The sequence below is a fragment of the Salvelinus namaycush genome, chromosome 40 (assembly GCF_016432855.1).
Source record: "Salvelinus namaycush isolate Seneca chromosome 40, SaNama_1.0, whole genome shotgun sequence".
Taxonomy (NCBI): domain Eukaryota; kingdom Metazoa; phylum Chordata; class Actinopteri; order Salmoniformes; family Salmonidae; genus Salvelinus; species Salvelinus namaycush.
Window position 1 is genome coordinate 21,090,599 of NC_052346.1, and position 72,089 is coordinate 21,162,687.

The window sequence follows — 72,089 nt, forward strand, 5'->3', positions numbered from 1 at the left end:
GTTCTTCAAACAGGCCGTTTCCTTCCTGGGTTATCGTATTTCCACCTACGGGGTGGTGATGGAGGATGACCGCGTTACAGCCGTGCGTAATTGGCCGACTTCGACCACGGTGAAAGAGGTGCAGCGGTTTTTAGGGTTTGCCAATTACTACCGGAGGTTTATCCGGGGTTTTGGTCAGGTGGCTGCTCCCATTACCTCACTGCTGAAGGGAGGACCAGTGCGCTTGCGTTGGTCAGCAGAGGCGAACAGAGCTTTCAGTCGTCTGAAGGAGCTGTTTACCAATGCGCCCGTGTTGGCGCATCCGGACCCCTCTTTAGCGTTCATAGTGGAGGTGGACGCGTCCGAGGCGGGGGTCGGGGCCGTGCTGTCCCAGCGCTCGGGCGAACCACCCAAGCTCCGCCCTTGTGCCTTCTTTTCGAGGAAGCTCGGTCCGGCGGAGCGAAACTATGATGTGGGGGACCGGGAGTTGTTAGCTGTAGTCAAGGCTCTGAAGGTGTGGAGACAGTGGCTTGAGGGGGCGAAACACCCTTTTCTCTTCTGGACTGACCATCGTAATCTCGAGTACTTCCGGGAAGCGAGGAGACTAAATCCGCGTCAGGCTAGATGGGCCATGTTTTTCACCCGGTTTCAGTTCACCATCTCGTACCGACCAGGCTCCCAAAACACCAAGGCCGACGCGCTGTCCCGTCTCTATGATACCGAGGAGCGGTCCGTTGAGCCAACTCCCATCATTCCACCTTCATGTCTCGTGGCACCGGTGGTATGGGAGGTGGACGCGGAGATAGAGAGAGCCTCACGGTTAGAGCAGACCCCTCCTAACTGTCCAGCGGGGGATCAGTACGTGCCGGGAGGGGTCCGGGATAAGCTAATCCGTTGGGCTCATACTCTCCCCTCCTCGGGTCATCCTGGCATCGAGAGGACAGTGCGGAGTCTTAGAGGGAGATACTGGTGGCCCACGTTGGCTAAGGACGTGAGATTTTATGTCTCCTCCTGCTCGGTGTGCGCTCAGAGCAAGGCTCCTCGGCACTTGCCTAGAGGGAAGTTACAGCCCCTCCCCGTTCCACAACGGCCGTGGACACATTTATCGGTGGACTTTCTTACCGATCTTCCCCCGTCCCAGGGAAGTACTACGATTTTGGTCGTTGTGGATCGGTTTTCTAAGTCCTGCCGTCTCATCCCGTTGCCCGGTCTCCCTACGGCCCTGCAGACTGCGAAGGCCTTGTTTACCCATGTCTTCCGGCACTATGGGGTGCCTGAGGACATCGTTTCTGATCGGGGCCCCCAATTCACGTCCAGAGTTTGGAGGGCGTTTATGGAAAGACTGGGGGTCTCGGTCAGCTTGACCTCGGGTTTTCACCCCGAGAGTAATGGGCAGGTGGAGCGCGTAAACCAGGATGTGGGCAGGTTTCTGCGGTCATATTGCCGGGACCGGCCTGGTGAGTGGGCGAGGTATGTTCCTTGGGCTGAGCTCGCTCAGAACTCCCTCCGCCACTCCTCAACGAACATGTCCCCGTTTGAGTGTGTGTTAGGTTACCAGCCGGTCCTGGCCCCATGGCACCAGAATCAGACCGAGGCTCCTGTGGTAGAGGAATGGGTACAGCGCTCCAAGGACACCTGGAAAGCCGTCCAGGAATCGCTAAAGTTAGCAGGACAACGGCAGAAGAGGAGCGCTGACCAGCACCGCAGTGAGGCCCCCGAGTTCACACCGGGGGACAGGGTCTGGCTCTCGACCCGAAACCTGCCTCTCCGCCTGCCCTGTCGGAAGCTGGGGCCGCAGTGTGTGGGGCCGTTTAAAGTCCTGAGGAGAATAAACGAGGTGTGTTATAGGTTACAACTCCCTAGGTATTACCGTATTAACCCCTCGTTTCATGTGTCTCTCTTCAGGCCGGTGGTGGCTGGTCCCCTGCAAGAAGGTGAGGTGCCTGAGGTCCCTCCACCCCCTCTGGAGATCGAGGGGTCCCCGGCGTACACAGTACGTGCCATTCTGGACTCGAGACGCCGGGTGAGGGGCCTACAGTACCTCGTGGACTGGGAGGGGTACGGTCCGGAGGAGAGATGCTGGGTTCCGGTGGGGGACATTTTAGATCCTACTCTACTGAGAGACTTCCACCGCCTCCACCCGGATCGCCCAGCACCTCGCCCTCCGGGTCGTCCTCGAGGCCGGTGGCGGCGCGCTGCGGGAGCCGCGCGTCAGGAGGGGGGTACTGTCACGACTTCCTCCGAAGTTGACTCCCCTGCCTGTTCGGGCGGTGCTTGGCGGTCGTCGTCACCGTCCTACTAGCCGCCACCGATCCCTTTTTCGTTTGTCTGTTTGTTTTGTCTTATTAGTTGCACCTGTTGTTTTTGTTACGTGTGTGTATGTTGGGTGTTTGGCAAGTGTTTTCACTGCGCCCTGGATGTTCGGGCTTATTCAGTTTTTTGTTAAGAGTAAAAATAAGGAATATTTTTCCCAAGCGGCTCTCTCTCTCTGCGTCTGGTTCTTTCGCTCACCTAGTCCCGCGTGACAGTAGTGGCTTTGCTGGCATGCATCCCACTTTTTAATTTAATCATTATTAAACTAGTCAAGTCAGTTAAGAACAAATTCTTATTTACAATGACAGCCAACCCTGGCCAAACCCGGACGATGCTGGGCCAATTGTGCGCTTCCCTATGGGACTCACAATCACAGCCGGATGTGATTCTGCCTGGATTCGAACCAGAGACTGTAGTGATGTCTCTTGCACTGAGATGCAGTTTCTTAGACAGCTGCGCCACTCAGGAGCCCTTAAAAGGTTTGCGCCCAACGTGGGGCAGGAGTTTGACGGCAGAAGCAGGGAGTCCGGCCAACAGAGATTTGAGAAATGTTTTGGTACTCTTCCTCAGATCTGTGCCTCGCCACAAACCTGTCTCGGAGCTCGACGGACAATTTCTTTGACCTCATTGCTTGGTTTTTGCTCTGACATGCACTGTCAACTGTGGGACCTTATATAGACAGGTGTGTTCCTGTTCCAATCATGTCCAATCATTTGAATTTACCACAGGTGGATTCCAGTCAAGTTGTAGAAACATCTCAAGGATGATCAATGGAAACAGGATGCACTTGAGCTCAATTTTGAGTCTGAGAGCAAAGGGTCTGAATACTTTTTATATTTTTTTATATTTGTTTTAATTTTTATAAATTTGCTAAAAAATGTGCTTTGTCATTATGGGGTATTGTGTGTATATTGATGAGGGGTAAAAAATGCATTTAATCTATTTTTTAATAAGGCTGTAACTTAACAAAATGTGGAAAAAGTCAAGGGCTCTTATATAATGCCCTGCATATGCTTTAAACTACAGATGTAAGGTTCTGAAATGGTAAACACAATGACATAATGGAAAATGCATGTCCAATGGTTATCTCTGTATTAGTATTATCCACATTAAAACACCTAGGAAGAGCAGTGGTTATCTCTGTATTAGTATTATCTTTGTATTACCAACATTAAAACACCTAGGTAGAGCAGTGGTTATCTCGGTATTAATATTATCTTTGTATTACCCACATTAAAACACCTAGGTAGAGCAGTGGTTATCTCTGTATTAGTATTATCTCTGTATTACCCACATTAAAACACCTAGATAGAGCAGAGAAGACAGAGCATGTGGCTTTGTAACACAGGTGTTTCATCTCCACACTGGGATGATTTTAACAGTGCAACGCCACACAGGCCTCATGCCTCTCAGGTAGGAGAGTACCAGAAATAAATGAATAAAAAACACAAAACTAATAAAGGAACACACAGTTACCAACAATATATCCCTGGCGTCAATAGTTTCAACTGGCTCAGCTCGCTGTTACAGTACAGCACCACCAAGTTCCATTTATTAAGTAACCATCTGTCTTATGTAACCATAAAAACGTAACATTTCACACTATTTTGAGAGTCCCGGATTTATATTTACTATGTTACATCTAGTTTATGAGATGAGGCTGCACCTTAACCTACATTATAAACACGCAGATCAAGAGGTGTGTTTTCCCTTCAGCATCTGCATGTGGCATAAGCTCAACCACCTCACAGCATGAATCTAAAATAGTTAATAACTTTGGCTGTGAGTGATGGGAAAAAATCTGACTCTTAAGGCAATTACTTGAATAATTCAATGGATTTTTTATTTACAAACTTGATAACCAAATTGTCTTTAAAAAAAAAAAATTGACTTCGCTATGGGGCCGTCAATGGGAATTGGGCCGTGCTTCAGCTGAACTGCAGTACCGAAAATGCCCTCTGAGCACAGTGGAAAGCATGCTTATAGACTGGCAGCCTGCCCCCTTGATCCGAGAAGGGTGTAATTGCAGACCGCAATTAGAGGCGTTCTCTGATATCGGGTGTTTCATGATATCTACTTTACACCATTTGATGCTCCCCATTGGTTTGTGGCCGTTTCTTTTGCGTTGGGAACAACACTTGTTGACAATTGTAGCTAGGCCTAACCCTTTTCCTAACCTTAATCTCAGTCTCCCCACCGCCACGTTAGTTATCAAAACCTGCATGGTAAACAAATCCCTAACCCTCACCCTTTTCCTAACCTTAACCTCAGTCTCCTAACCTGCCATGCTAATTCACCTAACTACCACTTTAATTATCTTAACCTGTTATGTATGCAATGTGCCTAGTTAAATATATATATATATATATTTTTTTTAACAAATATTCTCCATCAGTTTCATAACACCAGAACTGACCAATGGCATGTATCCATTTTTATTATATCAAGGAACATCCACATCAAGAAACTGTACAGTAGTTCTCCTACTGGGAGGCGCGGGATATAGTTGAAAGAGTGATTGGTGCTGAGGAAGCTATGGCAGTGGATGACCCGCAACCTGTTGAGATTCCTGACGTCGTTCACCAGTTGAAGGATACCGATTGTAAAGATTAATTGTATTTGCGGCTGAAAGGTTTTTGGGAGTTCAGGAATTGACATTGGAAGCATTGCAGGCATTGGTGGAAAAATACCCAATTGTCATACTTGAGTAAAAGTAAAGGTACTTGAGTCCTTTCCTATTAAGGAAAGCCACCCAGTAAAATACTACTTGAGTTCTTTACACCACTGATTGCAGGGAATACTGACTGAAGATGTTCCTCCCTACAAGGCCCATGAGACTGTGTAGGGATGTGATTTGAATAGGACTGTGACTGAAGGAGTGGGATGTTTTTATTTATCTATTTTTGTATTTTGTTTTTATGTCGTTGCTTCCGCAATAGACATGTATTTATTTCTACAGTTTACTAACCGTACAGTAGGTGGCGGTAGACACGTTATATTTGTGTAAATGTCAGTATACCAGAGAAGAAGATGACGATGTTGCACTGTCGTAGAGGGGAACAGGAAGTTCCGGGTAGAAAACGACAGAACTGTGCTATGTCGATAGTGGTTGTGTCCGTTTCAACTGTATTATTGTAGGTATGTAATAGCACGTTTAAACTTTCTAATGTCGAACGAATATATAATATGCTAGGTAGCAAATCCGTGAAGGTATTATCACGTTTGGTAAAGGTTTAAATTGTATGTGTTATTTTGGGGTCAAACCGAGTGAGTGAAGAACGTGATTTAAAACGATTTTACAAGTCACGTAGCTAGACTTTGGATTTGTATGAGTGTATGTACATAATTTCGTCAGTCATTTCATAAAGATTCCACTTATTTTAGTTAGTTTTTACATGTTCTTGGTTTTGTGTAAAATGTTGTTTATGAGCTGGTAAATAGCCTCGTCCGAATCATCCTGATCTCGCGAGTTTACATACACTGTTTCGTTAATGTAAGCTCGCGAGATCAGGAATATTCAGACGAGGCTCGTCAAGTGGCGGCTTCAACGGTTTCGGTCGTCTTTCTAGGAGTTTGCTCGTGGTGAAATGGCGACACGGGGCTGTGTGGTGGAGTGTCAAAATAGAGGGAAGCTAACTAAAGTTTTGCTTCACCATTTGGGTCCCGTGTGGCTCAGTTGGTAGAGCATGGCACTTGCAACGCCAGGGTTGTGGGTTCATTTCCCACGGGGGGACCAGGATGAATATGTATGAACTTTACAATTTGTAAGTCGCTCTGGATAAGAGCGTCTGCTAAATGACTTAAATGTAAATGTAATTTGGAGAGTGAGGCCAACTGCATGGAATGGCGTCGATTAATGCGGATGAATAGCACGTGTCATACTCATAACATGGAGGACCAAGTGTCTGCGGGTTTTCGCTTCACCCTTTTACTTGATTAATTAATTAAGGTCACTAATTAGAAAGGAACTCCCCTCGTCTGATTGTCTAGGTTTTAATTGAAATGAAGAAACGAAAACCTGTGAGGCTCGGCTGTCAATGGGATGAGTTTTACACCCCTGAAACAATGGAAATGGAGAGAGTTTGAGAAGCAACAGCTGTGCTCGAATGCGATCAATGTGGGGGACAGTTCTGATATGGAGCGGGAGGACGAGGGCCTAGTATGTGAATGGTCTGTAGTGTAAAGACATAGGAAGAACAGAGATAATGATACTGGAAGCAGTGGCGCATGTAGTATAGAAACTCTAAAGAGGCCCAGGTAGGGAGCTAGAGTAATAATGTGTCACAGTGGAAAGTTGGGATGGTGTTTGAGGAGACCACAGGGCCTCATTTACACCCTATCTGATAAACCAAGGCCATAAAAAGAGAGATGAAGTTAAATTGGGCTGCATCCGTGTAAATGAGAACTTGTTCTGAACTAGCCTACCTGGTTAAATAAAGGTGAAATAAAATATGGTAGATTGTTAATATCTTGTGCTAGTCAGGTTCAGCAAGGGAAGATTCTTCAATTGGAAAATCATAATGGGAGGAAGCTCAGAAGGCATGACCCTGGAGCTTATGCTAAATTGAAGGGAGTAATCTGAGGTCCCAATATCTATGTCCATGGATGATATTGTTAAAGAACATGTGAAGGAGACAGTGGTTGAAGCCTAAAGGTTGATAAGTAGGAAAGAGGGTTAAAGAAGTGAAAGCTTATCGGTGCTGTTGAGGTTTGAGAAGGTTTTGTCTGGAAAAGTACAGAATGGAAGCTAAGGAATCCTATGTCAGAGACTTTGACCCAGCCTCATCAATCAACCAATCAAATGTATTTATAAAGCCCTTCTTACATCAGCTGATGTCACAAAGTGCTGTACAGAAACACAGCCTAAAACCCCAAACAGCAAGCAATGCAGGTGTAGTAGCACAGTGTCTAGGGAAAAACTCCCTAGAAAGGCCAGAACCTAGGAAGAAACCTTGAGAGGAACCAGGCTATGAGTGGTGGCCAGTTCTCTTCTGGCTGTGCTGGGTGGAGATTATAACAGAACATGGCCAAGATATTCAAATGTTCATAGATGACCAGCAGGGTCAAATAATAATCACAGTGGTTGTCGAGGGTGCAACAGGTCAGCCCATCAGGAGTAGATGTCAGTTGGCTTTTCATAGCCGATCATTGAGAGTATCTCTACCGCTACTGCTGTCTCTAGAGAGTTGAAAACAGCAGGTCTGGGACAGGTAGCACGTCCGGTGAACAGGTCAGGGTTCCATAACAGAACAGTTGAAACTGGAGCAGCAACAGTGAATCATCACAGTGTTTTTAAATGCCAAAGAATGGGACATGTAGCTGTTGAGTGAAAAGATGTGCCAAGTGTGGTGGGGAACATGATTACGGTGAATGTTGGAGCAATGTGACGGTTAAGTGTTGCAATTGTGCGGAGGACACACAGAGCAGCATTTGGTGGATGCCAGGTGCAGAGAGATTCTCAGAGATATAGAATCCGTCATGATGTATCATATGCAGATGCTGTAAGACAGACTGGTGGAACTACTGTCAGACTAATGGAGCTTCCATGGTTGGTCCCGTAGTAAGAGGACCTTCTGTCAGACTGATGGAGCTTCCATGGTTGGTCCTGTAGTAAGAGGACCTACTGTCAGACTGATGGAGCTTCCATGGTTGGTCCTGTAGTAAGAGGACCTACTGTCAGACTGATGGAGCTTCCATGGCTGGTCCCGTAGTAAGAGACAAGGTTATTCAGGAAAATAGTACATAGTGCTGCCTGAAACATACTGCAACCTTGTACTAAATGGTTTTTGAGTCATTTATGCATTTATGTGAATTTAGGAAATCTACTATAGGTTAAGTGCTCTTATGTTGTGCAATTTAAAATGTGTACTTTGTGTCTAATGTGAATGAATGTTTTGTCAAGGATTAGCTACCTGATCTACTGAAATGAGATAATTGAACAAGAAAAGAGAGAAAATATTTTTACAGCATAAAGTGCCAGAACTGTCAAGAAAATAACTTTTGTGTCCGTTTGTCTTTATTACTACAGGCCGACTCAGATTAAGTCTGAGGCCGGTAACATCAACAGTGAGGACAAACCCAGCCTGCCTCTCTCCTTCCACACTGAGTCCAAACCTACAGTCACTGGGTACTGATTGTGACAGTGGAGCCCAGTTTGCACTGCAGGATCCAGAGATGGCATCATTGAAGCTGGAAGACTGCAGTCAAACACTGGAGCTGAATGTCATCATTAAAGATGAAGAAGAGGAGGAGAAGATTAGGACAACTGTTAGTCATGGTAAGAGCTGGTTCTATCTATAAGTTATCTTCATAAATTAGACCTCCATAAGTTATGACCAGTCTATTGCTAGGTTGAATTCTGTAATTCTGACATCACACATCCCTGAGCAACTCAAGACTTCACAGCGAAGCAAAACATTTAAAAAAAACTTGTAACGCCTGCCTTTGCCCACACATTGTCTCAAGAACGTTGAAAATGTTTAATACCCTCAATCACCAAGTTAGTCATAACTCATTTCAAAATAGGCCATAGCATCATCACTGTCAATATTGAATTATAATTTGTTTGCTGCACAGAATATCAGATCTCAACAATGATTGGAGAAGTGATGAACATAACCAATAGACTACCACATCCTGATGATTTATATCTCATACATATATATTTAATATTTTATATATTAAGTTGTAGAAACATCTCAAGGTTGATCAATGGAAACAGGAAGCACCTGAGCTCAATTCAAAAGTTTGGGGTCACTTAACACCAGTCTCAACGTTAACAGTGAAGAGGCGACTCCGGGATGCTGGCCTTCTAGGCAGAGTTGCAAAGGCCAGTTTTATTGCTTCTTTAACCTGTCTAGGACTGCGGCACCCCCCCCCACCCCCACTGAAAAGGCAGAGCCGCGAAATTCAAAAAAAATATTTTTTTTAAATATTTAACTTTCACACATTAAAGTCCAATACAGCTAATGAAAGACACAGATCTTGTGAATCCAGCCAACATGTCCGATTTTTAAAATGTTTTACAGGGAAGACACAATATGTAAAGATGTAAATCTATTAGCTAAACACATTAGCATAATCCACCATCTTTTCTTAGTCCACCAACACCAGTAGCTATCACCAATTCGGCTAAACTAAGATATTGATAGCCACTAACCAAGAAAAAAGCTCATCAGATGACAGTCTGATAACATATTTATGGTATAGGATAGGTTTTGTTAGAAAATGTGCATATTTCAGGTAGATGTCATAGTTTACAATTGCACCCACCGTCACAAATGGACTAGAATAAATACAATGAGCAACGTGTTTACCTAACTACTAATCATCTAACATTTCGTAAAAATACACAGCATACACTAATCGAAAGACACAGATCCTGTGAATACAGACAATATTTCAGATTTTCTAAGTGTCTTACAGCGAAAACACAATAAATCGTTATATTAGCATAGCACATGTGCAAACATTACACCAGCATTGATTCTAGCCAAAGAGAGCGATAACGTAAACATCGCCAAAATATATTAATTTTTTCACTAACCTTCTCAGAATTCTTCAGATGACACTCCTGTAACATCACATTACAACATACATATACAGTTTGTTCGAAAATGTGCATATTTAGCCACCAAAATCATGGTTAGACAATGAGAAAAGTAGCCCAGCTGGTCAGAAAATGTCCTGCGCCACATTAGACAGTGATCTAGTCGTATACATAAATACTCATAAACGTGACTAAAAAATAGAGGGTGGACTGCGATTGATAGACAATTTAATTCTTAATACAATCGCGGATTTACATTTTTTAAATTATCCTTACTTTTCAATACAGTTTGCGCCAAGCGAAGCTACGTCTAGCAAGATGGCGTCATAAGCGATTAACAATTTTCGACAGAAACACTATTTATCATAATAAATTGTTCCTACTTTGAGCTGTTCTTCCATCAGTATCTTGGGCAAAGAATCCTTTCTTGGGTCTAATCGTCTTTTGGTCGAAAGCTGTCCTCTTGCCATGTAGAAATGTCCATTGCGTTCGGCATGAACTGGAAGCGTGCCCAGAGATTCACAGTGTCTCAGAAATAAATGTCCCAAAATCGCACTAAACGGGTATAAATTGCTATAAAACGGTTTAAATTAACTACCTTATGATGTTTTTAACTCCTATAACGAGTAGAAACATGACCTGAGAAATATTACTGGCTCCACTAATGCTTGGAAAAAGAACGGGTCGGTGCCCACCGTGCGTCCGACGCAGCAGGAAAGGAGTGCCTACCTACACGTGTTTTTCATTTATAGTGGCTGTGATTGCGCAATCCACACCATTCAAATCGTCATCACGTAAAGGCATCCAGGGGAAGACGTAAGCAGTGTCCGTATACTCATAGCAATAACAGTGGCCTTTAAACTGACTCCAGAACAGGGGCCAAAATGTGTGAAATCTGACTCCATGTCAGGGAAATTGCTGTAGAATGAGTTCTGTTCCACTCAGAGACAAAATTTCAACGGCTATATAAACTATAGACTGTTTTCTATCCAATAATAATAATAATATGCATATTGTACGATCAAGAATTTTGTAGGAAGCCGTTTCAAAAATTACACGATTTCCATAAATAGTGACAACAGCACCCCCTAGCCTCAACAGGTTAATGAGCACCACAGTTTTCAGCTGTACTAACATAAATTCAAAAGGGTTTTCTAATGATCAATTAGCCTTTTAAAATGATAAACTTGGATTAGCTAACACAACATGCCATTGGATCACAGGAGTGATGGTTGCTGATAATAGGCCTCTGTACGCCTATGTAGATATTCCATAAAATATCTGCCGTTTCCAGCTACAATAGTCATTTACAACATTAACAATGTCTTCACTGTATTTCTGATCCATTTGATGTTATTTTAATGGACAAACAATGTGCTTCTTTCAAAACAAGGACATTTCTAAGTTACCCCAAACGTTTGAACAGTAGTGGATATTTAATATGTTTTATACATCAAGTTGTAGAAATATCTCAAGGATGATCAATGGAAACAGGATGCATCTGAACTCAATTTTGAGTCTCTTGTTTTTTTTGTTTTTTTTAAATAAATTTGCAAAAATTTCTAAACTTGTTTTCGCTTTGTCATTATGGGGTATTGTGTGTAGATTGCTGAAGATATTTTTTTATTTAATTTTAGAATAAGGCTGTAACAAAACAAAATGTGGAAATAGTCAAGGGTTCTGAATTCTTTCCGAGGGCACTGTCAGACCCCTTCCCATTTTTCCCGTTTTGGTACGTTACAGCCTTATTCTAAAATTGATTACATGTTTTTCCTCGTCAATCTACACACAATACCCCATAATGACAAAGACAAAACAGGTTTTTAGAAATTCTTGCAAATGTAAAAAAAAAAAAAAATTATAAGAATTGCTTATTTACGTAAGTTTCCAGACCCTTTTGCTATGAGATGATTCTTGAGATGTTTCTACAACTTGGAGTCCACCTGTGGTAAAATCAATTGATTGGATATGATTTGGACAGGCACACACCTGTCTATTTAAGGTCCCACAGTTGACAGTTCATGTCAGAGTAGAAACCAAGTCATGAGGTGGAAGGATTTGTCCGTAGAGCTCCGTGACAGGATTGTGTCGGCAAAGACAGATCTGGGGACCGGTACCAAAAACATTTCTGCAGCATTAAAGGTCCCCAAGAACACAGAGGCCTCCATCATTCTACAATGGAAGAAGTTTTGAACCACCAAGACTCTTCCTAGAGCTGGCCACCCGGCCAAACTGAGCAATTGGGGGAGAAGGGCCTTGGTCAGGGAGGTAACCAAGAACCCGATGGTCACTCTGACAGAGCTCCAAAGTTCCTCTATGGAGATGAGAGAATCTTCCAGAAGGAAAACCATCTCTGCAGGTCTCCACTAATCATGACTTTATGGTAGAGTGCCCAGACGGAAGCCACTGCCTAGTAAAAGGCACATGACAGTCTGCTTGGAATTTGTCAAAAGGCACCTAAAGGACTCTGACCATGAGAAACAAGATTCTCTGGTCTGATGAAACCAAGATTGAACTCTTTGGCCTGAATGCCAAGCGCCATGCCTGGAGCAAACCTGGCACCATCCCTACGGTTAAGGGTGGTGGTGGCAGCAGCTTGCTGTGGGGATGTTTTTCAGCGGCAGGGACTGGGTGACTTGTCAGGATCAAGGGACAGATGAACGTAGCAAAGTATAGAGAGATCCTTGATGAAAACCTACTTAAGGTTCACCTTCCAACAGGACAATGACCCTAAGCACACAGCCAATACAAAATAGGAGTGGCTTCGGTACAAGTCTCTGAATGTCATTGAGTGGCGCAGCCAGAGCCCGGGCTTGAACCCGATCAAACATCTCTGGAGAGACCTGGAAATAGCTTTGCAGAGACACTCCCCATCCAGTCTGGCAGAGCTTGAGAGGATCTGCAGAGAAGAATGGGAGAAACTCCCCAAAAACAAGTGTTTCAAGCTTGTAGCTTCATACCCAAAAAGACTCAAAGGTGCTTCAACTAACTATTGTGTAAAGGGTCTGAATACTTATGTAAATGTCATATTTCAGTCATTATGGGGTATTGTGATGCCATTATGGGGTATTGTTTGTAGATTGATGAGAATATATATTTTTTTTTATTTAACCAGCGCAAACTGGCTTTAACCAGAATAGTAAGAGGAGTGGGAGGCCCCGGTGCACAACTGGGCAAGAGGACACGTACATTAGTGTCTAGTTTGAGAAACAGACGTCTCACAAGTCCTCAACTGGCAGCTTAATTAAATAGTACACGCAAAACAACAGTCTCAAAGTCAACTGTGAAGAGGTGACTCCGGGATGCTGGCCTTCTAGACACTATTCTGGTTAGAGCCAGTTTGCGCTGTTCTGTGAAGGGAGTAGTACACAGCGTCGTACGAGATCTTTAGCCATTTCCAGCTACGATAGTCATTTACAACATTAACAATGTCTACACTGTATTTCTGATCAATTTGACATTATTTGAATGGACAAAAAATTTGCTTTTCTTTCAAAAACAAGGACATTTGTAAGTGACCCCAATCTTTAGAATTTATTCATTTATTTCACCACTAGTGGTAGTGTATTTATTTTAATTTATTTTTTTTAACCTTTTTTTAACTTCCTTAGCATACTGGTTATTGTCCGGAATTTCGGATGACTGACGTGCCCAAAGTAAACTGCCCAAAAGCTAGGAGATGCATATTTTATTTTATTTATTTTACCGTTATTTTACCAGGAAAGTTGACTGAGAACACGTTCTCATTTGCAGCAACGACCTGGGGAATAGTTACAGGGGAGAGGAGGGGGATGAATGAGCCAATTGTAACCTGGGGATTATTAGGTGACCATGATGGTTTGAGGGCCAGATTGGGAATTTAGCCAGGACACCGGGGTTAACACCCCTACTCTTACGATAAGTGCCATGGGATCTTTAATGACCTCAGAGAGTCAGGACACCCGTTTAACGTCCCATCCGAAAGACGGCACCCTACACAGGGCAGTGTCCCCAATCACTGCCCTGGGGCATTGGGATATTTTTTTTAGACCAGAGGAAAGAGTGCCTCCTACTGGCCCTCCAACACCACTTCCAGCAGCATCTGGTCTCCCATCCAGGGACTGACCAGGACCAACCCTGCTTAGCTTCAGAAGCAAGCCAGCAGTGGTATGCAGGGTGGTATGCTGCTGGCATACCACCCTGCATATACTTGACATATACTTGATACATATACTTGATAGCATTGGATAGAAAACACTCTGAAGTTTCTAAAACTGTTAAAATAATGTCTGAGTATAACAGAACTGATATGGCAGGTGAAAACCTGAGGAAAATCCATCCGGAATGTTTATTTTGAGGTCACAGGTTTTTTCATTGCTTGCCTATGGAATATACAAATAGATAGGACCCAGATTGCAGTTCCTATGGCTTCCACTAGATATCACCAGGCTTTAGAATGGGTTTCAGGTATTTGTAGTTTTTCCAAGGTGTCCCCCATTAGAAAAGTAGTCATGTTGCGTGCATCAATGACAGTGCGCTCTTCGTTATTTATCTTCGCTATTAAACACACTATTCTCCGTCTAAATATTATTGTTTATTTAGATATTAGAATACCCGAGGATTAATTGGAAACATCGTTTGATTTTCACTTTTTGGATTGGTTTGTGTGCATGTTGAATGAGTGAATTACTGAATCAAGCGCGCCATCTAAACTGACATTTTTGGGATATAATGAAGGACTTTATCGAACAAAACGACCATTCATTGTGTAGCTGGGACCCTTGGGATTGCAATCAGAGGAAGATATTCAAAGGTAAGTGATTTATTTAATTGCTGTCTGTGATTTTGTGACACCTGTGCTGGTTGAAAAAGTATTTTGACGTGGGGCGCTGTCCTTAGATGGTATGGTATGCTTTCTCCGTAAAGCCTTTTTCAAATCTGACAATGCAGTTGGATTAACAAGAAGCTTTTAAATTATGTAAGACACTTGTATTGTCATGAATGTTTAATATTACGATTTTTGTATTTGAATTTTGCGCTCTGCAATTTCACCGGATGTTGTCGTAGGTGTCCCGCTAGCGTTTGGACATGCGCCCAAACAGGTTAACTAGGCAAGTCAGTTAAGAACAAATTCTTATTTTCAATGACGGCCTAGGAACAGTGGGTTAACTGCCTTATTCAGGGGCAAAACGACAGATTTTTACCTTGTCAGCTCGGGGATTTGATCTTGCAACCTTTCGGTTGCTCTAGCCACTAGGCTACCTGTCACCCGATATGACCAGAAGAGGAATGGTCACCGCTCTGAGCCTGGTTCCTCTCTACGTTTCTTCCTAGGTTCCTGCTTTCTAGAGAGTTTGTGGCCACTGCTTCTACATCTGCATTGCTTGCTCTTTGTGGATTTTAGGCTGGGTTTCTGTTCAGCACTTTGTGACAACTACTGATGTAGAAAGTGTTTCATAAACTACATTTGATTGACATGTATATCACACCAACTGACTGGTTCTTCTGATTTTCACACAGGATACCATGTTGAGACATTCTCTACATCCAGAGAGCAACAGCAGGAAGATCACAGAGCTAAGAGGTCTCACCACTGCCCATATTGTGGGAAGATTTTCCCATTTCTATCAAAGCTAAAAATACACCTAAGAAAACACACAGGAGAGAAACCTTATTCCTGCTCTGACTGTGTGGCGAGTTTCTCTCAACTTTCCGTCTTAAAAACACATGAACGTATACACACAGGAGAGAAGCCTTGCGTCTGCTCTGACTGTGGAAAACGTTTTAGAACATCAAATGATCTAAAATCTCATCAGAGAACACACACAGGAGAGAAGCCTTACGTCTGCCCTGACTGTGGAACTAGTTTTTCTCACCTTTCCGGCTTAAAATCACATGAACGTGTACATACAGGAGAGAAGCCTTACTCCTGCTCTGACTGTGGAGCGAGTTTCTCTCATCTGTGCACCTTAAAAACACACCAACGTATACACACAGGAGAGAAGCCTTACGTCTGCCCTGACTGTGGAACTTGTTTCTCTCAACTTTCCAACTTAAAATCACATGAACGTGTACATACAGGAGAGAAGCCTTACTCCTGCTCTGACTGTGGAAAACGTTTTCAAACATACGCTCAGCTAAAGGTTCATCAGAGAACACACACAGGAGAGAAGCCTTACTTCTGCTCTGACTGTGGAACTTGTTTCTCTCGACGTTCCCACTTAAAATCACATGAACGTATACATACAGGTGAAAAGCCTTACGTCTGCTCTGACTGTGGGGCGAGTTTCTCTCGTCTGGGCACCTTAAAAACACACCAACGTATACACACAGGAGAGAAGCCTTACTCCTGCTCTGACTGTGGAAAATGCTTCACAACGTCAACGGATCTAAAAGTTCATCAGAGAACACATACAGGAGAGAAGCCTTACTCCTGCTCTGACTGTGGAAAATGTTTTAAAACATCAAAAGAGCTAAAAGTTCATCAGAGAACACACACAGGAGAGAAGCCTTTCGTCTGCTCTGACTGTGGAACTAGTTTCTCTCAACTTTCCAACTTAAAATCACATGAACGTATACATACAGGAGATAAGCCATACTCCTGCTCTGACTGTGGAAAATGCTTCAAAACATCAACTGTGCTAACAGTTCATCAGAGAACAGACACAGGAGAGAAGCCTTATTCCTGCTCTGACTGTGGAAAATGTTTTAAAACATCAAATAAGCTTAACGTTCATCAGAGAACACACACAGGAGAGAAGCCTTACGTCTGCTCTGACTGTGGAACTAGTTTCTCTCAACTTTCCAACTTAAAATCACATGAACGTATACATACAGGGGAGAAGCCATACTCCTGCTCTGACTGTGGAAAATGTTTTAAAACATCAAAAGAGCTAAAAGTTCATCAGAGAACACACACAGGAGAGAAGCCTTTCGTCTGCTCTGACTGTGGAACTAGTTTCTCTCAACTTTCCAACTTAAAATCACATGAACGTATACATACAGGAGATAAGCCATACTCCTGCTCTGACTGTGGAAAATGCTTCAAAACATCAACTGTGCTAACAGTTCATCAGAGAACACACACAGGAGAGAAGCCTTATTCCTGCTCTGTGGAAGGGTGGGCGTGTAACTCAAACTTCTAGCCAAAGGCTGCTGTGTTTAGAATCTCATCAAGGAGGACTTTAGCATTTTAGCAACTTTGCAACTACTTACTACTTTTTAGCTATTACTTAGCATGTTAGCTTAGCATGTTAGCTTAGCATGTTAGCTTAGCATGTAACTACTTAGTATGTTAGCTAACCTTTCCCCTAAAACCATTTAACCCCTCACCCAGCTAACGTTAGCAACAACAAATTGGAATTCGTTACATATCATACATATTACAAGTCCGTAACATATTGTATGAATAGCAATGCGTAAAATAACATAAAAATTGTAATTCGTAACATACGATACGTCCTACAAGTCGTATTATACTGAACAACAATCTAAACGCAACAATTTCAAAGATTTACAGTTCGTATAAGGATATCAGTCATTTTAAATAAATGAGTCCCTAATCTATGGATTTCACATGACTGGGCAGGGGCTCAGCCATGGGTGGGACTTGGGAGGGCATAGACTCACTTGGGAGCCAGGCCCATCCAATCAGCATGAGTTTTTCCCCAACAAATGTCTTGATTACAGACAGAAATACTACTCAGCACCCTCCCTGACAATCCTGCAGGTGAAGAGGTCCTGGGCTGCCGTGGTTACATGTGATCTGCAGTTGTGAGGCCGGTTGGATGTACTGCCAAATTCTCTAGAGGTGACTTATGGTAGAGATATAAATATTGAATTCTTTCCTGCAGTCATCATGACAATTGCACATTCCCTGAACTTGAGACATCTGTGACATTGTGTTGTGTGTCCTTTTATTGTCCCCCAGCACAAGGTGCACCTGTGTAATGATAATGCTGTTTTATCAGCATCTTAATATGCCACACCTGTCAGGTGGATGGATTATCTTGACAAAGGCTGAAATGCTCATTAACAGGGATATAAACAAAGTTGTGCACAACATTTGAGAGACATTAGCTTTTTGTGCACATGGAACATTGTTGGATTTTTTTATTTCAGCTCATGAAACCAACACTTTACATGTTTAGTTTATATTTTCGTTAAGTTTATATTGGTAGGCCAATGTAATGTAACCTAACATACTAAATGGAGTGGCACGGATGTTCATATAATACGTTTTGCTCTGAGACCAGGTTGTCCCTCTGCAGTGTTCTGTGGGAATGAGCTAGTATACACTTCTTTAAAAAAAACAAGAACTTTTGAACCTTTATTTAACTAGGCAAGTCTGTTAAGAACAAATTCTTATTTACAATGATGGCCTAGGAACAGTGGGTTAACTGCCTTGTTCAGATGCAGAATAACAGATTTGTACCTTGTCAGCTCGGGGATTCGATCTAGCAACCTTTTGGTTGCTGGCCCAACGCTCTAACCACTAGGCTACCTTCTGCCCCTAACATGTATCAGATAGAGATGGTGTGATGATCACTTTTCACCACTAGTTTGGGGCGATTATTTTACAACTTTATTTAATGATAAACAGTTTATGAAATGAATACATGTGTTTATTAATTATCTTTAAAACTAGATGAGTTATTTTAGTTACTGATCATGAATGTGTTTGGATAACTGCATTGAAGCAAACTTTATTGATCTGCCAATGAAAAATAAAGTTACATGAATATGTACTGGTCAACCTCTTCTTCTCTTTAGTATTCAGTTCTTCATATTAAATCTGACATTATGAATGGTTATTATGGTTGTATTCAGTTCTTCATATTAGATCTGACAGTATGAATGGTTGTATTCAGTTCTTCATATTAGATCTGACAGTATAAATGGTTCTTATGGGCTGAGTGCCGGGAGTGTTTTTGTATGACTACAGTCAGGAGTTCTCTCTGACCCTGTGATGTCACCAGCACATTAAGTACATTCATCTTAAGATAGCCAGGTGGGACAACTACATATCACAGTAAATACATTTCTCCTCAATTAGTCAGTGTCACATTATTATTATTATTTGCATTAGTATTATCAGTATTTTGGGGGGATACTCTTTAAAGACGTAGGGTTTCAGACCTTTTTGGGCAGATGGGCAGGGACTCTGCTGTCCTAGCATCAGAGGGAAGCTGGTGCCACCATTGGGGTGCCAGGACAGAGAAGTGCTTTGACTGGGCTGAGAGGGAGCTTGACCTCCTGTAGCAGTGGGACGGCCATGAGACCAGAGGTGGCAGAACTGAGTGCTCGGGTTGGGATACCGTGTTTGAGCATAGCCTGAAGGTAGAGATGGGGCTGTTCTTCTTGCTGCACCGTAAGTAAACACCATTGTCTTGTAGTGGATGTGAGCTTTGACTGGAAGCCAGTGGAATGTACGGAGGAGCAGGGTGACATGGGGGAACTTGGGAAGGTTAAACACCTAGATGGACTGCAGTGTGCTAGATAAGTTCAGTGGCGACCCATCATTCAGGGCAGGTGAGCCACCTGTTTTGAGCCCCACAGTTTTAGCGATAATGTGAGGGAAAAAATGATCTGTTTGCAAAAAATGTTAAAAACCCCCCACATATAATTGAGTTATTAATAAAGCCGCATACAAACATGGTCTCTTTTTTGTTTTCTTGAGTAAGGCAGCTCCAAAATGCAGGTGTTTCAGCCTAGCTCAGTACTTTCTATTGAGATGGGGCAAGCCAGCAGAAAATACGGAGCATTGCGCCGTGATTGGCTCAGTGTTCTGTCATTCATGGGGACAATACGTCACTGCCAAGCCTAAGGGTAGAACTTGAAAATTCAAGCCCCGTGGGTGCTGCCATAGAGTTACATTAGAAGTAAGGTCATTGTCCACAGATAAAATAACGTCAAATCATGTGATATCTACAGTCGCTTTCATTGGACTGATCATGTCAACATCATACTTTCAAAATCTGAGCTAGCAGTCATCATCATGAATCAAGTCGACAATCTACTGGCAAATCCTTTTTAGTCTTTGTCATATGAAGAGAAATAGTGAGAAATTATAGATTAAACGTATCGGTTCTCATCGGCCATTGGACATAACCATTACAAAACAAGTTGGAAATTGCAAATTCAACAATGAGTGGTTTGTCAAGGAGTCAGTGGCTAACTGCAAGCTTTGCAAAGCAATCATTAGCCTGCTATTCAGTTGAGTGGCTGTGTGGTCCCAAGTCTAAGATTAAGGGGCTCTTTTCCTAGTTTAAAATTGTAAACATTTAACATTGGCCGTGCTGTCAATGAAGCTTGATTTGTGCCGCGCTCAAAACAACTTAACTCGGTTCTGCAAAATCTGACTTGAGTGAGTTCAAGACAACTGGGAACTCGGGGGAAAACAAGCTACGACTGAGAAAATACTTTTTGAACTTTCATCCAACTCGGAATTGTAAATTGGGAACTCAGGCCTTTTTCTACAGCTACGACCTGAAGATCGCTGACGTCATATTTTTTTTACTGAGTTCCCAGTTGTCTTGAAAGCACCATAAATCCAGAGAATGCCAGACTTTGATGACAAAGTTTGATGACAAAATATGCCCACGATGGACTGCCGTGCCACCTTCCTGTTCAAGTGAGCACAACACAACAAGGTGAGTCAAAAAATGTCTTGTATGCTGTTGCATAAATGATGTAACATGCCAGGGAGATGTGTATACTGTAGCTAAGAAAGTAATACTAAGTGTGTGTTGTGTAGTAAGATGTTAGTAGCCCATGTGCCTCACCTTGTGTGCCTCACCTCTATTTTCACCTCTTCATTTTGCCCACTGTTCTGACTTGGTGGTTCACATGTAGCCTATAACCTGTTTTAGAGAAATGTAATCATTGAATATTGTAAGGGTTTTCATTGTCTGCTTATATGCCCCTTTATTTATCCTACGGTTTTGACTTGGCGCACAGGGAGAACACTGTAAGAACGGCCCATGTTCTGAATTTTGTCGCTGTGCATTTCAAAAGTGGTGAACAAATAGTTATATTGACTACGTACGTCCTAGCTCGCTCATTAATGTCTTAATCGAAATTACGGTTTGCCTCCTATCCGCTTGTCGTCCCCTTATGCCATAGTTTGTACATATCAATTGTCAGTAGAAACCACATTTGTTAACTTCTACTTGGTACTCATCCCGGATCCGGGAGCACCCTCATCAGTAAAAAAGCTGACTAGCATAGCCTAGCATAGCGCCACAAGTAAATACTAGCATCTAAATATCATGAAATCACAAGTCCAAGACACCAGATGAAAGATACACATCTTGTGAATCCAGCCATCATTTACGATTTTTTAAATGTTTTACAGGGAAAACACTATGTATTTCTATTAGCTAACCACGATAGCAAAAGACCCAACCGCATGTTTTCACCATTTTTTTACTGCATAGGTAGCTATCACAAATTCGACCAAATAAAGATATAAATAGTCACTAACCAAGAAGAAACTTCATCAGATGACAGTCTGATAACATATTTATTGTATAGCATATGTTTTGTTAGAAAAATGTGCATATTTCAGGTATAAATCATAGTTTTACATTGCAGCCACCATCACAAGTCTCACCAAAGCAGCTAGAATAACTACAGAGACCAACGTGAAATACCTAAATACTCATCATAAAACATTTATGAAAAAATACACGGTGTACAGCAAATGAAAGACAAACATCTTGTGAATCCAGCCAATATTTCAGATTTTTTAAGTGTTTTACAGCGAAAACACAATATAGCATTATATTAGCTTACTACAATAGCCTACCACACAACCGCATTCATTCAAGGCACGTTAGCGATAGCGAATAAACCAGCAAAAGATATTAATTTTTTCACTAACCTTCTCAAACTTCATCAGATGACAGTCCTATAACATCATATTACACAATACATATATGGTTTGTTCGAAAATTTGCATATTTAGCAGTACAATTCGTGGTTGAACAATGTGAATACTAGCCAAACTGCACAAAATAATCTGGATATATTTCTGACACTCACATCATCTAATCAAATAACTAATCATATACTTTACTAAAAAATACAGGTTGGACATTAAATTAAAGATACACTAGTTCTTAATGCAACCGCTGTGTTAGATTTTTTAAAATAACCTTAGTACGACATACAGCTTTCGTTATAGCGAGACAGCGCCCGAAATCTGGGCGGAATATAGTCTAAACATTTTCGACAGAAATACGAAATAATATCATAAATGGTTCCTACTATTTGATGAGCTTCCATCAGAATCTTGTACAAGGTGTCCTTTTTCCAGAATAATCGTTGTTCGGTTGTAGAATGTCGTCTTCATCTGTCGATTTCGCTAACAAAGCTGGCCATGCGGCACGGAAGTGTCCGACTCACAATAACGCATAACAAAGAAAATACCGAAAATCGCAATATATTGATATAAACTGATATAACTCGGTTTAAAATAACTACCTTATGATGTTTTTAACACATATATCAAATAAAATCAGAGCCGGATATATCTAACTTCTAAAACGAAAGCTTTTCAGAACGCAATGCACAGGTCCCTCTCGGGTCAAGCCAAACGGTGAAAAGACCAGACCCACCGTTCCAAGAGCTCTTGTTCGGCCTCAGATCTAGCTAGACACCCCATTCAAACTCTCACTGCCTACTGACATCTAGTGGAAGGCGTATGCAGTGCATGTAGACCCATAGATTCCATGGAAATTAATAAACTGACCCTGGAACAGAGCCCTCGATTTCAGATTTCTCACTTCCTGACAGGAAGTTTGCTGCAAAATGAGTTCTGTTTTACTCACAGATATAATTCAAACGGTTTTAGAAACTAGAGAGTGTTTTCTATCCAATAGTAATAATAATATGCATATTGTACGAGCAAGAATTGAGTACGGGGCAGTTTAATTTGGGAACGATTTTTTACAAAGTGGAAATAGCGCCCCCCTATTGAGAAAAGGTTTTAAAGCAAGTCAGCCATGTTTTTTTTTTTTAAATGAGGCTGAATGAACTGTTTCGTTGCCAGACAAGGCTCCGCTAATAGCCAGGTGTAGCAGTGGTAAGTTGTTTGGACTATGCTTTTCGGTCAGCTTTATGTAACAGTTTGTGGGCACCCTTTCTCACCGTTATAGTGCAATTAATGTATTGTTTAGTAATGTGTAATGTGTTGTGTAGTGGCTTTGCTGACATGCTTCCCACTTTTTTATTTAATCTTTATTTAACAGTTAAAAAGAAATTCTTATTTACAATGACGGCCAAACCCGGACGATGCTTGGCCAATTGTGCGCTTCCCTATGGCACTCCCAATCACGGTCGGATGTGATTTAGCCTGGATTCGAACCAGGGACTGTAGTGATGCCTCTTGCACTGAGATGCAGTGCCTTAGACCCCTGCGCCACTCGGGAGCCTTTAAAAGGTTTGCGCCCAACGTGGGGCAGGAGTCTGACGACACTAGTGTGGAGCCCATGTAACGGATGTGAAATGGCTAGCTAGTTAGCGGGTACGCGCTAATCGCGTTTCAATCAGTTACGTCACTTGCTCTGAAACCTAGAAGTAGTGTTGCCCCTTGCTCCGTGGCTTTTGTGGAGCGATGGGTAACGACGCTTCGTGGGTGTCAGTTGTTGATGTGTGCAGAGGGTCCCTGGTTCGCGCCTGAGGTCGGGGCGAGGGGACGTACTAAATTTATACTGTTACATTGATGCTGTTGACCCGGATCACTGGTTGCTGCGGAAAAGGAGGAGGTTGAAAGGGGGGTGAGTGTAACGGATGTAAAATGGCTAGCTAGTTAGCGGGTACGCGCTACTAGCGTTTCAATCAGTTACGTCACTTGCTCTGAAACCTAGAAGTAGTGTTGCCCCTTGCTCTGCAAGGGCCGCGGCTTTTGTGGAGCGATGGGTAACGATGCTTCGTGGGTGACTAGCTAGTTAGCGTCCGAGGTCGCGGCGAGGGGACGTACTAAAGTTATACTGTTACACCCAGCCAACAGAGATTTGAGAAATGTGTTGGTACTCTTCTCCAGATCTGTGCCTCGCCACAAACCTGTCTCGAAGCTCGACGGACAATTTCTTCGATCTCATTGCTCGGTTTTTGCTCTGACATGCACTGTCAACTGTGGGACCTTATATATACAGGTGTGTTCCTTTTCCAAACATGTCCAATCATTTGAATTTACCGCATGTGGACTCCAGTCAAGTTGTAGAAACATCTCAAGGATGATCAATGGAAACAGGATGCACTTGAGCTCAATTAGGAGTCTCAGAGCAAAGGGTCTGAATACTTACCAAATAAGGTATAAATTTGCTAAATTTCTAAAAACCTGTTTTCGGTTTATCATTATGGGGTATTGTGTTTATATTGACGAGGGAAAAAATGCCTTGCTTATGCTGAACTGCAGAACCGAAAATGCCCTCTGAGCACAGTGGAAAGCATGCTTATAGACTGGAAGCCTGCCCCCTTGATCCAAGAAGGGTGTAATTGCAGACCGCAATTAGGGGCGTTCTCTGATATCGGGTGTTTCATGATATCAAGTTCACACCAATTGATGCTCCCCATTTGGTCCGTGGCCGTTTCTTTTGCGTTGGAACAACACTTGTTGACAAATGTAGCATTGCAGCTAAACTTAACCCTTTTCCTAAACTTAATCTTAGTCTCCTAACCGCCACGTTAGTTATCCAAACCTGCATGGTAAACAAATCCCTAACCCTCACCCTTTTCCTAACCTTAACCTCAGACTCCTAACCTGCCAAGCTAATTCACCTAACTGCCACTTTAATTATCCTAACCTGTTATGTATGCTATGTGCCTACTTCAATAAAAAATAAATTCCATCAGTTTCATAACACCGGATCTGACCAATGGCATTTATCAATTTTTCTTATATCAGGGAACATCCACATCAAGAAACGGTACAGTAGTTCTCCTACTTGGAGGCGCGGGGAATAGTTGAAAGAATGATTGGTGCTGAGGAAGCTATGGCAGTGGATGACCTGCAACCTGTTGAGATTCCTGACGTCGTTCACCAGTTGAAGGATACCGATTGTAAAGATTAATTGTATTTGTGGCTGAAAGGTTTTTGGGAGTTCAGGAATTAACATTGGAAGCATTGCAGGCAGTGGTGGAAAAATACCCAATTGTCATACTTGAGTAAAAGTAAAGATACTTGAGTCCTTTCCTATCAAGGTAAAAGTGAAAGCCACCCAGTAAAATACTACTTGAGTAAAAGTGTAAAAGTATTTTGTTTCGACATATACATAAGTATCAAAAGTAAATGTAATTGCTAAAATATACTTAAGTATCAAAAGTAAAAGTATAAATAATGTAATAAATAAAACCCTACTCCTCAGAGTGTGGCTTCAGAGTGTGGCTCTGAACGCTCCGAGAGCGATACGAACTGACAATATGACAACGCTCTGAATTTACGTACGCCCAAGCGCACTCTGCCACTCCAGATTGAATTTGTGTTTAGTGAGTCCGACAGATCAGATGCAGTAGGGATGTGTGAATTGAACAATTTTCCTATATATATCATACAATGTAGTTTGAATAGGACTGTGACTGAAGATGTTCCTCCCTACGAGGCCCATGAGAATGTGTAGGGATGTGAATTGAATAGGACTGTGACTGAAGGAGTGGGAAGTTTTTATTTATCTATTTTTGTATTTTGTTTTGATGTTGTTCCCCCTTCCCTTTTCCTCATTGGAAGTGTATATTTTTCTACAGTTTACTAACCGTACAGTAGGTGGCGGCAGACACGTTATATTTGTGTAAATGTCAGTGTACCAGAGAAGAAGATGACGCTGTTGTACTGTCGTAGTGGGGAACAGGAAGTTCCGGGTAGAAAACGACAGAACTGTGTTATGTCGATAGTGGTTGTGTCCGTTTCAACTGTATTATTGTAGGTATGTAATAGCACGTTTAAAGTTTCTAATGTCGAACGAATATATAATATGCTAGGTAACAAATGCGTCAAGGTATTTTCACGTTTGGTAAAGTTTTTAATTGTATGTGTTATTTTGGGGTCTAACCGAGTGAGTGAAGAACGTGATTAAAAACGATTTTACAAGTCACTTAGGTAGACTTCGGGTTTGTCTGAGTGTATGTACATAATTTCGTCAAAGTAATTTCATAAAGATTCCACTTATTTGAGTTCGTTTTTACATGTTCTTGGTTTTGTGTAAAATGTTGTTTATGAGCTGGTAAATAGCCTCGTCCGAACCATCCTGATCTCGCGAGTTTACATACACTGTTTCGTAAATGTAAGCTCGCGAGATCAGGATGATTCGGACGAGGCTCTTCAAATGGCGGCTTCAACGGTTTCGGTCGTCTTTCTAGGAGTTTGCTCGTGGTGAAATGGCGATACGAGGCTGTGTGATGGAGTGTCAAAATAGAGGGAAGCTAACTAAAGTTATCCTTCACCATTTGGAGAGAGAGGCCAACTGCATGGAATGGCGTCGATTAATGCGGATGAATCAGAGCACGTATCAAACTCATTCCATGGAGGACCAAGTGTTTGCGGGTTTTCGCTCCACCCTTAAACTTGATTAATGAATTAAGGTCACTAATTATAAAGGAACTCCGCTCATCTGATTGTCTAGGTTATAATTGAAATGGAGAAAAAAATGTAACCCGCGGAGACTAGGCCCTCAATGGAATGAGTTTGACACCCCTGAAACAATGGAAATGGAGAGAGTTTGAGAAGCAACAGCTGTGCTGGAATGCGATCAATCTGGGCGACATTTCTGATGATACGGAGCGGGAGGATGAGGGCCTAGTATGTGAATGGTCTGTAGTGGAAAGACAGGAAGAACAGAGTAGTAATGTGTCACAGTGAAAAGTTGGGATGGTGTTTGAGGAGACAACAGGGCCTCATTTACACCCTATCTGATTAACCAAGGCCATAAATGAGAATGTGTTCTGAACTAGCCTACCTGGTTAAATAAAGGTGAAATAAAGCATTTAAAATGGTAGATTGTTAATATCGTGTGCTAGTCAGGTTCAGCAAGGGAAGATTCTTCAATTGGAAAATCATAATGGGACGAAGCTCAGAAGCCATGACCCTGGAGCTTATGCTAAATTGAAGGGAGTAATCTGAGGTCCCAATATCTATGTCCATGGATGATATTGTTAAAGAACATGTGAAGGAGACAGAGTGGTTGAAGCCTAAAGGTTGATCAGTTGGAAAGAGGGTTAAAGAAGTGAAAGCTTATCAGTGCTGTTGAGGTTTGAGATGGTTTTGTCTGGAAAAGTACAGAATAGGATTCCTTAGCTTCAATGTCAGAGTTTTTGACCCAGCCTCATCAATCAACCAATCAAATGTATTTATAAAGCCCTTCTTACATCAGCTGATGTCACAAAGTGCTGTACAGAAACCCAGCCTAAAACCCCAAACAGCAAGGTGTAGAAGCACAGTGGCTAGGAAAACCTCTCTAGAAAGGCCAGAACCTAGGAAGAAACCTTGAGAGGAACCAGGCTATGAGGGGTGGCCAGACCTCTTCTGGCTGGAGATTATAACAGAACATGGCCAAGATGTTCAAATGTTCATAGATGACAAGCAGTGTCAAATAATAATAATCACAGTGGTTGTCGAGGGTGCAACAGGTCAGCACCTCAGAAGTAAATGTCAGTTGGCTTTTCATAGCCGATCATTGAGAGTATCTCTACCGCTCCTGCTGTCTCTAGAGAGTTGAAAACAGCACGTCTGGTGAACAGGTCAGGCTTCCATAGCCGCAGGCAGAACAGTTGAAACTGGAGCAGCGACGGAGAATCATCACAGTGTTTTTAAATGCCAAAGAATGGAACATGTAGCTGTTGAGTGAATATATGTGCCAAGTGGCTGGTCCTGTAGTAAGAGGACCTACTGTCAGACTGATAGAGCTTCCATGGCTGGTCCTGTAGTAAGAGGACCTACTGTCAGACTGATGGAGCTTCCATGGCTGGTCCTGTAGTAAGAGGACCTACTGTCAGACTGATGGAGCTTCCATGGTTGGTCCTGTAGTAAGAGGACCTACTGTCAGACTGATGGTGCTTCCATGGCTGGTCCTGTAGTAAGAGGACCTACTGTCAGACTGATGGAGCTTCCATGGTTGGTCCCGTAGTAAGAGGACCTACTGTCAGACTGATGGAGCTTCCATGGTTGGTCCCATAGTAAGAGGACCTACTGTCAGAACTGGTCTTTCTACTAGTCCTGACATGGTTTCGAGGGCTGTTCAGAAATCTTGCGCCCATAAATGCGCTGTGACAAAGGATACTTTAATATTGAATAAAATATACTTCATAGCTTTCATTGGTAAGGTTATCAACAACTTGGATTGTGTAAAGCAGAAATACCAGGTTGAAAGTTATCTTGTAAACTGCAGCAGAGTTGTTGGGGGTAACGGATGTTACTGTCGGTATGGTTTTTGATAAGCTGGATAACATGGGGGTGGATTGTTTCAGCATGATATAGACCCCAATGTTTGCAAACACAGAAATTGATCTATTGATAAAGTTTATTGGGGGTGTGGGAGGGTTTTTGGGGAAGGGGAGGGTGTGGTAGAAGTTAATAAGGATTTCTTGGTTTATTTTCTTAGTACAGAATTAGACAGACATGGACCTTAAACATTTGTTTGCGGACCGCCATGATACCATAGGAGGTCTTCATCAACGGACTTCAGTGCAGGTAGTGCCTCATCAGAGAGAGAACATTTCAGTTGCTCTACAGTTTTGAAGCTGAATGTAATGATTATCAGTCCTTTACATGTGTACTAATATTCAGACACATTCAGTTGTTTCTATATTTATCTATATTTCAGGGTTTTCACACGGGGCTTCAAGTAAATAAATATTAGTGCTTGAAAAAGTACTTAAGTCCTTGAATTTGACTTGCCACTGTACGATCCCTGATAATCTTACTATGGTGTGAATGGGAAATACAATTGGTTTTTGTGAGTGAAATAATACAGTGAAGACAAGGTTATTCATAAAATGTTTACATAGTACTGCCTACAACATACTGCAACCTTGTACTAAATGGTTTTTTATGCATTTATGGATTTATGTGAATTTAGGAAATCTACTATAGATTAAGTGCATTTATGTTGTGCAATTTAAAATGTGTACTTTGTGTCTAATGTGAATGAATGTTTTGTCAAGGATTAGCTACCTGATCTACTGAAATGAGATAATTGAACAAGAAAAAATAGAAAATATTTTTACAGAATAAAGTGCCAGAACTGTCAAGAAAATAACTTTTGTGTCCGTTTGTCTTTATTACTACAGGCCGACTCAGATTAAGTCTGAGGCCGGTAACATCAACAGTGAGGACAAACCCAGCCTGCCACTCTCCTTCCACACTGAATAGAAACCTACAGTCACTGGGTCCTGATTGTGACAGTGGAGCTCATTTTGCACTGCAGGATTCAGAGATGGCATCAGTGAAGCTGGAAGACTGCAGTCAAACACTGGAGCTGAATGTCAACATTAAAGATGAAGAAGAAGAGGAGGAGAAGATTAGAACAACTGTTAGTCATGGTAAGAGCAGGTTCTCTCTATAAGTTATCTTCATAAATTAGACCTCCATAAGTTATGACCAGTCTATTGCTAGGTTGAATTCTGTAATTCTGACCTCACACATCCCTGAAAACCTCAAGACTTCACTGCGAGGCAAAACTTTGTAAAACTTGTACGCCTGCCTTTGCCCACACATTGTCTCAAGAACGTTGAAAATGTTTAATACCCTCAATCACCAAGTTAGGCATACCTCATTTCAACATAGGCCGTGGCATCATCACTGTCAATATTGAATTATAATTCTTCGCGTTTTACCAGTGAAATGACCAAGCTGTTTCTGCATGCCAATCGTTCAATCTCAATCAATTTCATGGGAATATGCATTTAAATCGTCTTGAATTACTGTTTGGTTAGCAAATTAGAGCAGATGGTGTTAAATTATATAGACTTCCTGTATTTTGTTTTAATCAAAGCACATTCTGCCTAATGGCGCGCGCTGTTGAGTTTGGGACGATTCAGCAAACCATTCTAAAATCTCGTAAGAAATGAGGTGTTGTTTTTGTTGTAACAGTAATGTTATGCTATAATATTTGGTTATGTGGACTACTAATTAATCATTAGGTGATCGTCCAAGACATTGATCTACCTTTACTCAACAAACACCATTGTGGCGGCTCATCGCTCTTGCAGCACTACACCCCTGCAGTCTGCTGCACCGAACTAGTGATTGATGCTCACCTAGCCTACTCTTTTGTCTCGGGCAACATTTGGTGATGCAGAAACGAGAGAACATGTTTGGCTGTTTTTATGAAAATCTGGGAATATTTGGCCAAGGAAACATTTCTGGTTGGTCTCAAGGAATGTGACACAGGGAGACTTTTTAAAACAGGATTGAGTGAAGTAGCAGCTAATGCTCATGGAGAGCCTCACAATGATTATTATTAACCTTTATTTAACTAGGCAAGTCAGTTAAGAACAAATTATTATTTACAATGACGGCCTACACCGGCCAAACCCGGACGACACTTGGCCAACTGTGTGCCGCCCTATGGCACTCCCAATCACGGCCAGTTGTGATACAGCCTGGAATCTAACCAGGGTGTCTGTAGTGACGCCTCTAGCACTGAGATGCAGTGCCTTAAACTGCTGTGCCACTCAGGAGCTCATAAGTTGAATGAAATTCCATCATCTTTCAGTCTAATAGGGATATTTACTTCCTTTTGTAGCTGTTCACCAGCTTCTTGTATGTTTATTGTACATAAATATAAACACAACATGCAACAATTTCAATGATTTTACCGAGTTACAGTTCATATAAGGGGCGGCAGGTAGCCTGGTGGTTAGAGCGTTGGGCCAGTAACCGAAAGGTTGCTGGATCGAATCCCTGAGCTGACAAGGTAAAAATCTGTCGTTCTGCCCCTGAACAATGCAGTTAACCCACTGTTCCCCGGAAGGCCATCATTATTAGTAAGAATTGTTCTTAACTGACTTGCCTAGTTAAATAAAGGTTAAAACTAATCTAAAAAAAAAATATATATATATATATATATAATAAGGACATCAGTCAATTGAAATGAATTAGGCCCTAACCTGTAGATTTCACGTGACTGGGCAGGGGTGCAGCCATGGGTGGGCCTTGGAAGGCAGAGGCCCACCCACTTGGCAGCCAGACCCACCTCAGGTCCTGGGCTGACGTTATTACACGTGGTCTACGATTGTGAGGCCGGTTGGACGCACTGCCAAATACTCTAATACGACGTTGGAGGCAACTTATGGTAGAGGGACGCTGTGTTCTACTCCCTTCACAGAACAGCGCAAACTGGCTTTAACCAGAATAGAAAGAGGAGTGGGAGGCCCCGGTGCACAACTGGGCAAGAGGACAAGTACATTAGTGTCTAGTTTGAGAAACAGACGTCTCACAAGTCCTCAACTGGCAGCTTAATTAAATAGTACACGCAAAACAACAGTCTCAACGTCAACTGTGAAGAGGTGACTCCGGGATGCTGGCCTTCTAGACACTATTCTGGTTAGAGCCAGTTAGCGCTGTTCTGTGAAGGGAGTAGTACACAGCGTTGTATGAGATCTTCAGCCGTTTCCAGCTACAATAGTCATTTACAACATTAACAATGTCTACACTGTATTTCTGATCAATTTGACATTATTTGAATGGACAAAAATATGTGCTTTTCTTTCAAAAACAAGGACATTTGTAAATGACTCCAATCTTTAGAATTTATTCATTTATTTCACCACTAATGGTAGTGTATTTATTTGTATTATTATAAAAAAAAATACCTTTATTTAACTTCCTTAGCATACTGGTTATTGTCCTGAATTTCAGATGACTGACGTGCCCAAAGTAAACTGCCTGTAAACTGCCCAGAAGCTAGGATATGCATATACTAGATAGCATTGGATAGAAAACACTCTGAAGTTTCTAAAACTGTTAAAATAATGTCTGTGACTATAACAGAACTGATATGGCACGAAAATCCATCCGGAATGTTTATTTTTTGAGGTGACAGGTTTTTTCAGTGCTTGCCTATGGGATATACAAATAGATAGGACCCAGATTGCAGTTCCTATGGCTTCCACTAGATGTCAACAGTCTTTAGAATGGGTTTCAGGTATTTGTAGTTTTTCCAAGGTGTCCCCCATTAGAAAAGTAGTCATGTTGCGTGCATCAACGAGAGTGCGCTCTTCGTTATTTATCTCCGCTATTAAACACACTATTCTCTGTCTTAAATATGATTGTTTATTTAGATATTAGAATACCTGAGGATTAATTAGAAACATCGTTTGACTTGTTTGGACGAACTTTACTGGTAACTTTTTGGATTCGTTTGTGTGCATGTTGAACGAGTGACTTACTGAATCAAGCGCGCCATCTAAACTGACATTTTTGGGATATGATGAAGGACTTTATCGAACAAAACGACCATTCATTGTGTAGCTGGGACCCTTGGGATTGCAATCAGATGAAGATCTTCAGAGGTAAGTGATTTATTTAATTGCTGTCTGTGATTTTGTGACGCCTGTGCTGGTTGAAAAAGTATTTTGACGTGGGGCGCTGTCCTCAGATAATCGCATGGTATGCTTTCTCCGTAAAGCCTTTTTGAAATCTGACAACGCAGTTGGATTAACAAGAAGCTTTTAAATGATGTAAGACACTTGTATTTTCATGAATGTTTAATATTACGATTTTTGTATTTTGAATTTCGCGCTCTGCAATTTCACCGGATGTTGTCGTAGGTGTCCCGCTAGCATTTGGACATGCGCCCAAACAGGTTAACTGGGCAAGTCAGTTAGGAACAAATTCTTATTTTCAATGACGGCCTAGGAACAGTGGGTTAACTGCCTTATTCAGGGGCAGAACGACAGATTTTTACATTGTCAGCTCGGGTATTCGATATTGCAACCTTTCGGTTGCTCTAACCACTAGACTACCTGTCACCCGGTATGGCCAGAAGAGGACTGACTGGTCACCACTCTGAGCCTGGTTCCTCTCTAGGTTTCTTCCTAGGTTTCTTCCTAGGTTCCTGCTTTCTAGAGAATTTTTTTGGGCCACTGTGCTTCTACATCTGCATTGCTTGCTCTTTGGGGATTTTAGGCTGGGTTTCTGTAAAGGACTTTGTGACAACTACTGATGTAAAAGGGCTTCATAAAATACATTTGATTGACATGTATATCACACCAACTGACTGGTTCTTCTGATGTTTACACAGGATACCATGTAGAGACATTCTCTACATCCAGAGAGCAACAGCAGGAAGATCAGAGAGCTAAGAGGTCTCATCACTGCCCACATTGTGAAGAGATTTTCCCATTTCTATCAAAGCTAAAAATACACCTAAAAATACACACAGGAGAGAAGCCCTACTCCTGCTCTGGCTGTGGAAAATGCTTCAAAACATCAACTCAGCTAAAAGTTCATAAGAGAACACACACAGGAGAGAAGCCTTTTTCCTGCCCTGACTGTGGAACTCGGTTCTCTAAACTTGACCACTTAAAATCACATGAACGTATACATACAGGGGAGAAGCCATACTCCTGCTCTGACTGTGTAAAATATTTCAGAACATCAACTCAGCTAAAAGTTCATCAGAGAACACACACAGGAGAGAAGCCTTACTCCTGCTCTGACTGTGGAAAATGCTTCACAACGTCAACTGATCTAAAAGTTCATCAGAGAACACACACAGGAGAGAAGCCTTATTCCTGCCCTGACTGTGGAACTAGGTTCTATAAACTTGACCACTTAAAATCACATGAACGTATACATACAGGGGAGAAGCCATACTCCTGCTCTGACTGTGGAAAATGCTTCAAAACATCAAAGGAGCTAAAAGTTCATCAGAGAACACACACAGGAGAGAAGCCTTATTCCTGCTCATACTGTGGAAAATGTTTAAAAACATCAAATGAGCTAAAAGTTCATCAGAGAACACACACAGGAGAGAAGCCTTTCTTCTGCCCTGACTGTGGAACTAGTTTCTCTCAACTTTCCTACTTAAAATCACATGAACGTATACATACAGGGGAGAAGGCATACTCCTGCTCTGACTGTGGAAAATGTTATAAAACAGCAACTGAGCTAAAACTTCACCAGAGAACACACACAGGAGAGAAGCCTTACTTCTGCTCTGACTGTGGAAGTAGTTTCTCTCATCTTTCCAACTTAAATAGACATGAACGTATACACACAGGAGAGAAGCCTTACTTTTGCTCTGACTGTGTAAAATGCTTCAAAACATCAACTCAGCTAAAAGTTCATCAGAGAACACACACAGGAGAGAAGCCTTTCTTCTGCCCTGACTGTGGAACTAGTTTCTCTCACCTTTCCTACTTAAAATCACATGAACGTATACATACAGGGGAGAAGGCATACTCCTGCCCTGACTGTGGAAAATGTTATAAAACAGCAACTGAGCTAAAACTTCACCAGAGAACACACACAGGAGAGAAGCCTTACTTCTGCTCTGACTGTGGAACTAGTTTCTCTCAACTTTCCAACTTAAAAAGACATGAACGTATACACACAGGAGAGAAGCCTTACTTCTGCTCTGACTGCGTAAAATGCTTCAAAACATCAACTCAGCTAAAAGTTCATAAGAGAACACACACAGGGGAGAAAAAAAGTTCATCAGAGAACACAGGCATGAGAGAAGCCTGCTTACGTCTGCTCTGACTTTTGGGTGAGTTTCTCTCACCATAGCAACTTAACACACCAATGTTTAGACACGGGAGAAGCCTTACTCCTGCTCTGTGGAGGGGTGAGCGTGTAAGTCAAACGTCTAGCCAAAGGCTGCGTGTTTGAATCTCATCAAGGAGGACTTTAGCAATTTAGCTAATTAGCAACTTTGCAACTTCTTACTATTTTTTAGCTATGTTAGCATGTTAGCTTAGCATGCAACTACTTAGCATGTTATCTAACCTTTCCCCTAAACCCATTTAACTCTACCTTAAACCCCTCACCCCTAACCTAGCTAACGTTAGCAACAACAAATTGGAATTCGTAAGAAATCATACATATTACAAGTTCGTAACATATTGTATGAATAGCAATGCGTAACATAACATATGAATTGTAATTCTTAACATCTGATACGTCCTACAAGTCGTATTATACTGAACAACAATCTAAACGCAACAATTTCAAAGATTAACAGTTTGTATAAGGATATCAATCAATTGAAATAAATGAGGCCCTAATCTATGGATTTCACATGACTGGGCAGGGGCTCAGGCTTGGGTGGGACTTTGGAGGGCATAGGCCCACTTGGGAGCCAGGCCCAGCCAATCAGCATGAGTTTTTCCCCACAAAAGGTCTTTATTACAGACATAAATACTACTCAGCCCCCTCCCAGACAATCCTGCAGGTGAAGAGGTCCTGGGCTGCCGTGGATACATGTGATCTGCAGTTGTGAGGCCGGTTGGATGTACTGCCAAATTCTCTAAAAGGACTTTAGAGGTGTCTTATGGTAGAGATATAAATATTGAGTTCTCTGGCAACAGCTCTGGTGGACATTCCTGCATTCATCATGACAATTGCACATTCCCTAAACTTGAGACAAATGTGACATTGTGTTGTGTGGCCTTTTATTGCCCCCCAGCACAAGGTGCACCTGTGTAATGATAATGCTGTTTTATCAGCATCTTGATATGCCACACCTATCAGGTGGATGGATTATCTTGACAAAGGCTGAAATGCTCATTAACAGGGATATAAACAAAGTTGTGCACAACATTTGAGAGACATTAGCTTTTTGTGCATATGGGACATTGCTGGATTTTATTTCAGCTCATGAAACCAACACTTTAAACATGTTTAGTTTATATTTTAGTTTATTTACTGTGATAGTCCAAACATACTAAATGGAGTGGCACTGATGTTTTTTGTATAATATAAAACGTTTTGCTCTGAGACCAGGTTGTCCCTCTGCAGTATTCTGTGGGAAGGAGCTAGTATACCCTTTTTATTTGTTTTTATTGAACCTTTGTTTAACTAGGCAAGTCAGTTAAGAACCAATTCTTATTTACAATGGTGGCCTAGGAACAGTGGGTTCAGATTTTTACCTTGTCAGCTCGGGGATTCAATCTAGAAACCTTTTGGTTATTGGCCCAACACTCTAACCACTAGGCTACCTTCCACCCCTAACATGTATCAGATAGAGATGGTGTGATGATCACTTTTCACCATTAGTTTGGGGGGGATTGTTTTACAACTTTATTTAATGATACACAGTTTATGAAATGAATACATGTGTTTATTAATTGTCTTTAAAGCTAGATGAGTTATTTTAGTTACTGATCATGAATGTGTTTGGATAACTGCATTGAAGAAAACGTTATTGATCTGCCAATGAAAAATAAAGTTACATGAATATGTACTGGTCAACCTCTTCTCTTTAATATTCAGTTCTTCATATTAGATCTGACAGTATGAATGATTCTTATGGTTGTATTCAGTTCTTCATATTAGATCTGACAGTATAAATGGTTCTTATGGGCTGAGTGCCTGGAGTGTTTTTGTATGACTACAGTCAGGAGTTCTCTCTGACCCTGTGATGTCACCAGTACATTAAGTACATTCATCTTAAGATAGCCAGGTGAGACAACCACATATCACAGTAAATACATTTCTCCTCAATTAGTCAGTGTCACATTATTATTATTATTTGTATTTTGGGGGGGATACTCTTTAAAGACGTAGGGTTTCAGACCTTTTCGGTCAGATGGGCAGGGACTCTGCTGTCGTAGCATCAGATAGAAGCTGGTGCCTCCATTGGGGTGCCAGGACAGAGGAGTGCTTAGACTGGGCTGAGAGGGAGCTTGACCTCCTGTAGCAGTGGGACGGCCATGAGACCAGAGGTGGCAGAACTGAGTGCTCGGGTTGGGATACAGGGTTTGAGCATAGCCTGAAGGTAGATATGGGGCAGTTCCTCTTGCTGCACCGTAAGTAAACACCATTGTCTTGTAGTGGATGTGAGCTTCGACTGGAAGCCAGTGGAATGTACGGAGGAGCAGGATGACATGGGGGAACTTGGGAAGGTTAAACACCCAGACGGACTGCAGTGTTCTAGATAGGTTCAGTGGCGACCCATCATTCAGGGCAGGTGAGCCACCTGTTTTGAGCCCCACAGTTTTAGCGAGAAAATAGTGAGAAAAAAATGATCTGTTTGCAAACAATGTAAAAAACATGTAATTGAGTTATTAATAAAGCCGCATACAAACATTGTCTCTTTTTTGTTTTGTTGAGTAAGGCAGCTCCAAAATGCAGGTGTTTCAGCCTAGCTCATTGCTTTCTGTGGAGGTGGGGCAAGCCAGCAGAAAATACGGAGCTTTGCGCCGTGATTGGCTCAGTGTTCTGTCATTCATGGGGACAATACAACACTGCCAAGCCTAAGGGTAGAACTTGAAAATTCAAGCCCCGTGGGTGCTGCCATAGAGTTACATTAGAAGTGCCCATCCAAGAAGGCTCAAGGTCATTGTCCACAGATAAAATAACGTCAAATCATGTGATATCTACAGTCGCTTTGATTGGACTGATCATGTCAACATCATACTTTCAAAATCTGAGCTAGCAGTCATCATCATGAATCAAGTCGACAATCTACTGGCAAATCCTTTTTAGTCTTTGTCATATGAAGAGAAATAATGAGAAATTATAGATTAAACGTATCGGTTCTCATCGGCCATTGGACATAAACATTACAAAACAAGTTGGAAATTGCAAATTCAACAATGAGTGGTTTGTCAAGGAATCAGTGGCTAACTGCAAGCTTTGCAAAGCAATCATTAGCCTGCTATTCAGTTGAGTGGCTGTGTGGTCCCAAGTCTAAGATTAAGGGGCTCTTTTCCTAGTTTAAAATTGTAAACATTCAACATTGGCCGTGCTGTCAATGAAGCTTGATTTGTGCCGCGCTCAAAACAACTTAACTCGGTACTGCAAAATCTGACTTGAGTGAGTTCAAGACAACTGGGAACTCGGGGAAAAACAAGCTACGACTGAGAAAATACCTTTTGAACTTTCATCCAACTCGAAATTGTAAATTGGGAACTCAGGCCTTTTTCTACAGCTAAGACCTGAAGATCACTGACGTCATCATTTTTTTTACTGAGTTCCCAGTTGTCTTGAAAGCACCATAAATCCAGAGAAAGCCAGACTTTGATGACAAAGTTTGATGACAAAATATGCCCACGAAGGACTGCCGCGCTACCTTCCTGTTCAAGTGAGCACAACACAACAAGGTGAGTCAAAAAATGTCTTGTATGCTGTTGCATAAATGATGTAACATGCCAGGAAGATATGTATACTGTAGCTAAGAAAGTAATACTAAGTGTATGTTGTGTAGTAAGATGTTAGTAGCCCATGTGCCTCACCTTTGTAATTTGGTCTATTTTCACCTCTTAATTTTGCCCACTGTTCTGACTTGGTGGTTCACATGTAGCCTATAACCTGTTTTAGAGAAATGTAATCATTGAATATTGTAAGGGTTTTCATTGTCTGCTTATATGCTCCTTTATTTATCCTACGGTTTTGACTTGGCGCACAGGGAGAACACTGTAAGAACGGCCCATGTTCTGAATTTTGTCGCTGTGCAAAAGTGGTGAACAAATAGTTATATTGACTACGTCCGTCCTAGCTTGCTCATTAATGTCTTTATCGAAATTACAGATTGCCTCTTATCCGCTTTTCGTCCCCTTATGCCATAGTTTGTACATCTCAATTGTCAGTAGAAACCACATTTGTTTAAAACCTCTACTTCATCACCCTCCCGGATCCGGGATCCTCCTCATCAAAAAAGGCTAGACTATGCTAGTCAGCTAACGGGACAGGGATATCATATAATATAATTTTCATGAAATCACAAGTCCAATACAGCAAATGAAAGATAAACATCTTGTGAATCCAGCCATCATTTCCGATTTTTCAAATGTTTTACAGTGAAAACACAATATGTATTTCTATTAGCTAACCACAATAGCCAAACACACAACCGCATATTTTCACCATGTTTCCACCGCATAGGTAGCTTTCACAAAACCGACAAAATAGAGATAAAATTAGTCACTAACCAAGAAACAACTTCATCAGATGACAGTCTTATAACATGTTATACAATACATTTATGTTTTGTTCGAAAATGTGCATATTTGAGGTATAAATCATAGTTTTACATTGCAGCCACCATCAAAAATAGCACCAGAGCAGCCAGAATAATTACAGAGAGCAACGTGAAATGCATAAATACTCATCATAAAACATTTATGAAAAATACATGGTGTACAGCAAATGAAAGATAAACATCTTGTGAATCCCGCCAATATTTCAGATTTCTTAAGTGTTTTACAGCGAAAACACAATATAGAATTATATTAGCTTACCACAATAGCCAAACACACAACAGCATTTATTCACCGCAAAGGTAGCTTTCGCAAAAACCAGCAATAAATATTAAATTAATCACTAACCTTTGGACAACTTCATCAGATGACAGTCTTATAACATCATGTTATACAATACATTTATGTTTTGTTCGAAAATGTGCATATTTAGAGCTGCAAATCGTGGTTGTACATTGTGAATACGTAGCAACATTTTCCCAGAATGTCCGGAGATATTTTGGACACTCACCTAATCTGACCAAAGAACTCATCATAAACTTTACATAAAAATACTTGTTGTATGGCAAATGAAAGATACACTGGTTCTTAATGCAACCGCTGTATTAGATTTTTAAAAAGAACTTTACTACAACATACAAAATACATTATTGTGAGACAGCGCTCACATATTCTCCGCCCTGTTGGATTCTACATATTCCACAGAAATACGAAATAACATCATAAATGTTTTCTTACTTTTGCTGAGCTTCCATCAGAATGTTGTACAAGGAGTCCTATTTCCAGAATAAATCGTTGTTTGGTTTTAGAATGTCCATTTCTTCTGTCGAATTCGCGCCACAATGCTAGCCAAGGTTGCTAACATTCCCATCCTCTCTTGGCGCAAAGAACGGAAAACTCCAAAAGTCCCAATAAACTGATAAAACTCGGTTGAAAAAACCTACTTTATGATGTTATTATCATATGTATCAAATAAAATCAGAGCCGGAGATATTCGCCGTGTATACCGAACGCTTTTCAGAAGACAATGTCGAGGTCCCTCGCGCGCCGTCGAAGACAAAGAAAAATACCGGACCTGTCACTCCAAAAGCTCTTATTCGACCTCAGATCAAGCTAGACACCCCATTCCACCTTCCACTGCCTGTTGACATCTAGTGGAAGGCGTATGAAGTGCATACATATCGATAAATAAAAGCCAGTTGAATAGGCAGGCCCTGAAACAGAGCCTCGTTTTCAGATTTTTCACTTCCTGTATGGAAGTTTGCTGCCAAATGAGTTCTGTTTTACTCACAGATATAATTCAAACCGTTTTAGAAACTTCACAGTGTTTTCTATACAATAGTAATAATAATATGCATATTGTACGAGGCCGTTTAATTTGGGCACGATTTTTTCCAAAGTGAAAACAGCGCCCCCCTATTGACAAGAAAATGTTTTTTTAAAGGCAGTGAATGAGGCTGAATGAACTGTTTCGCTGCCAGACAAGGTTCTGCTGATAGCCAGGTGTAGCAGTGGTAAACTGTTGAGACTATGCTGTTGGGACAGCTTTATGTAGGCCCTAACAGTTTTTGGGCACCGTTTCAGTGCAATTAATGTATTGTTTAGTGTCTTGTTGTGTAGTGGCTTTGCTGGAAATGCATCCCACTTTTTCAAAATTGTTTTATTTAATCTTTATTTATCTAGTCAAGTCAGTTAAGAACAAATTGTTATTTAAAATGACGGCCTACCCCGGCCAAACCCGGACGATGCTGGGCCAATTGTGCGCTTCCCTGTGGGACTCCCAATCACGGCTGGATGTGATTCATCCTGGATTCGAACCAGGGACTGTAGTGATGCAGTGCCTTAGACCACTGCGCCACTCGGGAGCCCTTAAAAGGTTTGCGCCCAACGTGGGGCAGGAGTTTGACGGCACAAGCAGGGAGCCCAGCCAACAGAGATTTGAGAAATGTTTTGGTTCTCTTCCTCAGATCTGTGCCTTGCAACAAACCTGTCTCGAAGCTCGACGGACAATTTCTTTGATTTCATTGCTTGGTTTTTGCTCTGATGCATTTATGCATTTAATCAATTTTCGTATAAGGCTGTAACGTAACAAAATGTGGAAAATGTCGTCATGGGGTCTTGTATAATGCCCTGTATATGTTTTAAACTACAAATTTAAGGAACTGAAGTGGTAAACAATGAAATAATGGAAAATGCATGTTCAATGGTTATCTCTGTATTAGTATTATTCACATTAAACACCTAGGTAGAGCAGTGGTTCTCTCGGTATTAGTTTTATGTCTGTATTAGTCACATTAAACACCTAGGTAGAGCAGTGGTTCTCTCGGTATTAGTTTTATGTCTGTATTAGTCACATTAAACACCTAGGTAGAGCAGTGGTTCTCTCGGTATTAGTATTATCTCTGTATTACCCACATTAAAACACCTAGGTAGAGCAGAGAGGACAGAGCATGTGGCTTTGCAACACACAGGTGTTTCATCTCCACACTGGGATGATTTTAACAGTGCAACGCCACACAGGCCTCATGCCGCTCAGGTAGGAGAGTACCAGAAATAAATGAATAAAAACACCAAACTAATGAAGGAACACACAGTCACCAACAATATATCCCTGGCGTCAATACTTTCAACTTTCTCAGCTCGCTGTTACAGTACAGCACCACCAAATTCCATTTATTAAGTAACCATCTGATTTATGGAAGCATAAAAACGTAACATTTCACACTATTTTGAGAGTCCAGGATTTATATTTACTATGTTACATCTAGTCTATGAGACGAGGCTGCACCTTGACCTACATTATAAACACGCAGATCAAGAGGTGTGTTTTCCCTTCAGCATCTGCATGTGGCATAAGCTCACCCACCTCACAGCATGAATCTAAAATAGTTAATAACTTTGGCTGTGAGTGATGGGAAAAAATCTGACTCTTAAGGCAATTACTTTAATAATTCAATGGATTTTTTATTTACAAACTTGATAACCAAATTGTATTTAAAAAAAATATATATATATTTGACTTTGCTATGGGGCCATCAATGGGAGTTGGGCCGTGCTTCAGCTGAACTGCAGTACCGAAAATGCCCCCTGAGCACAGTGGAAAGCATGCTTATAGACTGGAAGCCTGCCCCCTTGATCCGAGAAGGGTGTAATTGCAGACCGCAATTAGGGGCGTTCTCTGATATCGGGTGTTTCATGATATCAAGTTTACACCAATTGATGCTCCCCATTGGTTTGTGGCCGTTTCTTTTGCGTTGGGAACAACACTTGTTGACAATTGTAGCTAGGCCTAACCCTTTTTCTAACCTTAATCTCAGTCTCCCCACCGCCACGTTAGTTATCAAAACCTGCATGGTAAACAAATCCCTAACCCTCACCCTTTTCCTAACCTTAACCTCAGTCTCCTAACCTGCCATGCTAATTCACCTAACTACCACTTTAATTAATCTTAACCTGTTATGTATGCAATGTGCCTAGTTAAATATATATATTTTTTTTTAAACAAATATTCTCCATCAGTTTCATAACACCGGAACTGACCAATGGCATGTATCCATTTTTATTATATCAAGGAACGTCCACATCAAGAAACTGTACAGTAGTTCTCCTACTGGGAGGCGCGGGAAATAGTTGAAAGAGTGATTGGTGCTGAGGAAGCTATGGCAGTGGATGCCCTGCAACCTGTTGAGATTCCTGACGTCGTTCACCAGTTGCAGGATACCGATTGTAAAGATTAATTGTACGTGCGGCTGAAAGGTTTTTGGGAGTTCAGGAATTAACATTGGAAGCATTGCAGGCAGTGGTGGAAAAAATACACAATTGTCATACTTGAGTAAAAGTAAAGATAACTTGAGTCCTTTCCTATCAAGGTAAAAGTGAAAGCCACCCAGTAAAATACTACTTGAGTAAAAGTCTAAAAGTATTTGGTTTAACATATACATAAGTATCAAAAGTAAATGTAATTGCTAAAATATACTTATGTATCAAAAGTAAAAGTATAAATAATGTAATAAATAAAACCCTACTCCTCCGCCAGAGCGTCCAGTGTGGCTCTGAACGCTCCGAGAGCGATACGAACTGACAATCTGACAACGCTCTGAATTTACAAACGTCCAAGCGCACTCTGACACTCCAGATTGAATTTAAGATAACACCCATAATTTACTAACAAAGTATTTGTGTTTAGTGAGTCCGCCAGATCAGATGCAGTAGGGATGTGTGAATTGAACAATTTTCCTATATATATCATACACTGTAGTTTGAATAGGACTGTGACTGAAGATGTTCCTCCCTACGAGACCCATGAGACTGTGTAGGGATGTGAATTGAATAGGACTGTGACTGAAGATGTTCATCCCTACGAGGCCCATGAGAATGTGTAGGGATGTGAATTGAATAGGACTGTGACTGAAGGAGTGGGAAGTTTTTATTTATCTATTTTTGTATTTTGTTTTGATGTTGTTCCCCCTTCCCTTTTCCTCATTGGAAGTGTATATTTTTCTACAGTTTACTAACCGTACAGTATGTGGCGGTAGACACGTTATATTTGCGTAAATGTCAGTATACCAGAGAAGAAGATGACGCTGTTGTACTGTCGTAGAGGGGAACAGGAAGTTCCGGGTAGAAAACGACAGAACTGTGTTATGTCGATAGTGGTTGTGTCCGTTTCAAATTTTTCATTGTAGGTATGTAATAGCACGTTTAAACTTTCTAATGTCGAAAGAATATATAACATGCTAGGTAACAAATCCGTCTAGGTATTATCACGTTTGGTAAAGGTTTTAATTGTGTGTGTTATTTTGGGGTCTAACCGAGTGAGTGAAGAACGTGATTAAAAACGTTTTTACAAGTCACTTAGGTAGACTTTGGGTTTGTCTGAGTGTATGAACATAATTTCGTCAGTCATTGCATAAAGCTTCCACCTATTTGAGTTCGTTTTTACATGTTCTTGGTTTTGTGTAAAATGTTGTTTATGAGCTGGTAAATAGCCTCGTCCGAACCGTCCTGATCTCGCGAGTTTACATACACTGTTTCGTAAATGTAAGCTCGCGAGATCAGGATGATTCGGACGAGGCTCTTCAAATGGCGGCTTCAACGGTTTCGGTCGTCTTTCTAGGAGTTTGCTCGTGATGAAATGGCGACATGAGGCTGTGTGATGGAGTGTCAAAATAGAGGGAAGCTAACAAGTTTTCCTTCACCATTTGGAGAGAGAGGCCAACTGCATGGAATGGCGTCGATTCATGCGGATGAATCGGAGCACGTGTCATACTCATAACATGGAGGACCAAGTGTCTGCGGGTTTTCGCTCCACCCTTGTACTTGATTAATGAATTAATAAGGTCACTAATTATAAAGGAACTCCGCTCATCTGATTGTCTAGGTTATAATTGAAATGGAGAAAAAAATGTAACCCGCGGAGACTCGGCCCTCAATGGAATGAGTTTGACACCCCTCTAAACAATGGAAATGGAGAGAGAGTTTGAGAAGCAACAGCTGTGCTGGAATGCGATCAATGTGGGGGACAGTTCTGATATGGAGCGGGGGGATGAGGGCCTAGTATGTGAATGGTCTGTAGTGGAAAGACAGGAAGAACAGAGTAGTAATGTGTCACAGTGGAAAGTTGGGATGGTGTTTGAGGAGACCACAGGGCCTCATTTACACCCTATTTGATTAACCAAGGCCATAAAAAGAGAGGTGAAGTTTAACTGGGCCGCATCCGTGTAAATGAGAACTTGTTCTGAACTAGCCTACCTGGTTAAATAAAGATGAAATTAAACATTTAAAATGGTAGATTGTTAATATCTTGTGCTAGTCAGGTTCAGCAAGGGAAGATTATTCAATTGGAAAATCATAATGGGACGAAGCTCAGAAGCCATGACCCTGGAGCTTATGCTAAATTGAAGGGAGTAATCTCTGAGGTCCCAATATCTATGTCCATGGATGATATTATTAAAGAACATGTGAAGGAGACAGAGTGGTTGAAGCCTAAAGGTTGATCAGTAGGAAAGAGGGTTAAAGAAGTGAAAGCTTATCAGTACTGTTGAGGTTTGAGAAGGTTTTGTCTGGAAAAGTGCAGAATAGGATTCCTTAGCTTCAATGTCAGAGATTTTGACCCAGCCTCATCAATCAACCAATCAAATGTAATTATAAAGCCCTTCTTACATCAGCTGATGTCACAAAGTGCTTTGCAAAAACCCAGCCTAAAACCCCAAACAGCAAGGTGTAGAAGCACAGTGGCTAGGAAAACCTCTCTAGGAAGGCCAGAACCTAGGAAGAAACCTTGAGAGGAACCAGGCTATGAGGGGTGGCCAGACCTCTTCTGGCTGGAGATTATAACAGAACATGGCCAAGATGTTCAAATGTTCATAGATGACAAGCAGTGTCAAATAATAATAATCACAGTGGTTGTCGAGGGTGCAACAGGTCAGCACCTCAGGAGTAAATGTCAGTTGGCTTTTCATAGCCGATCATTCAGAGTATCTCTACCGCTCCTGCTGTCTCTAGAGAGTTGAAAACAGCACGTCTGGTGAACAGGTCAGGCTTCCATAGCCGCAGGCAGAACAGTTGAAACTGGAGCAGAAATGGAGAATCATCACAGTGTTTTTAAATGCCAAAGAATGGGACATGTAGCTGTTGAGTGAAAAGATGTGCCAAGTGGCTGGTCCCGTAGTAAGAGGACCTACTGTCAGACTGATGGAGCTTCCATGGCTGGTCCTGTAGTATGAGGACCTACTGTCAGACTGATGGAGCTTCCATGGTTGGTCCTGTAGTAAGAGGACCTACTGTCAGACTGATGGAGCTTCCATGGCTGGTCCTGTAGTAAGAGGACCTACTGTCAGACTGATGGAGCTTCCATGGCTGGTCTTGTAGTAAGAGGACCTACTGTCAGACTGATGGAGCTTCCATGGTTGGTCCTGTAGTAAGAGGACCTACTGTCAGACTGATGGAGCTTCCATGGTTGGTCCTGTAGTAAGAGGACCTACTGTCAGACTGATGGAGCTTCCATGGCTGGTCCCGTAGTAAGAGGACCTACTGTCAGACTGATGGAGCTTCCATGGCTGGTCCTGTAGTAAGAGGACCTACTGTCAGAACTGGTCTTTCTACTAGTCCTGACATGGTTTCGAGGCCTATTCAGAAATCTTGCAACCATAAATGCACTGTGACAAAGGATACTTTAATATTGAATAATATGTACTTCATAGCTTTCATTGGTAAGGTTATCAACACTTGGATTGTGTGAAGCAGAAATACCAGGTTGAAAGCTATCTTGTAAACTCCAGCAGAGTTGTTGGTGGTAACAGATGTTACTGTCAGTATGGTTTTTGATAAGCTGGATAACCTGGGGGTGGATTGCCTCAGCATGATATAGACCCCAATGTTTGCAAACACAGAAATGGATCTATTGATACAGTTTATTGGGGGTGTGGGAGGGTTTTTGGGGAAGGGGAGGGTGTGGTAGAAGTTAATAGGGATTTCTTGGTTTATTTTCTTAGTACAGAATTAGACAGACATGGACCTTAAACGTTTGTTTGCGGACCGCCATGATACCATAGGAGGTCTGCATCAACGGACTTCAGTGCAGGTAGTGCCTCATCAGAGAGAGAACATTTCAGTTGCTCTACAGTTTTGAAGCTGAATGTAATGATTATCAGTCCTTTACATGTGTACTAATATTCAGACACATTCAGTTGTTTCTATATTTATCTGTAATTCAGGGTTTTCACAAGGGGCTTCAAGTAAATAAATATTAGTGCTTGAAAAAGTACTTAAGTCCTTGAATTTGACTTGCCACTGTACGAACCCTGATAATTCTTACTATGGTGTGAGTGTAACGGATGTGAAATGGCTAGCTTGTTAGCGGGTACGCGCTAATAGCATTTCAATCGGTTACGTCACTTGCTCTGAGACCTGAAGTAGGGTTTCCCCTTGCTCTGCAAGGGCTGCGGCTTTTGTGGAGCGATGGGTGGGTGACTTCGTGGGTGACTCATGCTTCGTGGGTGACTGTTGTTGATGTGTGCAGAGGGTCCCTGGTTCGCGCCCGAGGTCGGGGCGAGGGGACGTACTAAAGTTATACTGTTACATGAACGGGAAATCAAATTGTTTTTTGTGAGTGAAATAATACAGTGAAGACAAGGTTATTCATAAAATGTTTACATAGTACTGCCTACAACATACTGCAATTTTGTACTAAATGGTTTTTGAGTCATTTATGCATTTATGTGAATTTAGGAAATCTACTATACATTAAGTGCTCTTATGTTATGCAATTTAAAATGTGTACTTTGTGTCTAATGTGAATGAATGTTTTGTCAAGGATTAGCTACCTGATCTACTGAAATGAGATAATTGAACAAGAAAAAATAGAAAATATTTTTACAGCATAAAGTGCCAGAACTGTCAAGAAAATAACTTTTGTGTCCGTTTGTCTTTATTACTACAGGCCGACTCAGATTAAGTCTGAGGCCGGTAACATCAACAGTGAGGACAAACCCAGCCTGCCACTCTCCTTTCACACTGAGTAGAAACCTACAGTCACTGGGTCCTGATTGTGATAGTGGAGCCCAGTTTGCACTGCAGGATCCAGAGATGGCATCAGTGAAGCTGGAAGACTGCAGTCAAACACTGGAGCTGAATGTCAACATTAAAGATGAAGAAGAAGAGGAGAAGATTGGGACAACTGTTAGTCATGGTAAGAGCAGGTTCTATCTATAAGTTATCTTCATAAATTATGACCAGTCTATTGCTAGGTTGAATTCTGTAATTCTGACATCACACATCCCTGAACATCTCAAGACTTCACAGCGAAGCAAAACATTTTAAAACTTGTAACGCCTGCCTTTTCCCACACATTGTCTCAAAAACGTTGAAAATGTTTAATACCCTCAATCCCCAAGTTAGGCATACCTCATTTCAAAATAGGCCATGGCATCATCACTGTCAATATTGAATTATAATTTGTTTGCTGCACAGAATATCAGATCTCAACAACGATTGGAGAAGTGATGAACATAACCAGTAGACTACCACATCCTGATGATATATATCTCATACATATATATTTAAAATTTTATATATCAAGTTGTAGAAACATCTGAAGGATGATCAATGGAAACAGGATGCACCTGAGCTCAATTCAAAAGTTTGGGGTCACTTAACACCAGTCTCAACGTCAACAGTGAAGAGGCGACTCCGGGATGCTGGCCTTCTAGGCAGAGTTGCAAAGGCCAGTTTTATTGCTTCTTTAATGAGCACCACAGTTTTCAGCTGTACTAACATAAATTCAAAAAGGGTTTTCTAATGATCAATTAGCCTTTTAAAATGATCAACTTGGATTAGCTAACACAACATGCCATTGGATCACAGGAGTGATGGTTGCTGATAATGGGCCTCTGTACGCCTATGTAGATATTCCATAAAATATATGCCGTTTCCAGCTACAATAGTCATTTACAACAATAACAATGTCCACACTGTATTTCTGATCAATTTGATGTTATTTTAATGGACAATCAATGTGCTTTTCTTTCAAAACAAGGACATTTCTAAGTGACCCCAAACGTTTGAACAGTAGTGTATATTTAATATGTTTTATATATCAAGTTGTAGAAACATCTCAAGGATGATCAATGGAAACAGGATGCATCTGAACTCAATTTTGAGTCTCTTGTTTATTTTATAAATAAATTTGCAAAAATTTCTAAACTTGTTTTCGCTTTGTCATTATGGGGTATTGTGTGTAGATTGCTGAAGATATTTTTTTATTTAATTTTAGAATAAGGCTGTAAAAAAACAAAATGTGGAAAAAGTCAAGGGTTCTGAATACTTTCCGTGGGCACTGTCAGACCCCTTCCCATTTTTCCCATTTTGGTACGTTACAGCCTTATTTTAAAATTGATTACATGTTTTTCCTCGTCAATCTACACACAATACCCCATAATGACAAAGCCAAAACAGGTTTTTAGAAATTCTTGCAAATGTAAAAAAAATAATTGATAAGAATTGCTTATTTACATACATTTTCCGACCCTTTGCTATGAGATGATCCTTGAGAAGTTTCTACAACTTGGAGTCCACCTGTAGTAAATTCAATTGATTGGATATGATTTGGATAGGCACACACCTGTCTATTTAAGGTCCCACAGTTGACAGTTCATGTCAGAGTAAAAACCAAGTCATGAGGTGGAAGGATTTGTCCGTAGAGCTCCGTGACAGGATTGTGTCGGCACAGATCTGGGGACCCGGTACCAAAACATTTCTGCAGCATTAAAGGTCCCCAAGAACACAGAGGCCTCCATCATTCTACAATGGAAGAAGTTTTGAACCACCAAGACTCTTCCTAGAGCTGGCCACCCGGCCAAACTGAGCAATCGGGGGAGAAGGGCCTTGGTCAGGGAACCAAGAACCCGATGGTCACTCTGACAGAGCTCCAGAGTTCCTCTTTGGAGATGAGAGAATCTTCCAGAAGGAAAACCATCTCTGCAGGTCTCCACTAATCATGACTTTATGGTAGAGTGCCCAGACGGAAGCCACTGCCTAGTAAAAGGCACATGACAGTCCGCTTGGAGTTTGCCAAAAGGCACCTAAAGGACTCTGACCATGAGAAACAAGATTCTCTGGTCTGATGAAACCAAGATTGAACTCTTTGGCCTGAATGCCAAGCGTAATGTCTGGAGCAAACCTGGCACCATCCCTACGGTGAAGGATGGTGGTGGCAGCAGCTTGCTGTGGGGATGTTTTTCAGCGGCAGGGACTGGGTGACTTGTCAGGATCAAGGGACAGATGAACATAGCAAAGTATAGAGAGATCCTTGATGAAAACCTACTTGAGAGCGCTCGGGACCTCAAACTGGGGTGAAGGTTCACCTTCCAACAGGACAATGACCCTAAGCACACAGCCAATACAACGTGGGAGTGGCTTCGGTACAAGTCTCAATGTCATTGAGTGGCGCAGCCAGAGCCCGGACTTGAACCCGATCAAACATCTCTGGAGAGACCTGGAAATGGCTTTGCAGAGACGCTCCCCATCCAATCTGGCAGAGCTTGAGAGGATCTGCAGAGAAGAATGGGAGAAACTCCCCAAATACAAGTGTTTCAAGCTTGTAGCTTCATACCCAAAAAGACTCAAAGGTGCTTCAACTAACTATTGTGTAAAGGGTCTGAATACTTACGTAAATGTCATATTTCAGTCATTATGGGGTATTGTGATGTCATTATGGGGTATTGTGATGTCATTATGGGGTATTGTGATGCCATTATGGGGTATTGTTTGTAGATTGATGAGAATATATATATTTTTTAATTTAACCAGCGCAAACTGGCTTTAACCAGAATAGTAAAAGGAGTGGGAGGCCCCGGTGCACAACTGGGCAAGAGGACAAGTACATTAGAGTGTCTAGTTTGAGAAACAGACGTCTCACAAGTCCTCAACTGGCAGCTTAATTAAATAGTACACGCAAAACAACAGTCTCAACGTCAACTGTGAAGAGGTGACTCCGGGATGCTGGCCTTCTAGACACTATTCTGGTTAGAGCCAGTTTGCGCTGTTCTGGGAAGGGAGTAGTACACAGCGTTGTACGAGATCTTTAGCCATTTCCAGCTACAATAGTCATTTACAACATTAACAATGTCTACACTGTATTTCTGATCAATTTGACATTATTTGAATGGACAAAAAATTTGCTTTTCTTTCAAAAACAAGGACATTTGTAAGTGACCCCAATCTTTAGAATTTATTCATTTATTTCACCACTAAGTGGTAGTGTATTTATTTTTAATTTATTTTTTAAACCTTTTTTTAACTTTCTTAGCATACTGGTTATTGTCCGGAATTTCAGATGACTGACGTGCCCAAAGTAAACTGCCTGTAAACTGCCCAAAAGCTAGGAGATGCATATACTTGATAGCATTGGATAGAAAACACTCTGAAGTTTCTAAAACTGTTAAAATAATGTCTGAGTATAACAGAACTGATATGGCAGGTGAAAACCTGAGGAAAATCCATCCGGAATGTTTATTTTGAGGTCACAGGTTTTTTCAGTGCTTGCCTATGGGATATACAAATAGATAGGACCCAGATTGCAGTTCCTATGGCTTCCACTAGATGTCACCAGTCTTTAGAATGGGTTTCAGGTATTTGTAGTTTTTCCAAGGTGTCCCCCATTAGAAAAGTAGTCATGTTGCGTGCATCAACGACAGTGCGCTCTTCGTTATTTATCTTCGCTATTAAACACACTATTCTCCATCTACATATTATTGTTTATTTAGATATTAGAATACCCGAGGATTAATTGGAAACATCGTTTGACTTTCACTTTTTGGATTGGTTTGTGTGCATGTTGAATGAGTGAATTACTGAATCAAACGCGCCATCTAAACTGACATTTTTGGGATATAATGAAGGACTTTATCGTTTATCATTGTGTAGCTGGGACCCTTGGGATTGCAATCAGAGGAAGATCTTCAAAGGTAAGTGATTTATTTAATTGCTGTCTGATTTTGTGACGCCTGTGCTGGTTGAAAAACTATTTTGACGTGGGGCGCTGTCCTCAGATAATCGCATGGTATGATTTCTCTGTAAAGCCTTTTTCAAATCTGACAACGCAGTTGGATTAACAAGAAGCTTTTAAATGATGTAAGACACTTGTATTGTCATGAATGTTTAATATTACGATTTTTGTATTTTGAATTTTGCGCTCTGCAATTTCACCGGATGTTGTCGTAGGTGTCCCGCTAGCGTTTGGACATGCGCCCAAACAGGTTAACTAGGCAAGTCAGTTAAGAACAAATTCTTATTTTCAATGACGGCCTAGGAACAGTGGGTTAACTGCCTTATTCAGGGGCAGAACGACAGATTTTTACCTTGTCAGCTCGGGGATTTGATCTTGCAACCTTTCGGTTGCTCTAGCCACCCGATATGACCAGAAGAGGAATGGTCACCGCTCTGAGCCTGGTTCCTCTCTACGTTTCTTCCTAGGTTCCTGCTTTCTAGAGAGTTTGTGGCCACTGCTTCTACATCTGCATTGCTTGCTCTTTGTGGATTTTAGGCTGGGTTTCTGTTCAGCACTTTGTGACACTACTGATGTAGAAAGGGCTTCATAAACTACATTTGATTGACATGTATATCACACCAACTGACTGGTTCTTCTGATTTTCACACAGGATACCATGTTGAGACATTCTCTACATCCAGAGAGCAACAGCAGGAAGATCAAAGAGCTAAGAGGTCTCACCACTGCCCATATTGTGGGAAGATTTTCCCATTTCTATCAAGGCTAAAAATACACCTAAGAAAACACACAGGAGAGAAACCTTATTCCTGCTCTGACTGTGTGGCGAGTTTCTCTCGCCTTACCACCTTTAAAACACACCAACGTATACACACAGGAGAGAAGCCTTACGTCTGCTCTGACTGTGGAAAATGTTTTAAAACATTATATGAGCTAAAATCTCATCAGAGGACTCACACAGGAGAGAAGCCTTTCTTCTGCTCTGACTGTGGGGCGAGTTTCTCTCATCTGGGCACCTTAAAAACACACCAACGTATACACACAGGAGAGAAGCCTTACGTCTGCCCTGACTGTGGAACTAGTTTCTCTCAACCTTCCACCTTAAAAACACATGAACGTATACATACAGGAGAGAAGCCTTACTCCTGCTCTGACTGTGGAAAACGTTTTAAAAGATACGCTCAGCTAAAAGGTCATCAGAGAACACACACAGGAGAGAAGCCTTACGTCTGCTCTGACTGTGGAACTTGTTTCTCTCAACTTTCCAACTTAAAATCACATGAACGTGTACATACAGGAGAGAAGCCTTACTCCTGCTCTGACTGTGGAAAACGTTTTAAAAGATACGCTCAGCTAAAAGGTCATCAGAGAACACACACAGGAGAGAAGCCTTACGTCTGCCCTGACTGTGGAACTAGTTTCTCTCACCTTTCCAACTTAAAAACACATGAACGTATACATACAGGAGAGAAGCCTTACTCCTGCTCTGACTGTGGAAAACGTTTTAAAAGATACGCTCACCTAAAAGTTCATCAGAGAACACACGCATGAGAGAAGCCTGCTTACGTCTGCTCTGACTTTTGGGTGAGTTTCTCTCACCATAGCAACTTAACACACCAATGTATACACACGGGAGAAGCCTTACTCCTGCTCTGTGGAGGGGTGGGCGTGTAAGTCAAACGTCTAACCAAAAGCTGCGTGTTTGAATCTTATCAAGGAGGACTTTAGCATTTTAGCTCATAGCAACTTTGTAACTACTTTTTAGCTATGTTAGCATGTTCGCTAATCTTTTCCCTAAACCCATCTAACTCTACCTTCAAACTTCTTAGGGCTGCAATCCCGGTAACGGGATCGATATGACAACAGCCTGTGAAAGTGCAGGGCGCCAAATTCAAAAAAACAAATCTAATAATTCAAATTCCTCAGACATACATGTCTTATACCATTTAAAATGTAATCTTGTTGTTAATTCCACCAAATTGTCCGATTTTTAAATATGCTTTTCAGCGAAAGCACCACAAACGATTATGTTAGGTCACACCAAACCACAATAAGCACAGCCATTTTTCCAGCCAAAGATAGGAGTCACAAAAAGCACAAATAGAGATAAAATGAATCACTAACCTTTGATGATCTTCATCAGATGACACTCATAGGACTTCATGTTACACAATACATGTATGTTTTGTTTGATAAAGTTCATATTTATATAAAAAAATCTGAGTTTACATTGGCGCGTTACATTCACTAGTTCCAAAAACATCCAGTGATTTTGCATAGCCACATCGATTCAACAGAAATACTCATCATAAATGTAGATGATTATACAAGTTATACACATGGAATTATAGATATATCTCTCCTTAAAGCAACTGCTGTGTACGATTTTTTTTTTACTTTACGGAAAAAGCAAACCATGCAATAATCTGAGACGGCGCTCAGAACAATAGTCAAATTAGCCACCATGTTGGAGTCAACAGAAACCATAAATTACATGATAAATGTTCCCTTACCTTTGATGATCTTCATCAGAATGCACTCCCAGGAATCGCAGGTCCACAATAAATACTTGATTTGTTCGATAATGTCCGTTATTTATGTCCAATTAGCTACTTTTGTTAGCGCGTTTGGTAAACAATTCCAAAGTCACGAAGCGCGTTCCCTAAAAGCTGACGAAATGTCCAAAAGTTCCGTAACAGTCAGTAGAAACATGTCAAACGATGTATTGAATCAATCTTTAGAATGTTGTTAACATAAATCTTGAATAACGTTCCAACTGGAGAATTACATTGACTTCAGATGAGCGATGGATCAGAGCTCCCTCTTTTATGTGAACGCACGCGCATGGTCAAAGAATGGTCAGGTCGTGGCAGACCTGACTAATTCCGCTCTCATTCGACCCCCCTTCACAGTAGAGGCATCAGACAAAGTTCTACAGACGGTTGACATCTAGTGGAAGCCGTAGGAAGTGAAAACTCATTCATATCTCGCTGTGATTTCAATGGGATCTTGGTTGAAAATCGACCAGCCTAATAATTTCCACTTCCTGTTTGGATTTTTTCTCTGGTTTTTGCCTGCCATATGAGTTCTGTTATACTCACAGACATAATTCAAACAGTTTTAGAAACTTCAGAGTGTTTTCTATCCAATACTACTAATACTATGCATATATTAGAAACTATGACTGAGGAGCAGGCCGTTTACTCTGGGCACCTCTGTGCACCTTTCATCCAAGCTACTCAATACTGCCCCTGCAGCCACAAGAAGTTAAACCCCTCACCCCTAACCTAGCTAAAGTTAGCAAGAACAAATTGGAATTCGTAACATATTGTATGAATATCAATGCGTAAAATAACATTTGAATTGTAATTCATACGATACGTCGTATTATACTGAATAACAATCTAAACGCAACAATTTCAAAGATTTACAGTTCGTATAAGGAAATTAGTCAATTGAAATAAATGAGGCCCTAATCTATGGATTTCACATGACTGGGCAGGGGCTCAGGCTTGGGTGGGACTTTGGAGGGCATAGGCCCACTTGGGAGCCAGGCCCAGCCAATCAGCATGAGTTTTTCCCCACAAAAGGTCTTTATTACAGACAGAAAAATTCTACTCAGCCCCCCTCAGACAGGAGGTCCTGGGCTGCCGTGGTTACATGTGATCTGCAGTTGTGAGGCCGGTTGGATGTACTGCCAAATTCTCTAAAAGGACGTTAGAGGTGGCTTATGGTAGAGATATAAATATTGAGTTCTCTGGCAACAGCTCTGGTGGACATTCCTGCAGTCAGCATGAGAATTGCACATTCCCTAAACTTGAGACATCTGTGACATTGTGTTGTGTGGCCTTTTATTGTCCCCCAGCACAAGGTGCACCTGTGTAACCAGCTTCTTGATATAAACAAATTTGTTAACAACATTTGAGAGAAATAACATTTTTGTGCAGATGGAACATTTCTGGAATATTTACTTCATCTCATGAAACCAACACTTGACATGTTTAGTTTATTTTTTAGTTCAACTTCTTTTGGTAGGCCAATATAATGTACTAAATGGAATGGCACGGCTATTTTTGTAACATATAATACATTTTGCTCTGAGACCAGGTTGTCCCTCTGCAGTATTCTGTGGGAATGAGCCAGTAGACACTTTTTTTTTTAAACTTTATTGAACTTGGCAAGTCAGTTAAGAACCAATTCTTACTTACAATGTTGGCCTAGGAACAGTGGATTAACTGCCTTGTTCAGAGTCAGAACAACAGATTTTTACCTTGTCAGCTCGGGGATTCGATCTAGCAACCTTTTGGTTACTGGCCCAATGCTCTAACCACAAGGCTACCTTCCACCCCTAACATGTATCAGATAGAGATGGTGTGATGATCACTTTTCATCACTAGTTTGGGGGGGATTGTTTTACAACTTTATTTAATGATACACAGTTTATGAAATGAATACATGTGTTTATTAATTGTCTTTAAAACTAGATTAGTTATTTTAATTACTGATCATGAATGTGTTTGGATAACTGCATTGAAGCAAACTTTATTGATCTGCCAATGAAAAATAAAGTTACATGAATATGTACTGGTCAACCTCTTCTTCTCTTTAGTATTCAGTTCTTCATATTAGATCTGACAGTATGAATGGTTCTTATGGTTGTATTCAGTTCTTCATATTAGATCTGACAGTATGAATGGTTCTTATGGTTGTATTCAGTTCTTCATATTAGATCTGACAGTATGATTGGTTCTTATGGTTGAATTCAGTTCTTCATATTAAATCTGACAGTATGAATGGTTCTTATGGTTGTATTCAGTTCTTCATATTAGATCTGACAGTATGAATGGTTCTTATGGGCTGAGTGCCTGGAGTGTTTTTGTATGACTACAGTCAGGAGTTCTCTCTGACCCTGTGATGTCACCAGCACATTAAGTACATTCATCTTAAGATAGCCAGGTGAGACAACCACATATCACAGTGAATACATTTCTCCTCAATTAGTCAGTGTCACATTATTATTATTATTTGTATTAGTATTATTTGTGTTTTGGAGGGATACTCTTTAAAGACGTAGGGTTTCAGACCTTTTCGGGCAGATGGGCAGGGACTCTGCTGTCCTAGCATCAGAGGGAAGCTGGTGCCACCATTAGGGTGCCAGGACAGAGAAGTGCTTAGACTGGGCTGAGAGGGAGCTTGACCTCCTGTATCAGTGGGACGGCCATGAGACCAGAGGTGGCAGAACTGAGTGCTCGGATTGGGATACAGGGTTTTAGCATAGCCTGAAGGTAGAGATGGGGCAGTTCCTCTTGCTGCACCGTAAGTAAACACCATTGTCTTGTAGTGGATGTGAGCTTCGACTGGAAGCCAGTGGAATGTACGGAGGAGCAGGGTGACATGGGGGAACTTGGGAAGGTTAAACACCCAGATGGACTGCAGTGTTCTAGATAAGTTCAGTGGCGACCCATCATTCAGGGCAGGTGAGCCACCTGTTTTGAGCCCCACAGTTTTAGCGCTAAAAAAGTGTGAAAAAAATGATCTGTTTGCAAACAATGTAAAAAAACAACATATATATATAATTGAGTTATTAATTAAGCCGCATACAAACATGGTCTCTTTTTTGTTTTGTTGAGTAAGGCAGCTCCAAAATGCAGGTCTTTCAGCCTAGCTCAGTGCTTTCTGTTGAGATGGGGCAAGCCAGCAGAAAATAAGGAGCGTTGTGCCGTGATTGGCTCAGTGTTCTGTCATTCATGGGGACAATACAACACTGCCAAGCCTAAGGGTAGAACTTGAAAATTCAAGCCCCTTGGGTGCTGCCATAGTTACATTAGAAGTGCCCATCCAAGAAGGCTCAAGGTCATTGTCCACAGATAAAATAACGTCAAATCATGTTATATCTACAGTCGCTTTGATTGGACTGATCATGTCAAAATCATACTGTCAAAATCTGAGCTAGCAGTCATCATCATGAATGAAGTCGACAATCTACTGGCAAATCCTTTTTAATCTTTGTCATATGAAGAGAAATATTGAGAAATTATAGATAAAACGTATCGGTGCTCATCTGCATTTTGAACTTTCATCCAACTCGGAATTGTAAATTGGGAACTCGGGCCTCTTTCTACAGCTACTACCTGAAGATCACTGACGTCATCATGATTCCATTTTTTTCCCCCTTCGAGTTCCCAGTTGTCTTGAAAGCACCATAAATCCAGAGAATGCCAGACTTTGATGACACAGTTTGATGACAAAATATGCCCACGAAGGACTGCCGTGCCACCTTCCTGTTTAAGTGAGCACAACACAACAAGGTGAGTCCAAAAATGTCTTGTCTGCTGCTGCATAAAGGATGTAACATGCCAGGGAGATGTGTATACTGTAGCTAAGAAAGTAATACTAAGTGTATGTTGTGTAGTAAGATGTTAGTAGCCCATGTGCCTCACCCTAATCATTTGGTCTATTTTCATTTCTTTCCTATCAAGGTAAAAGTGAAAGCCACCCAGTAAAATACTACTTGAGTAAAAGTCTAAAAGTATTTGGTTTGACATATACATAAGTATCAAAAGTACATGTAATTGCTAAGATATACTTAAGTATCAAAAGTAAATGTATAAATCATTTCAAATTCATTATACACTGCTCAAAAAAATAAAGGGAACACTAAAATAACACATCCTTGATCTGAATGAATGAAATATTCTTATTAAAAACTTTTTTCTTTACATAGTTGAATGTGCTGACAACAAAATCACACAAAAATTATCAATGGAAATCAAATGTATCAACCCATGGAGGTCTGGATTTGGAGTCACACTCAAAATTGGAGTCACACTCAAAATTAAAGTGGAAAACCACACTACAGGCTGATCCACACATTTTTGATTTACTTTTTACTTTGATGTAATGTCCTTAAAACAAGTCAAAATGAGTCTCAGTGGTGTGTGTGGCCTCCACGTGCCTGTATGACCTCCCTACAACGCCTGGGCATGCTCCTGATGAGGTGACAGATGGTCTCCTGAGGGATCTCCTCCCAGACCTGGACTAAAGCATCCGCCAACTCCTGGACAGTCTGTGGTGCAACGTGGCGTTGGTGGATGGAGCGAGACATGATGTCCCAGATGTGCTCAATTGGATTCAGGTCTGGGGAACGGGCGGGCCAGTCCATAGCATCAATGCCTTCCTCTTGCAGGAACTGCTGACACACTCCAGCCACATGAGGTCTAGCATTGTCTTGCATTAGGAGGAACCCAGGGCCAACCACACCAGCATATGGTCTCACAAGGGGTCTGAGGATCTCATCTCGGTACCTAATGGCAGTCAGTCTACCTCTGGCGAGCACATGGAGGGCTGTGCGGCCCCCCAAAGAAATGCCACCCCACACCATGACTGACCCACCGCCAAACCGGTCATGCTGGAGGATGTTGCAGGCAGCAGAATGTTCTGCACGGCGTCTCCAGACTCTGTCACGTCTGTCACATGTGCTCAGTGTGAACCTGCTTTCATTTGTGAAGAGCACAGGGCGCCAGTGGCGAATTTGCCAATCTTAGTGTTCTCTGGCAAATGCCAAACGTCCTGCACGGTGTTGGGCTGTAAGCACAACCCCCACCTGTGGACGTCGGGCCCTCATACCACCCTCATGGAGTCTGTTTCTGACCGTTTGAGCAGACACATGCACATTTGTGGCCTGCTGGAGGTCATTTTGCAGGGCTCTGGCAGTGCTCCTCCTTGCACAAAGGCGGTGATAGCGGTCCTGCTGCTGGATTGTTGCCCTCCTACGGCCTCCTCCACGTCTCCTGATGTACTGGCCTGTCTCCTGGTAGCGCCTCCATGCTCTGGACACTACGCTGACAGACACAGCAAACCTTCTTGCCACAGCTCGCATTGATGTGCCATCCTGGATGAGCTGCACTACCTGAGCCACTTGTGTGGGTTGTAGACTCCGTCTCATGCTACCACGAGAGTGAAAGCACCGCCAGCATTCAAAAGTGACCAAAACATCAGCCAGGAAGCATAGGAACTGAGAAGTGGTCTGTGGTCACCACCTGCAGAACCACTCCTTTATTGGGGGTGTCTTGCTACTTGCCTATAATTTCCACCTGTTGTCTATTCCATTTGCACAACAGCATGTGACATTTATTGTCAATCAGTGTTGCTTCCTAAGTGGACAGTTTGATTTCACAGAAGTGTGATTGACTTGGAGTTACATTGTGTTGTTTAAGTGTTCCCTTTATTTTTTTGAGCAGTGTATATTAACCAAATGATTTTCTTGTAGTTTAAATGTAGGGATAGTCAGGGGCACACTCCAACACTCAAGGTGCGTTTCTAAATTCGCTCTGGCCATTTACTCCGACTTCAGAGCACTCTGGTCTGAGGCTGCCAGAGGGAAGAATAATTGATGAAAAACGAACGCTCAACACCCCTTGAATACGGCCGGTGTCAGTAAACGTCAGCAGAAAAAGCGTAAATAAATTATTGTCTGTAGCTCAGTTAAAGTCACCAATGCTCTGGATAACATGAACACAGCCTAACCAGCTCTGCTAAGGCGAGTGAAATGGTCAGAGTTCTCTCATTTGTACTGGAAGTAGCTAGCAAGCTAGCCAATGTTAACCAGTTAGCTTGGATGCTTGACTGCCGTTGTGAGGTCAGAACGCTTGAATCAACCCTACTCCTCCGCCAGAGCGTCCAGTGTGGCTCTGAACGCTCTGATACGAACTGACAATCTGACAACGCTCTGAATTTACGAACGCCCAAGCGCACTCTGGCATTCCAGATTGAATTTAAGATCACACCCATATTTTACGAACAAAGTATTTGTGTTTAGTGAGTCCGCCAGATCAGATGCAGTAGGGATGCGTGAACTGAACAATTTTCCTGTCCTGCTAATCATTCAAATGTAACAAGTACTTTTGGGTGTCAGGGAAAATGTATGGAGTAAGAAAGTACATTATTAAAGTAAAGTACAGATACCCCCAAAACCGACTTATGCAGTACTTAAAATATTTGTAGTTAAGTACTTTACACCACTGATTGCAGGGAATACTGACTGAAGATGTTCCTGCCTACGAGGCCCATGAGACTGTGTAGGGATGTGATTTGAATAGGACTGTGACCGAAGATGTTCCTTCCTACGAGGCCCATGAGACTGTGTAGGGATATGATTTGAAGAGAACTGTGACTGAAGGAGTGGGATGTTTTTATTTTTGTATTTTGTTTTGATGTCGTTGCTTCCGCAATGGACATGTATTTCTTTCTACAGTTTACTAACCGTACAGTAGGTGGCGGTAGACACGTTATATTTGTGTAAATGTCAGTATACCAGAGAAGAAGATGATGCTGTTGCATTGTCGTAGAGGGGAACAGGAAGTTCCGGGTAGAAAACGACAGAACTGTGTTATGTCGATAGTGGTTGTGTCCGTTTCAACTGTATTATTGTAGGTATGTAATAGCATGTTTAAACTTTCTAATGTCGAAATAATATATAATATGATATGTAACAAATTCGTCAAGGTATTATCACGTTTGGTAAAGGTTTTAATTGTATGTGTTATTTTGGGGTCAAACCGAGTGAGTGAAGATCTTGATTAAAACGATTTTACAAGTCACTTAGGTAGACTTCGGGTTTGTCTGAGTGTATGTACATAATTTCGTCAAAGTAATTTCATAAAGATTCCACTTATTTGAGTTCGTTTTTACATGTTCTTGGATTTGTGTAACATGTTGTTTATGAGCTGGTAAATAGCCTCGTCCGAACCATCCTGATCTCGCGAGTTTACGTACACTGTTTCGTTAATGTAAGTTCGCGATATCAGGATGGTTCGGAGGAGGCTAGTCAAATGGCGGCATCAACGGTTTCGGTCATCTTTCTAGGAGTTTGCTCGTGGTGAAATGGCGACACGAGGCTGTGTGGTGGAGTGTCAAAATAGAGGGAGGCTAACTAAAGTTTTCCTTTACCATTTGGAGAGAGAGGCCAACTGCATGGAATGGCGTCGATTAATGTGGATGAATCGGAGCACGTGTCATACTCATTCCATGGAGGACCAAGTGTCTGCGGGTTTTCGCTCCACCCTTGTACTTGATTAATGAATTAAGGTCACTAATTAGAAAGTAAATCCCCTCCTCTGATTGTCTAGGTTTTAATTTAAATGAAGAAACGAAAACCTATGAGGCTCGGCCGTCAATGGGATGAGTTTTACACCCCTGAAACAATGGAAATGGAGGGAGTTTGAGAAGCAACAGCTGTGCTCGAATGCGATCAATGTGGGGGACAGTTGTGATGATTATAGGGTGCGGGAGGATGAGGGCTTAGTATGTGAATGGTCTGTAGTGTAAAGACATAGGAAGAACAGAGATAATAGTACTGGAAGCAGAGGTGTATGTAGTATAGAAACTAAAGAGGCCCAAGGTAGTGAGCTAGAGTAATAATGTGTCAGTGGAAAGTTGGGATGGTGTTTGAGGAGACCACAGGGCCTCATTTACACCCTATCTGATTAACCAAGGCCATAAAAGGAGAGGAAATTGAACTGGGCTGCATCTTTGTAAATGAGAACTTTTTCTGAACTAGCCTACCTGGTTAAATAAAGGTGAAATAAAACATTTAAAATGGTAGATTGTTAATATCGTGTGCTAGTCAGGTTCAGCAAGGGAAGATTCTTCAATTGGAAAATCATAATGGGATGACGCTCAGAAGCCATGAGCCTGGAGCTTATGCTAAATTGAAGGGAGTAATCTCTGAGGCCCAAATATCTATGTCCATGGATGATATTGTTAAAGAACATGTGAAGGAGACAGTGGTTGAAGCCTAAAGGTTGATCAGTAGGAAAGAGGGTTAAAGAAGTGAAAGCTTATCAGTGCTGTTGAGGTTTGAGAAGGTTTTGTCTGGAAAAGTACAGAATAGGATTCCTTAGCTTCAATGTCAGAGATTTTAACACAGCCTCATCAATGAATCACTCTAATGTATTTATAAAGCCCTTCTTTCATCAGCTGATGTCACAAAGTGCTGTACAGAAACCCAGCCTAAAACCCCAAACAGCAAGCAATGCAGGTGTAGAAGCACAGTGGCTCGGGAAAAACTCCCGAAGAATGCCAGAACCTAGGAAGAAACCTAGGGAGGAACCAGGCTATGAGGGGTGGCCACTCCTCTTCTGGCTGTGCTGGGTGGAGATTATAACAGAACATGGCCAAGATGTTCAAGTGTTCATAGTAGAGGTCAACCGATAATTATTTTTCAACGCCGATACCGATTAATCGGCCGATTTTTAGAAAATGTATTTGTAATAATGACAATTACAACAATACTGAATGAACACTTATTTTAACTTAATATAATACATCAATAAAATCAATTTAGCCTCAAGTAAATAATGAAACATGTTCAATTTGGTTTAAATAATGCAAATACAAAGTGTTGGAGAAGAAAGTAAAAGTGCAATATGTGCTATGTAAGAAAGCTAACGTTTCAGTTCCTTGCTCAGAACATGAGAACATATGAAAGCTGGTGGTTCCTTTTAACAAGAGTCTTCAATATTCCCAGGTAAGAAGTTTTAGGTTGTAGTTATTATAGGAATTATAGGACTATTTCCCTCCACCATTTGTATTTCATTAACCTTTGACTATTGGATGTTCTTATAGGCACTTTAGTATTGCCAGTGTAACAGTATAGCTTCCATCCCTCCTCGCTCCTCCCTGGGCTCAAACCAGCAACAGAACGACAACAGCCATCACCGAAGCAGCGTTACCCATGCAGAGCAAGGGAAACAACTTCTAGAAGGCTCAGAGCGAGTGACGTTTAAAACGCTATTAGCGCGCGCTAACTAGCTAGCCATTTCACTTCGGTTACACCAGCCTCATCTCGGGAGTTGATAGGCTTGAAGTCATAAACAGCGCAATGCTTGACGCACGAAAGTGCTGTTTGAATAAATGTTTACGCGCCTGCTTCTGCCTACCACCGCTCAGTCAGATACTTAGATACTTGTATGCTCAATCAGATTATATGCAACGCAGGACACGCGAGATAATATCTAGTAATATCATCAACCATGTGTAGTTAACTAGTGATTATGATTGATTGTTTTTTATAAGATAAATTTAATCCTAGCTAGCAACTTACCTTGGCTTACTGCATTCGTGTAACAGGCAGTCTCCTTGTGGAGTGCAACGAGAGAGAGGCAGGTCGTTATTGCGTTCGACTAGTTAACTGTAAGGTTGCAAGATTGGATCCCCCGAGCTGACAAGGTGAAAATCTGTCGTTCTGCCCCTGAAAAGGCAGTTAACCCACCGTTCCTAGGCCGTCATTGAAAATACGAATGTGTTCTTAACTGACTTTTATTTTATCGGCGCCCAAAAATACCGATTTCCGATTGTTATGAAAACTTGAAATCGGCCCTAATTAATCGGCCATTCCGATTAATCGGTCGACCTCTAGTTCATAGATGACCCGCAGGGTCAAATAATAATAATCACAGTGGTTGTTGAGGGTGCAACAGTTCAGCACCTCAGGAGTAAATGTCAGTTGGCTTTTCATAGCCAATCATTCAGAATATCTCTACCGCTCCTGCTGTCTCTAGAGAGTTGAAAACAGCAGGTCTGGGACGGGTAGCACGTCCGGTGAACAGGTCAGGGTTCCATAGCAGAACAGTTGAAACTGGAGCAGCAACGGTGAATCATCACAGTGTTTTTAAAAGCCAAAGAATGGGACATGTAGCTGTTGAGTGAAAAGATGTGCCAAGAGTGGTTGGGAACATGATTACGGTGAATGTTGGAGCAATGTGACGGTTAAGTGTTGCAATTGTGTGGAGGACACACAGAGCAGCATTTGGTGGATGCCAGGTGCAGAGAGATGCTCAGAGATATAGAATCCGTCATGATGTATCATATGCAGATGCTGTAAGACAGACTGGTGAAACTACTGTCAGACTAATGGAGCTTCCATGGCTGGTCTCGTAGTAAGAGGACCTACTGTCAGACTGATGGAGCTTCCATGGCTGGTCCCGTAGTATGAGGACCTACTGTCAGACTGATGGAGCTTCCATGGCTGGTCTTGTAGTAAGAGGACCTACTGTCAGACTGATGGAGCTTCCATGGCTGGTCCCGTAGTAAGAGGACCTACTGTCAGACTGATGGAGCTTCCATGGCTGGTCTTGTAGTAAGAGGACCTACTGTCAGACTGATGGAGCTTCCATGGCTGGTCTTGTAGTAAGAGGACCTACTGTCAGACTGATGGAGCTTCCATGGCTGGTCTTGTAGTAAGAGGACCTACTGTCAGACTGATGGAGCTTCCATGGTTGGTCCTGTAGTAAGAGGACCTACTGTCAGACTGATGGAGCTTCCATGGCTGGTCTTGTAGTAAGAGGACCTACTGTCAGACTGATGGAGCTTCCATGGTTGGTCCTGTAGTAAGAGGACCTACTGTCAGACTGATGGAGCTTCCATGGCTGGTCTTGTAGTAAGAGGACCTACTGTCAGACTGATGGAGCTTCCATGGCTGGTTCTGTAGTGAGAGGACCTACTGTCAGACTGATGGAGCTTCCATGGCTGGTCTTGTAGTAAGAGGACCTACTGTCAGACTGATGGAGCTTCCATGGTTGGTCCTGTAGTAAGAGGACCTACTGTCAGACTGATGGAGCTTCCATGGCTGGTCTTGTAGTAAGAGGACCTACTGTCAGACTGATGGAGCTTCCATGGCTGGTTCTGTAGTGAGAGGACCTACTGTCAGAACTGGTCTTTCTACTAGTCCTGACATGGTTTCGAGGCCTATTCAGAAATCTTGCAACCATAAATGCACTGTGACAAAGGATACTTTAATATTGAATAATATGTACTTCATAGCTTTCATTGGTAAGGTTATCAACACTTGGATTGTGTAAAGCAGAAATACCAGGTTGAAAGTTATCTTGTAAACTCCAGCAGAGTTGTTGGTGGTAACAGATGTTACTGTCAGTATGGTTTTTGATAAGCTGGATAACCTGGGGGTGGATTGCCTCAGCATGATATAGACCCCAATGTTTGCAAACACAGAAATGGATCTATTGATACAGTTTATTGGGGGTGTGGGAGGGTTTTTGGGGAAGGGGAGGGTGTGGTAGAAGTTAAGAGGGACTTCTTGGTTTATTTTCTTAGTACAGAATTAGACAGACATGGACCTTAAACATTTGTTTGCGGACCGCCATGATACCATAGGAGGTCTGCATCAACGGACTTCAGTGCAGGTAGTGCCTCATCAGAGAGAGAACATTTCAGTTGCTCTACAGTTTTGAAGCTGAATGTAATGATTATCAGTCCTTTACATGTGTACTAATATACCATTTCAGGGTTTTCACACGGGGCTTAAAGTAAATAAATATTAGCGCTTGAAAAAGTACTTGAAAGTCCTTGAATTTGACTTGCCACTGTACGACCCCTGATAATTCTTACTATGGTGTGAACGGGAAATACAATTGTTTTTTGTGAGTGAAATAATACAGTGAAGACAAGGTTATTCAGGAAAATAGTACATAGTCCTGCCTACAACATACTGCAATCTTGTACTAAATGTTTTTTTATGCATTTATGTGAATTTAGGAAATCTACTATAGATTAAGTGCACTTATGTTGTGCAATTTAAAATGTGTACTTTGTGTCTGTGAATGAATGTTTTATCAATGTTGAGCTACCAGATCGACTGAAATTAGATAATTGAACAAGAAAAAAGAGAAACTATTTTTACAGAATAAAGTGTCAGAACTGTCAAGAAAATAACTTTTGTGTCCATTTGTCTTTATTACTACAGGCCGACTCAGATTAAGTCTGAGGCCGGTAACATCAACAGTGAGGACAAACCCAGCCTACCTCTCTCCTTCCACACTGAGTAGAAACCTACAGTCACTGGGTCCTGATTGTGACAGTGGAGCCCAGTTTGCACTGCAGGATCCAGAGATGGCATCAGTGAAGCTGGAGGACTGCAGTCAAACACTGGAGCTGAATGTCAACATTAAAGATGAAGAAGAAGAAGAGGAGGAGAAGATTAGAACAACTGTTAGTCATGGTAAGAGCAGGTTCTCTCTATAAGTTATCTTCATAAATTAGACCTCCATAAGTTATGACCAGTCTATTGCTAGGTTGAATTCTGTAATTCTGACCTCACACATCCCTGAAAACCTCAAGACTTCACTGCGAGGCAAAACTTTGTAAAACTTGTACGCCTGCCTTTGCCCACACATTGTCTCAAGAACGTTGAAAATGTTTAATACCCTCAATCACCAAGTTAGGCATACCTCATTTCAACATAGGCCGTGGCATCATCACTGTCAATATTGAATTATAATTCTTCGCGTTTTACCAGTGAAATGACCAAGCTGTTTCTGCATGCCAATCGTTCAATCTCAATCAATTTCATGGGAATATGCATTTAAATCGTCTTGAATTACTGTTTGGTTAGCAAATTAGAGCAGATGGTGTTAAATTATATAGACTTCCTGTATTTTGTTTTAATCAAAGCACATTCTGCCTAATGGCGCGCTGTTGAGTTTGAGACGATTCAGCAAACCATTCTAAAATCTCGTAAGAAATTAGGTGTTGTTTTTGTTGTAACAGTAATGTTATGCTATAATATTTGGTTATGTGGACTACTAATTAATCATTAGGTGATCGTCCAAGACATTGATCTACCTTTACTCAACAAACACCATTGTGGCGGCTCATCGCTCTTGCAGCACTACACCCCTGCAGTCTGCTGCACCGAACTAGTGATTGATGCCCATCTAGCCTACTCTTTTGCTACACAACATTTGGTGATGCAGAAACGAGAAAACATGTTTGGCTGATTTTATGAAAATCGCTGTGCCACTCGGGAGCTCATAAGTTTGATGAAATTCCATCATCTTTCAGTCTAATAGGGATATTTACTTCCTTTTGTAGCTCATCACCAGCTTCTTGTATGTTTATTGTACATAAATATAAACACAACATGTAACAATTTCAACGATTTTTCTGAGTTACAGTTCATATAAGGGGCGGCAGGTAGCCTAGTTGATAGAGCGTTGGGCCAGTAACCGAAAGGTTGCTAGATCGAATCCCTGAGCTGACAAGGTAAAAATCTGTCTTTCTGCCCCTGAACAATGCAGTTAACCCACTGTTACCCGGTAGGCCGTCATTGTTAGTAAGATTTGTTCTTAACTGACTTGCCTCGTTAAATAAAGGTTAAATGTAATTTATAATATATATATATATATAATAAGGACATCAGTCAATTGAAATGAATTAGGCCCTAACCTGTAGGTTTCACATGACTGGGCAGGTGTGCAGCCATGGGTGGGCCTTGAAAGGCATAGGCCCACCCACTTGGCAGCCAGACCCACCTCAGGTTCTGGGCTGACGTTATTACACGTGGTCTACAATTGTGAGGCCGGTTGGACGTACTGCCAAATACTCTAATACGACGTTGGAGGCAGCTTATGGTAGAGGAATTAACCTCTCTAGGATATGTGGGACGCTAGCGTCCCAACTGGCCAATATCTAGTGAAAATGCAGAGCGCCAAATTCAAATAAATTACTATAAAAATTAAACTTTCATGAAATCACACATGCAATATACCAAATTAAAGCTACACTTGTTGTGAATCCAGCCAACGTGTCAGATTTCAAAAAGGCTTTACGGCGAAAGCAAACGATGCTATTATATGAGGATAGCACCCCAGCAAACAAATGCAGACCATCATATTTCAGCCCTCCATGTGTGACACAAAACGCAGAAATAAAGATATAATTCATGCCTTACCTTTAACGAGCGTCTTCTGTTGGCACTCCAATATGTTCCATAAACATCACAAATGGTCCTTTTGTTCGATTAATTCCGTCGATATATATCCAAAATGTCCATTTATTTGGCGCGTTTGATCCAGAAAAACACCGGTTCCAACTCGCGCAACATGACTACAAAAGTTACCTGTAAGCTTTGTCCAAACATTTCAAACTACTTTCCTAATACAACTTTAGGTATTTTTTAACGTAAATAATCGATCAAATTTAAGACGGGATATACTGTGTTCAATACCGGAGGAAAACAATGTGTAGCGAGCTTTCAGGTTAAGCTCCTCTAACAAAGATTACACTTCCCTCTAGCCTCATTCTGAACAGTGCTACTTCTTCATTTCTCAAAGGAAAAACCTCAACCAATTTCGAAAGACTGTTGACATCCAGTGGAAGCGATAGGAACTGCAAGAAAGTCGCTTAGAAATCTGGATTCCCAATGAAAACTCATTGAAAAGAGAGTGACCTCAAAAATGAAAATTCTGAATGGTTTGTCTTTGGAGTTTTGTCTGACAAATAAGTTCTGTTATACTCACACACATGATTCAAACAGTTTTAGAAACTTCAGAGTGTTTCCTATCCAAATCTACTAATGATATCATATCTTAGCTTCTGGGCCTGAGTAGCAGGCAGTTTAACTTGGGCACGCTTTTCATCCAAAATTCCGAATGCTGCCCCCTATCCTACAGAAGTTAACATTCAATTCCCTGGAAACATCTCTGGTCGACATTCCTGCAGTCAGCATGCCAATTGCACGCTCCCTCAAAACTTGAGACATCTGTGGCGTTGTGTTGTGTCACAAAACTGTACATTTTAAAGTGTCCTGTTATTGTACCCAGCACAAGGTGCGACTGTGTAATGATTATGCCGTTTAATCGGCTTCTTGATATGCCACACCTGTCAGGTGGATGGATTATCTTGGCAAAGGAGAAATGCTCACTGACAGGGATGTAAACATATTTGTGCACACAATTTGAGAGAAATAAGCTTTTTGTGTGTAGGAACATTTCTGAGATTTTGTTTATTTCAGCTCATGAAACATGGGACCAACACTTTACATGTTGCGTTTATATATTTTTTCCAGTGTAGTTAGACATTACTGTTCTCTCCGTGATCGACTGGAATTTAGCCTGAAAAGGATTTGAGAAATATGATATAGGCCTACGTCTCGTTTTGCGCTGCACAGAATATCAGATCTCAACAACGATTGGAGAAGTGATGAACATAACCAGTAGACTACCACATCCTGATGATTTATATCTGATACATATATATTTAATATTTTATATATCAAGTTGTAGAAACATCTCAAGGATGATCAATGGAAACAGGATGCACCTGAGCTCAATTCGAAAGTATGGGGTCACTTAACACCAGTCTCAACGTCAACAGTGAAGAGGCGACTCCGGGATGCTGGCCTTCTAGGCAGAGTTGCAAAGGCCAGTTTTATTGCTTCTTTAATGAGCACCACAGTTTTCAGCTGTACTAACAATTGCAAAAGGGTTTTCTAATGATCAATTAGCCTTTTAAAATGATAAACTTGGATTAGCTAACACAACATGCCATTGGATCACAGGAGTGATGGTTGCTGATAATGGGCCTCTGTACGCCTATGTAGATATTCCATAAAATATCTGCCGTTTCCAGCTACAATAGTCATTTACAACAATAACAATGTCCACACTGTATTTCTGATCAATTTGATGTTATTTTAATGGACAATCAATGTGATTTTCTTTCAAAACAAGGATATTTCTAAGTGACCCCAAACTTTTGAACGGTAGTGTATATTTTATATTTTATACATCAAGTTGTAGAAACATCTCAAGGATGATCAATGGAAACAGGATGCATCTGAACTCAATTTTGAGTCTGTCTTGTTTTTCTGTTTTTTTAATTTTTATAAATTTGCAAAAATGTCTAAACCTGTTTTCGCTTTGTCATTATGGGGTATTGTGTGTAGATTGCTGAGGATATTTTTTTATTTAATTCTAGAATAAGGCTGTAACAAAACATAATGTGGAAAAAGTCAAGGGGTTTGAATACTTTCCGAGGGCACTGTCAGACCCCTTCCCATTTTTCCCATTTTGGTACGTTACAGCCTTTTTCTAAAATTGATTACATGTTTTTTCTCGTCAATCTACACACAATACCCCATAATGACAAAGCCAAAACAGGTTTTTAGAAATTCTTGCAAATGTAAAAAAATATATATAATAATTGCTTATTTACGTACGTTTTCAGACCCTTTGCTGTGAGATAATCCTTGAGATGTTTCTACAACTTGATTGGAGTCCACCTGTGGTGAAATCAATTGATTGGACATGATTTGGACAGGCACACACCTGTCTATGTAAGGTCCCACAGTTGACAGTGCATGTCAGAGTAAAAACCAAGTCATGAGGTTGAAGGATTTGTCCGTAGAGCTCCGTGACAGGATTGTGTCGGCACAGATCTGGGGACCGGTACCAAAACATTTCTGTAGCATTAAAGGTCCCCAAGAACACAGAGGCCTCAATCATTCTTCAATGGAAGAGCTGGCCGCCCAGCCAAACTGAGCAATCGGGGGAGAAGGGCCTTGGTCAGGGAGGTAACCAAGAACCCGATGGTCACTCTGACAGAGCTCCAGAGTTCCTCTATGGAGATGAAAGAATCTTCCAGAAGGACAACTATCTCTGCAGCACTCCACTCATCGTGCGTTTATTGTAGAGTGCCCAGACGGAAGCCACTCCTCAGTAAAAGGCACATGACAGTCCGCTTGGAGTTTGCCAAAAGGCACCTAAAGGACTCTGACCATGAGAAACAAGATTCTCTGGTCTGATGAAACCAAGATTGAACTCTTTGGCCTGAATGCCAAGCGTCATGTCTGGAGCAAACCTGGCACCATCCCTACGGTGAAGCATGGTGGTGACAGCGTCATGCTGTAGGGATGTTTTTCAGCAGCAGGGACTGGGTGACTAGTCAGGATCAAGGGACAGATGAACGTAGCAAAGTATAGAGAGATCCTTGATGAAAACCTACTTGAGAGAGCTCCGGACCTCAGACTGGGGTGAAGGTTCACCCCCCCCCCCCCCCCCCCAAGCACACAGCCAATACAGCGTGGGAGTGGCTTCGGTACAAGTCTCTGAATGTCATTGAGTGGCCCAGCCCGAGCCCGGACTTGAACCCGATCAAACATGTCTGGAGAGACCTGAAAATAGCTTTTCAGAGACGCTCCCCATCCAACCTGGCAGAGCTTGAGAGGATCTGCAGAGAAGAATGGGAGAAACTCCCCAAATACAAGTGTTTCAAGCTTGTAGCTTCATACCCAACAAGACTCAAAGGTGCTTCAACTAACTATTGTGTAAAGGGTCTGAATACTTACGTAAATGTAATATTTCAGTTATTTCTAGAAACCTGTTTTTGCCCTTGTCATTATTGGTTATTGTGATGCCATATAATATTTTGGGTCACTTAGAAATGTCCTTGTTTTTGAAAGAAAAGTACTTTTTTTTCTCCATTAAAATAACATCAAATTGATCATTAATAATACAGCTACAATAGTCATTTACAACATTAACAATGTCTACACTGTATTTCTGATCAATTTGACATTATTTGAATGGACAAAAAAATTGCTTTTCTTTCAAGAACAAGGACATTTGTAAGTGACCCCAATCTTTTGAATTCATTCATTTATTTCACCACTAATGGTAGTGTATTTATTTTATTTTTTATTTTTTAACCTTTATTTAACTTCCTTAGCATACTGGTTATTGTCCTGAATTTCGGATGACTGGCGTGCCCAAAGTAAACTGCCCAGAAGCTAGGATATGCATATACTTGATAGCATTGGATAGAAAA

The 72,089-nt window shown here is 41.5% G+C and overlaps 2 protein-coding genes across 2 annotated transcripts; both read left to right on the plus strand.

Annotated features, from left to right (window-relative positions):
* Positions 1 to 15,465: 15,465 nt before the first annotated feature.
* LOC120033676 (zinc finger protein 84-like) lies at positions 15,466 to 17,094 on the plus strand (the record flags this gene model as incomplete). Its single annotated transcript, XM_038980109.1, has 2 exons — positions 15,466 to 16,069; positions 16,154 to 17,094. Coding segments are annotated over 2 exons (1,416 nt in total), but the record flags the coding sequence as incomplete, so codon positions are not given.
* A 14,582-nt stretch (positions 17,095 to 31,676) lies between these two features.
* Positions 31,677 to 34,742, plus strand: LOC120033476 (oocyte zinc finger protein XlCOF7.1-like). Its single transcript, XM_038979844.1, has 2 exons — positions 31,677 to 31,694; positions 33,174 to 34,742. Exons 1-2 carry the CDS (start codon positions 31,677 to 31,679, stop codon positions 34,521 to 34,523), a joined length of 1,368 nt encoding a protein of 455 aa, XP_038835772.1. The 3' UTR covers positions 34,524 to 34,742.
* The last annotated feature ends 37,347 nt before the right edge of the window (positions 34,743 to 72,089 follow it).